The sequence below is a fragment of the Larus michahellis genome, chromosome 2, assembly GCF_964199755.1.
Source record: "Larus michahellis chromosome 2, bLarMic1.1, whole genome shotgun sequence".
In the NCBI taxonomy this organism is placed as follows: domain Eukaryota; kingdom Metazoa; phylum Chordata; class Aves; order Charadriiformes; family Laridae; genus Larus; species Larus michahellis.
Genome location: NC_133897.1, coordinates 75,877,515 through 75,943,942, shown reverse-complemented (window position 1 = coordinate 75,943,942; position 66,428 = coordinate 75,877,515). Strand labels below are relative to the sequence as shown.

Sequence of the window (66,428 nt, the reverse complement as noted above, 5' to 3'; positions counted from 1 at the left end):
TACTGGGCAGGAGGCAGCGAGGGTACAGTATTAGCAGCACCTGGCGCCTTTGTAGCATGGACATGGACTGATACTTTCAAGAGAGGTTTCATCGTCGGCCTTCTCAGCAGGGAGGTGAGACAGGAGTGACAGGGAGACATGGCTTGCAGAAGTCAAACAGAAGATCGGGACCCAAGCCCAGTTCTCCTGCACCTCGACCCTCTGCTCTGCCCAGGGGGCCGTACTGGCTGGACCCAACTCAGAGCAGCTGGGAAGAAACGACTCCGTGACTCTCTGGGCCAGGACACCAGGCAAACTCCTTTTGTATCACATCACGACCATCAGGGACCCAGGGTATGGTTCCACATGTCCCCTGAAGAGGCGTCTTCCAGATGCCCAGAGCTCTGGACAGTGCACGGTTGCCAAGTGTGACTTATTCAACCGAAAAGCATTGTTGTGTTCCCTCCTTTAGGACCCCCACCACCACCCATCATAGACAGGCTCTGCTGATGTCTTACTCCAGAACTGCACTCTTTCAGGTCTCGCTTTTGCCCAAGCACTCCCAACATTGTTGCGTGGCCAGTGCGTTGGAGGCATTTACATGTGGTGGTGCTGGCCAGCAATTCGACAGGGCTCCTGCATGGTATCAGGACCTCAAGCAAAGGCAGCATTTCCATGGCACACCCAGCGTGCTTCTGCCTGACCCTGCCTGCTTCAGGGATCACCAATTCACTGCAATGGCTGATCTCCTGTATTTATGTACAGGCACTCACAATCTCTGCCATCGCCGTGACCACAGGCCAGAGGCAGTGGCAGGGAGGTGGTGCTCTTCTGCAGGCTGCGGAGCTGAACACCCTGCCTTGATTGACCAAGAAGACAAGGAACGACCTCAGACATGCGACCCAGCTCTACTGTGTGACCGGCACAGCCACGATGGTCTATTTTATAACTATAAAACAAAAAAGACTTAAAATCCCTAATCATTTCTTTTAGAACCATTTGAGTGTGTCAGGATATTTTCAATATACTTCCCCTCTTATAAACTACAGTATATTAACTTTCTTCCAGGATCTGTTTTTCTTTCCATGCAATATATACTCAAGAACTTTTAGAACAGCTTGATCCTTATTTAGGTAATTGCATCTATAGTTTGTTTTTTTACACATCCTTTTTACTTGCAGTACATACCATGCTGCTCTGTGTCTTTGTATGGGAAATGAAGGAAGAACTGAACCACAAATTCAGCTAAAGCTGCAGCAACCTACAGTGTCCTGACCTGGAATACCTGGAAGGAGGCAGTTTAGCTGGAGCAATTACTATTTTATGAGTAGAAAACAGGAGAAGTAGTAGTATTTCTTTTGTTAGAAATTAGTTCTGCCCATGTTCTATTCTGCATAGCTTTTGTAAGGAGTAATTGCCTGACTGAGAAAAAAAAAAAACTTTTTTATTGTATAAAGCTATTACAACAGACACAAAAAATGATCCTATTATTAAATTGTGTCCCACCAGCAAAGCTCAGAAACTGCTCACTGAAATCACTATAATATTTTTTGACAATACATATAATCTTGTAAACTCAGCTTTGAAAATGAGTGAACTGGTTTTGTTGAAACATTCTCCCCCCAAATCAGTCAAAATATGGTTAATATCTAAATTAATAAGAAATGATTCCTACATTGGAAAGTGTGGAATACTTCAACAAACGTTATTAAATTCAGCATAAACATAATCTAGAATAGTTTTTCACTCCTTCACTGTTACATAGTCTGCAAATAGTGTGTTAAATAGGCAATAATTAGCAGAGAAAAAAATAGTTCCCTTTCACGTATCTTTTTTTCCCCCCAAGTAACCATCTCTTGCAATCTATAGATTAGCATTTATAGTTTTCCATTTGGATCTAAAGCACATAAGCACTTGACAATAAATGACATCAGTGCTCATATATTAATAATATCTGGAGGATATTCCAGCTGGCTTGATGATCACTAATAATTAGGGGTAGAATTTTCAAATGTTAATTTTATCCCCTTCCAGCCTAGCCATCTTTTCCTAGTCTCTCTCTCAGATTTCCCCCTCTAAGCCCTATGCTCCAGCTATCTTTTTATTTGCTAAGGAGGAAATCCTGTAGTGAAGGGGGTTTATAACTACCGCATTTCTAAGAAAGATTTTTTACATCATGAGTAATGTCAGGTTCAGAATTACGGGACTGCAACAAGGGCGAATCCTGTGACAGATAAGTGCATCGGTTTCTACGACTTCTGTCCTGAAACCATTTCTACTCTTTGTTTGAATACTGTTGTTTTGGTTTTTTTAAAAAGAATATGCTTTATTTGCTGCATTTATGTCTGGTCTTTGTTTGTTTGGCGTTTTTTTTTGCCCTGCTTACTCTCACTGCCTTGTCAAGCTTATTCTCAAAAGATATTTAAAGAAATTAAGGAGGACTTAAAGAGGCGATGGCTATAAAAAGACAATACTTGTGGAGCCCCTAACCTGTCAGTTTGTAGGAAGTAGTCATCAAGTCACAAAAATATGGAAATAGTGATGGCTCGGAGCATGAAAATCAACATATGTAGTCATCATGTATTTTTTGGGGAGATAGGCTAAACAACCTCTGTCACTTTTGCCGTGCAATGGAACCCGCTTTCTCTTTGAGGGATCACCCTGCCACTTCCCATTAGTGCTAGCAGCACTCCGAATTGCAAAATCTCCAGATGAGCGTGCCGAGTCCTGTCATTTCCCCCACAGGCTGTCTGGCGACGATAATCCACTAGAGGATTGTTTCATCCAAGTGGCGGTGTCCGAGTCAAATGCCGGCAACAGGCAGGGAAACCCAAACCTGTTGAGGCAGACGTCTGCCGAGACGGTGGGAATCGGAGCGACGGCCCTTAAGAGGGCGAGGCGGGGGACATACTTTGCGCCAGCAGAGTAAGTCCATGGGCTGCACCCGTGACAGGAGACCGCGACCGCCATCGTGATGGGTGGAAGTTTGCGGGCCGCGATGCCGATGCCGGCCAAAGCGGGCCTGGGGCTGCGCTCTTTGGAGGACTGCCTTGTCAGATTAGCCGTGCGGCTACTGTATTTGATGCTCAACCTGGACGGACAGGCCTGCCAGGCAGAAACTGCTCAGGCAGATGATGCTAGGGAGGACAAAAATTATCCACCGCAAGACTAAGAAGACAGATGACACCCAGCAGGAACAGCAAGCCAAATCTGCAGAATCCACAATGCAGCTGGCTAGCCCCAGGCTACCTGCCTCTTTGAAGTGGAATAGACATCACCGACGAGCTGTCAAATTAAATCACCAGCCTGGAAACGCTGAAAGAGATTTAGTTCTTCCAACGGAGAAGGGAAAGCTTAATAGATGAAAATCTTCCTAAAGGGGCCAAGGTAAGGTGGGAGGGGAAGGGGGAATCCTTCAGATGCAGCAACAATGAAAAAATTACTCACCTCCCGCTTGCACGCAGAGTGAGCGATGGGATGTGCAGCGTTCGGCAGCAGCCACGGTGGCTGTAGTCACCACCAGCACGGAAAACAAGGCCACGCCTGCAGGAACGTGCACAGAGCAGCAACAAGTAACCCTTGCTATAAAATCAATTTCCACACCGCCCCCCCCGCCGCCCAAAGCTGTGATATCTGTGTATGTTACCCTGGAGTTGGGCTCTGAAGTACTTACTACAAATCTAATATTCGAGATGTGCAGCGGTGGGATACAAAGACCCAGACTGAATCCGAAAGCTTGGTGCAGCAGAGGCGCATGATGGCATCTCCCCTCACATGTCTTTTACAGTAAAATTCAAGCAAAAAAAAAATGTACAAAATACATTTCAGTTTCAATAAATCCAGAACAAAAATTACAATTACCAAGTGAGCAAGCATGTGCTCAGGTGTATGGTGAATATGAAACCTGGCGTTTCCGTGAGAGACAGTAGCAGCACGATCCAATTATAGATGCAAAGAAGAAATACTGCTCTTAGGGGGAAAATATTAAATGTATTAATCCATTAAGCAGCTGCATCATTGCAATTACACTTTGAAGTTAAAGACCGTGAAACACACCAAAGATTAAAAGAAGTGATAAAATTGAGAACCAAAAGAAAAGAAAATCAAATAGGTCTACAGATCCCTCCTCCCAGCAAAAAATAAAGATATAAAAAAATTACATACGAGGCTCTGGATGCACATACAATTATAAAATCAATTTACAGTCATACCAAGGCAAATTTACTTGGAGAAAAATCATGATAATATCTCTATTCCCAACTTCATCACTCATGTAGCAGACAAACCATTAACTCACCTGCAGAGATGCAAACAGAAGACACTAGCAGGTCAGAAAGAATATGAACCAGACCTCTGAATACAAGAGATTACACTGAATTTCTTGATAATGATTTTACAGGTGTATCTATTCCTTTATTTTCATCTCTCTCAGCTAATCTCTTTTTAAGTATTTTGTCCTCATCTCTTCCATATCCACTGCACCGAGGAGCAGAGTTTTGGTCATGTATTCCTTTTTAACCAAGAGAATAAAGATGCCCAAGTTCTACAGCTCTCTTCATCTGTAATGTTACTCGGGTTTATTTTATTTCATGGACAAAACCGTGTTATCACTTCTAAGTCACATTTTCATATAAAATAGTTCATATAAATGAGTGTCTTATTCGAATTACAAAGTACTCATGTCCATCTTAAACCTTAGTTAAGAGTCCCTGCTAATAACCCAGGATCCACACCCATGCTGAAGAGTCTAGATCACTCTTCTATCAGCTGTAATAATAACAGAAATAAATGTGGGTATGTGTGTGAGACAGAAAGAGAAGTTGAAGAATTGTTTTGTCCTGATACTTCAATGAGCTATAACAGCTACTGGGAATTTTAAGCTGTACCTTACAAAAAATAACTTCCCCATTTCTAGGCCTATGTTCTTCTAAAAATTCAGATGGTAGTAAGAAATTCCTGGAAGAAGGGCTACTTCAGTTTAAAAATATTTTGAAGAGGGTGGGGTAGGCTCTAGAGAAGGATTACAAGATTAAAAAAAAAAGATTAAAAGGATGTGAAAGGCATACAGCTAGAGATGCCAGCTAGGAGACTTCACTGTCCCATTGTTAGGCATTCTACCCAAAGAATTTCTGGCAATTCAATAGGTGCAAACCTCTTGAAAGCAAGTGCTTACTGTGGGTGGGCAGTGAAGAACAAAACTTGCTTGACTGGACTGTTTCAATTGTTAACCAGAATTGGCATCTCCTAACTTGGTTTCTGTGTGGAAAACTGGGATGCCAGCCTGGTAGGTAAATCACTGACACAAAAGGAACTTGACAAAAAGCATGTTATACATTTAAATTATCATCAAAAAATTCTTTGCAGTTTTGCTGATGAAAAGCTTACACTTCAGTTCCATGTGAATGGTCAGATTTTCTTCGTGCCTAGGTCTAAACTGGAACTAGGTTTTTTTGTTTGGTGTAACACAGGTCTCAAATTTTTCATTCCTACTCACTCTTCTCTAATCCCATATTAAACCTGGATTTTGATATAAATCACTGTTGCCCAGTTATAAGCCTCAGTGCAAGAACTGCCCCTAGAGACTTCTGAAGTCAAACCAAACTCTCCCTTGAAAATGAAGTTACGCATACAAAGACGGGTAAAAACCATCGTCACATTTCTAACATCTCCGATGCAATACTTGAACATCTGTTTCAACCCGGCTTGTCTGCAAGCAGTGGTCATCTTGGCATCACAGGGAAAAAGACAAGTCAAAGTGTCAGATTTCACCAAACACTTACAATTATCATATTTATTTCACTGTTGAATTCTTCAGTTGCTGAAAGGTTGTCATGCAGCACTATCTCACCATATGGCAACAACCTCAAGTCCTAGAGGCGCATACTTAAAAGACCATAACATGTCAGGCCCCCTGAATAAATTAGATAGAACAATTATGCAAAATAATAATAATGCAATGATGAGATAAGTTAACAAATGAGTGTTGCTGTTCATGAAACGTTGTGAAAATAAATTCCACACATCACTGTGGTCATCATCATCATCAAACTGCGAAGCAACAAAAGTAAAATATCACAGGATTTACTATGCCCTTCAGCAACTGAAATTTTAAGAAAGGAGAAGGGGGTTGCAAGGGAGGAAAGTCACTTTTACTAATGTTCAGTGAAAGTATAATAAAATATTACAGAAAGAGAAAGACAAGCGGTAGTAGCTTTAAAACAGCAGAACATTTACCCATGCACTCTTTACGCAGACCGTCAATGTTAATTTGAGAGCTCAGGCACATTACACCTCATCTGTAAACATGAAGCATCATCTTAAAAAATGTAGCTCGTTGAATCTTAGATAGGCCAAGCTACGTTTCTGTGATTTTTCGGAAGTTTTTTTACAGATTTGGTTGCCCTTGATGATCAAAAGGCATTAGACAGAAAAGGGGAGAGGGGAGGAAATCAATACCATCTGGTTTCCCCAGTCGTCTCTCTAAAGGCAAAGTCTCAATTCATCCTTTGCTTTTAACCCTCTATTTTCTTAACTTTCTTGAAATGCTCAAGTGAGCATATGACAATGACCAAAGGCCTTTTAGACAGGGTAGAGTTAAATTTTAATAATCTGCTTCTAAACATTTCATCTTTCCGTTAGCTGAACGTTTTTTCTTTCCTTTTTAACATTTCATCAGCAAGTAACACTTCTGCTCTACACTAGAGAAAATAAAACTGGCACAAGAGGCTAGGGGATACTGCAGGAGTAGCATGTAGCCACCTTGAGAAATCTCGACACTTGGAAACAGCGGCTGTTTGGGATTAAAAAAAATAAAAAAACTGCTTCGTAGTATCATCCCTACAAAACTTGTTTGAAGAGATGACAGTATTATTTTCAGAAATATTCTTAGCTCTGGTTCCATTTCAGTGTTCTTAGCTGTAACGCAAGCTGCTGTTTCCATGGATGAAGGCTTGCACGCACACTGTACTAATCTTAAATCACTCTCATTTGCGATAGCACATATAAAAACAAACAATTTGCAAGATGAACGTGGAACTTCACCATCCCCTGACCAAATGCACTGATGATTCCCACTCACGCTTCCCTTCTGGAACAGAAAATGGTTCATTACAGTAGAATTTAGTAGAAACGTAGGTGTTTTTCTAAGTCTCATCATCGCTTGCTCCCAGCCGTTAAGCAGGGGAAAAAAAGCAATCTCTCTTACAGACATGCTACTAGGCAACAAATGTTTGTATATATTGGGAATTAAGAGTGCAAATACTGACAGTAAGAACTCCCTTCTGTAGTCAAATATGAAAAGTTTGGAGTACGAAGTTTCTAATGCACATTTGCACTAAAGCCCACTCCACAATTCTTGAACTGATCTCAAGATTTCAGTGAGATCTTCATAATTAAGTACACAAGGGCTGCTTCTAAATAGCAGGGAACAAGAGTAACTAACAGCAGAAATGGTAGAAGCTCAGAATTAAGGCCCCTAGAAAACGATGAAAAATTTTCAAATGAAGCAAAAATATTTTTTTCATTTACAACAGTAAGACATTCCTATAAGTAACATTATAGGCCTATAAACCTTATAAAGAAATGACGTATATACAGAAAACACCTATTATAAAGCCTGGAAGTGTCCAAGTTAAGCTTACTCATGCCATTTTCTTCTGTCCTTCTATGTGTCAGGATATATTTTAATTACCTCATCTCTTATCTACGTTTTTCTTAATGCATTGTAACATTCAAAATGCTCAAACAGCTATCCAAGATTATCTTTGTATCTACGTTATTGGGTTGGAGGCTCCTAAAGTAGCACACGAGGTAAGACAATACTGAGAAGTTGTTTGCTGAACACTGTTGTAGAAACCAACATCAAACTTTATCAATTAAAATATCAAAATATTTTTGATAGCACTTTTAAATTTGTTAAAAATAAAAATGGAGGGAGCACATTCTACAGTGAAATGACTGATTCGATATATCAATTAAAACAAACTTTAAAACATTGAGAGTGAACTTGACAAAGCAGCTCATTATTATATTTTGTTTGTTTTTTTTTTTTTTTTTAAGAATCTTGAAATTCACATTTGCACTTGTGTGGAAACACCATATGAAGTGAGACATATGCGAAATCTTGAAAAATGCTAGCTTTGTTACCCAGTTTGAAAGAAAATGCTTCTAGAATCAAAATAAAAGTCCATATACTACCAAATGAAGTATCAAGTGAGCTGACCTTTTAAAAGCTTAATTTTCTTTACTGAAGAAAACCCAGAAAGTTTCACAGCCAAATTAAGACTACAGTTTTAAAATAATTTATTCAGTCACATAAATACTTTGTAACATTTGCATGTTCCCTTTTTCACATCCTTGGCACACAATATAGCTCTTAACTTTTACAAAACTAGTGTAAACATCCATGGAAAATAAAATGAAAGGAAAGCGGGACATATGTAAAAATTCAATAAATAGCAAGAGGAGTGAATAATTGAAGGAAAATAAGTAATTCTTTCCTACAAAGACCATGTAATTACACTTGAATGTTTAATTGAAAGAACTTTTCATTTTTTAAAAAATAGTGAATTGAAACTCATTTTCCATCTTTCTACTATTGTTGCATTTAATCAGATACATGATACAATTCTTTAACTAGTTCAAATTCTTGAACAAACAATAGCAATTCAATGCAACTGTATTATTTGAGGCATCAACAGTTTTGGTTCACATACAGAAGGTTAGAAACCAGTATTTGCAGGGTAGTGGTTTTGGACATCACAATTTCTAAACTCCAAAACACCCTTCTAACATGACACAGATTTTCCTTAATGAGCATTAGTGTATAATCTGTTCTTCATAAAGATGACTTTAGACAGATGTTGTCGGACACCTGGATAATGCTGAATGTGGCTGAACCAACGAGACACATTAAGGTATTTCTCCTTTTCTTGCACTGTGAGGTCCACCTGCATAGCGAAGAAATACAAGGCACTGCAATCACTAGTATCATAACATGTGGTAAGGTAAAATAAAAGTAGGTAGTTTTACAGCTAATTTCAACTCCCATAAGAAGTTGTTACAGTCCAGCAGTATTCTATCTTAATTTCACATATGAAAACTCATAGCCCAAAATACATGTTTACTTTAATTTACTCAGATGAAAAGTCCTGAAGGGTATGATATAGAGGTGGAGAAAGGGTGTTTTCATGGGGTTAGCATGCAGTATTGGGGGGGGGCAGGGAAGAAGGAGTTCTACAACATACACAAGCCTTTGACATTAATCCAGCAGGTGGTCTTGCTCCCCAGGCAAAGTGACTACTTTGTATTTCAAAGTCTATTATAAGTACAGAAATAAGGTTTTTTTTCCAGGCAATTTCAGACTGGATAGAAAAATTGAAAGTTCTTTTACATTTTGAGCAATAGTCATACAATAGTTACTAAGAAACAACATAGCTTAACTGTTCAGATGTGCTAGCTCACACTATTAACATAGCAATGGCATGATTTACCTGCTCTAGGTGACCCTAGAGCAGGGGGGCTGGACTAGATGATCTCCAGAGGTCCCTTCCAACCCCCATCATTCTGTGATGATTCAAATTACTACAGTAAGACAAACTGAAAACCTGTCCATACTTCATAGACATATTTAAAATACTATCACTGCTACAGTTTGAGGTCCTGTTGTTCACTAGAGTTCTCAAGTCAATGGCACAGTCACTTGCTTAGTTTAACCCAGACCAAAACAGCTGCACAATCAGTCAGGAAGAAGCCTCCAACTATCATAGAGCTATCGCAACAGCTCCTTGCCACAGGAATCGTGGCCAAGATTAATGACAAGCTTCAAGCCTACGTTTACTTTTATCAGAGGACTGGGTCAGATAAAGTAATCCAGCACTACAGATCCTAACTATACCTTTCCAAGTCTTCTAAGTTCAAGTCAGCAACATCCTCAAAGCTTCATTACAAAGTCTTTTATTACTACAGAGTCTTTCAATCCAGCTGTAGAAGAACTATTCCCATCCTTATCACCTGTATTACTGTTCCTTGATTAGCAATTCTAGGTCTCCTCATTCCCCTAGAGTGAAATTAGTTTAACAGCTTAGACAATAATCTGTTTCTTCACATTAACCTACCACAACTGAATTACAAACAGGGTAGTCCTCAAAACAGACTACAAAAACTGTATCAGGAACAAAACGTGATCTTCACATCAACTACCCTAAGTATCTCACCAATACTTAAACCAATCAGTGCAGGATTCACCTCGCTTCATTTTCAGTTAGCTAAGTTAGCCATCAAGCTTAACTTTGTCATCTTGACAACACCTGCAGTCAATGAAAAAGGGCACACCTGTAGAGGATAGTTTCAACAGACAAATCACTAGCTGGACATGCCTACTATTTTTCATGTTTGGACTTCCAAAGCTACTCAAGGTTAATCCCCTCCTCAAAAGCTGAACAGATGGCATATTCCTTATGCCTTGTTCTACAAACACCAGACTTCATGGATAATGCAGGTTTATTGCAAATTTGATCTTGGGCATAGGAACAGTTGGAAACAAGTGTGTTCCAACAAACTTTTAAGTCACAGGCTATACATACACAGGCTATACATAGCTATACATACTCATTTACTCAGTTGTACAAGTGAAAAGCTGGTGTTCAAAACTAAGTCTCATGTTGAAATTTCACCTCACAACACACCAGTCCTCTCGATTTCAAGAGTTGCCTGTAACATTTGCTGCTTCTCCTTGCTGTCCCCTCACACAGCCCAGCACTTGGCTTCGAACTGTAAAGCTTTAAACATGCAGAGGTAAAAACAAAATAAGGATTTATACTAGAAGATGAACCACTGGAAAAATACCGAGGAAGAAAAATTTCAAGGAGTTGCAGGAAGGAATTGTAAACCAAGGCCACATAGCATTAAAGCTCTATTAACAGTAAGTTAAGAGCACAGTAACTGCGGCAACAACCAAAAAGCAGGGATCTTGCAGCTGCTCCTAAACCCAAGTAGCTCTTCTTCCAGTTCAGGCTGTATGAGAAAATCAGCTTCCCTTGCTGCTGGCATGGAAATGTAAACACTATCCCTACAGCTGTACAGAAGGGCACAGACAAATTAATTAAAACACAACCACATACTATTTTTGCTGAGCCAGAAACATGAGTTAATCGGCATTAGCCAAGTGGAAAACAGTAACACTGTTAAGGGGAAAAACTCCAGAATTTTTAAAAGCATAACAAACAAAAAGTGGAAGCTATTAAAATGTAACAATGAGTGTTTCATAAATTGCCCACGCTTCTAACGGTACAGTATATTCAGGACAACAAAGCCTATGCAGTACCATTTAGGGGAAGATGCTTTTTATGACCTGCAGTTTGTCATAATTAGCAGTAGTTGGAAGCTGGTACACAGTATGAAGCCGCAGAACCATTTACAAAGCAACACAGTGCATGAGAAGAGCAACATGTATACTTTAAGGCCATCTAAAATTACTGAAAAGCAAAGGAAAGTATTCAAGTAAGAGCAGATACTAAAAGTACTGGAAGTTCCATGAGTGTCGTATACTTAAACTTACAATACCCTTTTTCAAAGTCTTTAATGGGTAAGCACTTGGTTATGAAAATGCTGAAGTAACCTTCAGATATTGCACCATATACAGTATTTCCTCCTCATAATTTTATGCTGGTAATTCTCAATCTTCACATTTCTCTGATGTAAATCAGAAATAGAAGTCTGGAAAACTATTTCCTCCTCCATTCTGTTAGTGTAGTGAAAAAAAACATCTGAAGGGCAAAACAGACAGCTACTCTAATAACAAAACCTCTTTTTGTACTCCAGGCACAACAAGCAAGATATTTTTACTTATTTACATAATGTACTCTATCAGTGAAATATATTAAAAAGCACTTTGTGGCATGCTCTACTTTTTACTCTGAACATAACTCTTAGGTTAATTGTTTAGAGATCACTTCCATGGCATTTTTTACAACATTTTGTTAGATGGGTATTTTCTGTTCTTCCTCATTAAATTAGATAATTCCCCCAAGTTAAGAAAGGCTGCTGTTCTGCTGTTAAAATAATTATTTGCTATTAAAGCAATTATTTTAATAGCAAAGAAGCAGACACTCAATTTGACAGGCTTTTTTTTTTTATGTCATGAAAAAAAAAAGAGTCATATTCTTCCACCACAAAGCTCACAAGGGGTAACCAAGGTGGTCATCATACAATACAACTAGAAGAGTTTCTAGAAGGACTATAAATACACAAGCTTTAATTATATTTTCTTCCAGTAGCTTTGGGGATGCAGGCATAAATTCCTATTCCCACACCCTGTATGTGCATGGAAAGTCTAAAACCACCTGCCTACATCTGAAGTTCCTCAGCATCAAGAAAAGGATAAGATACTCACTTTTTAAATTTAGCCTTCAGATAAGAGGGAAAGAAAAACAAAACCCACCTGAATGGTGTATTTCATGAAACACATGTACTTTCATATATTTTTGACTAATTTTATGGTGTTAAAGGAACATGCTTAAAATGAAACCTTTTCTTTAAAGTAAAACTGTTTTCTGTATTTCAGTAACTAAGTACCATTTTTAGCCTAATTTTTTTTTTTTTTTTAGAAGGAAAGCCTGTTATCCCAGTGCTAAGATAAGCAGTATCAGTGAATATTAACAAGCATTCTTGGCAATCTGTTTATTACAGGAAGTGTTCATTATGGAAAAAATTAACTGGAAAATAAACTACTATTGCAGTTCAGTATTAGTAGTACACAGTATAGTTCAGTATTAGGAATTCTGACCCAAGGAGAAAGCTTAGTTTGTTTTGTACTGGATTTGACCCCGCAATTTTGACTGATATAAATTTCACCCATAAGTTATTTTCTAGACCTTATTAAAGAAATTTTCAACTCAGACATATGGATTTGACACTACTTCTTGTGTTCAAACAAGATTTTTGAAGTATAAAAACAGATCAACTTTTGTATTGATTATTTCTCTTAAATTGAACAAGACTTGTACTGTTTGAAAATACTTCAGAATAAAAACATAAGGAAACTTTTTTATTGTTTTAAACAAAAAAAATTATATGAAAACAATTTCATTACCACGGGCAGAATTTAATGCTTACTGATTGCCTGAGCTATCCTCAAGCAATGCTTCCAAATTCATGTTTTCTCTGCAATCTATGCTTTAACCTAGAACTTCACTGTTCATCATATTTACCCACATATATATATTTAAGCAATCAAACTGTCGAAAGACAGCAATATTTATATTAGATACATGAAATTACATATGACAATGTAAATCACGTTGATTGAAAAAGCTCATATAGACAGTTAGCATCAAGCATTACACTTTTGGGGTGTTTGTGACCTATATTATGATGCAGAACAACAATGCATACAATTTAGTTCCTGCCTTATAATAAGTGTATATTTCTAATTAATAAACTCAAAATAGACTCAGTCCGAAAGATGCCGGAAACACTACCTGTTAATCTGACTCTCACTCATTAAAATACTAATGCCTTTCCCACATAGTATTATTGTGCTTATTAATAACTAGAAGTAATAGGAACAACAAAAGAAAGGCATACAACTGCAAAATTAATAGTTGCTGCTCTTCAGCAGACAAACTGATTAGTAAGTTCAAATGGATGAGCCTGGACAGTAAAGAATCAGGTTCCAGAGCCTGCCTGGGAAAATGGGAAGGGCAAAATGAAGGTCAGAGGAGAGGAGAAATATGAAGATGTATGATATATATGCAAAAACACTAAGAAAGGAAGATGAAACCACAGGTGAAGAAGTGAGCAATAGGCCTGGGTGGTCTTTCCAATAAAGTGTGCATCAGAAGGTTTTTAAAATTTTAATAATACTTGGCTCATTCAGGACGATCATGGTATGTCACTAATATTTACAGTATTCTGTTACTAACATCTGCATTAGCACGTAGTTGGTAGTCTATCAAAAGCAGACATTAATCCTAAAAGTCATTATCAGTAACATTTTCAGATCAATTTTCTGGACAGCTTGATGGACAGCAAGAACTGTGGGTATTCCCCCCTCCCCCCCTGCCGTGCCTCCCATTTCTACCGCCTCTCCTGAAGGATTATAGGAATCATCCATTGGCATTTTGCACAAAGCTCAGCTGAAATACTGGTGGGTATGACAAACTGCTTCCCTGGACCACATCACATTAAGAGATACAGCAGCTTTCCCTGCTCCCCCTTAAAGCTTAAGAGTAGAGATGCAGCTCTGGACATACTCTCTTCTCATTACAAGAAAAACAATTAAAAAAAAAAATCACAGGATTCTAGTTCAAGATCTTACCTCTAAAGTTAAGTACCAATACGAATCAATTCTGAAACCTTCAAAATCATGTAATTTCTAGGTAGTAGCTTCTAGATTTTCCTCTTTATTTAGGATAGCCACCCCATTATGTGTCCTTTATACCTTTCCGATTCAGAAAATTATCTTCTATGAAATCAAACATTTCAGAAACAGATGCTGTACTATAAACTTGTCCCAAGTAGTGTCTGGATGGTTGCAGGCACCCAGGAGCACCAAGTCATTTGTTTTTACCATCTGTTCCTATTTCCCAAAGCAATAACTTGTATCTATTCTTCTTGATTAGGTGGTCTACTCTAGAGCAAACTCTAAATTTAAAATACGCTTGATTTTCCCCTGCCTAAGTTGAAAAAAAAAAAAAGAATACCGTCATATTTTTAGGAAGTACTTAAACATTTTTTCTATGTCTACATATCATATGTGAAAAGTAACCTATTCTGACACTCTAGCCAACACATCTATCCTACTACTTAAAATTAATTCTGTTAAATCATATTTGCCTTGTAAAATATCTTAAGTGACTTACTCTAACATGTTTTCATAAGCCTTCTGAAATGAAGCTTCCCTTCCCTCTCCTCTGCTTGACACTCATTAGAACTTTGACTCCTGGATAGTCAAGATACTGAAGTTTCTTCTCATTTTTGGTAGTATTTCATTACTTGATCTTTCCTCCCCTCACCTCAGCCTCCCTTTTGAAGCATAGCGTTCTTCCACTTCTCTTCCAGAGCCCTGTTTTTAACTGTATAAAGTACCCATTCACTCAGTTGACTAGATTCACCAATTCTCAGACACACGTGCATTTGTCGGAAGCATCTTTTTCTGATTACACCCCCCCCCATTTTCTAATGTAAAACTGATTGATTTTATCTTCTCCCAAGAATTTTGCAGGCCTTTTTGTATAAGTACTGTGGTTTGTTTAGTAGTACCCACTCCAGAGAAGGACGGTTCATTTATAATCATATTACAGCCACCAAATTACAAATAATTTCAACTGCTTCATCTTTAGATTACCACTGGGGGTTCAGAACTGAGGCGCAATGATTTATAAACACTTCATAGTAAACCCTGAGCTGACTACAAAGAACGTCAACACTTTCTCCACTCAGTACATACTTTTATTTTCGGGTTAGAGTTTGGGGTTTTTTTGTGCTTTTTTTTTCCTCCTAAGCACCAGCTCCCCACGTTATTTTCATATTCTGTATGTTATCAAGTCTTATCATTAAGTCTTGAAACACAAATGACATTTTGTTATGGCTGACACTTCTGTGTGCATTCATCCTTCAGGAACTTAATTTAGGTGTATCTTTCATAGCACCAGTAACATTTCTCCAATACTAACACGGTCAGTACTTTCAGTTCTGGTATGTCCTTTCAGTGTCATTTCCCTCTTTCCCCGTGTAGTTCTGTAAGCAGTCACGTCTCAGATTTGACTAGGTAAGAGTCCTCGTACCCAGTAACACAGGGACAGGTATCATCCTTGTTACATTACATGGAGGAAATGAAAGCATTCTGGACACTACAGATAATACACTTCTTTTGACAGACCCATAGCTAAATATTAAAAAGTAAAAAATGAAGAACTTATAAACAAGTTTTATTTGAAGTTCTTATAACAAATCTCTCCATTTTTGTTCCGCAATTGTCACTCATCAATTCAGTAGGTCAACTTCTACAATAATAAACTGCTCTTTAGAAAAAGAACAATTATGACAGTTGTACATATAAAAATAATGCAAGTAACACTTACCATGATGTGATGCAATCCATAGTACATCAAAACATCTGCTAAGGTAAAAATGTTTCCTGCAAGGTAGACTTTATCTTCAAGGTGTATGTTAAGATCCTAAAAAGGAAAAAGTCATTATACTGCTGTAGTATTGACTTTGTAAGACAAACAATTAAGGCAATTGTTAAAAATAATAGAAAACTTCCTCTGGAGACAATGCATATAAAATAAAAGCGAGTTTCAATTTATCCCAACTCAGCAAAGGGGAAAAACATCAAAAGAAGAAAAAAGTCTAAAGAATGTAAAGATAATAAACTAAAATACCATCATTCTTTGACAGAGATGATTCAATAAAATGTAAATGTTGGTCTCTAAATAAAGTACTAGCCAGCTTGCTGATGGCACATAGTTTTTCATAATTCTCCCACTTACATCCACTCTAATTTTTGTAAATACAAGTGTGATTTATTTTACATATCAAGCTGACTGCACAGAAATTCTTTCAAATCTGTCTTTCTTGGCTTCAAATTACTGGAATTCAAAAATGCAGAGTTGTGTATTTTTTTTATTAGCACACATGACTTAGAAGCACCGCTGTTACACATTTTACATTTGATAAGTGGAAAATGCAGTCCTATGACCAAAGGAGAGCACACTGCTCTTCCAGCAGCAGCTTCTCCTGTCCTCCAGGACTCACTCAATGCAGCTGGTCAGCAAGGGTCTGGAACTGCAAACATGTAAGAACCCGGGAATCACAAACAGATAGTGGGGTAGGAGACAAATAACAATTCTGGAAACTTAATACCCACCAGCTGGTATCATTTGACACCTGCTTTTATTAACATTGAAATCACTGCTAACAATTCTTAATGACTGATACTGTCAATTCAGTTGCTGTCTAGGCCCATATGAAGAGAGCACTGCTTCAGCATTTTAGGATCATCTCTCTCTCAACAATTCCGCATCAGAGGCTATAAGGGTAGGTAGCAGAAGGCCTCCACTTAGGTTCAGTGAATAAACATTTCAAATCTGCATTACTGACTCTTTTTCATGGCTTTTTGTATGCAGTCATTCCCTGCCAGAAAACAGGAGGCTGACAGACTCATCATTACTCAGGTGTATTGCTCCTGAGAACACAGGCATCACACCTCAACTCTGCCTCATTACCTGTCCTTCCTTTTCTCCACATCTTACCTACTTCTCCTCCAACATATGCACCTTTCTGCCCCCTACTTCCCTTTAAAGAAGTAAATGTAACAGCAAGCAAAGTCATCTACTTTAACCCTGATCCCAGCATAAGCAAGCTTTAATTTTATAATATTCTTTTCAGAAATGTAGGAAAAGAGGCTCCCATCTTTTCCTTTGATTTGGAAACTCTCCCTATTAGTTCTCCTCTGCTGGCTGAAAAAAACTTGTAGTAAATGCACTCCTTTTTCCTCAGAGATCTCCTTGACAGTTTTCTTAAGCCACCTCCTCCCCACATCTGGAAACAGAGGTAAGCAGCTTAAACAACTAGCATTTTTCAAAACATCCCTAAAATAATTTTTCAGTCTCAATTACAACATGTTCCATGTTAAGGAAACCTTTTATTTTAAAAAAGTCTGGAGCAAGGAAAAAGTGTTAATCATTAGTGAACAATTTAAAAATTTTGTTTAGCTTTAAGCATACTGCAGTTTTTTGTGGTTCCATAATTACTGATATTGAGATATCCCGCAGGGCAGACAAAATCCCCACCCCTAAACACTAAGCTAAAACGCTGAGACTTTAAGACATCTGACTTTGCATTTGAATTTGACAAGTTTGACTCCATTATGACACCTTACTGTTTCTTTGAAAACCTCTTCATGACAGGACTCCTGTACTTCCATAGTATTTAAACATCCTTATGTCTGCTTTGATTTCTTTTATTGGAACAAATCAGGGAAAAATATTAACCTCTGCATAGTTAAAATTCTGTAAGGTCATCTGCCTCTGGCTATATAGCTTCTTTTCTTTAGACTGGTTTGCTGCTTTGTTCATGCTAGTTAGCTCTCAAATTACTTTAAGCATGTAACTACAGTTCTGTGGAATTTCATACACACAACACAAAGGCAAAAGCAATGTTACGAAGAAAAAGCTTGCAGGAATCAAGAAAAAATCTAGAGATCTGTTTACTAGAAAAAAATAATCATAAACTCGTCTATTCTGACACAGATTCTCTGACCAGCATTTTTCATTTTGATTAACCAGAAATTCAACGTGCATTATAATGAGTAGTAATGCCACGGAAATTATAACACACCCCCCCCACACACACCCACCCACCCTTTCTTCTTAGGCTAGGCTGTGGAATCAGGATTTTGTAAATTAAAAAGTTCGTTATCTATGAAGGTACAACCAACACAGTTATTCCCCTGGTCAAAATTTTTGATTTCTGTATCAAAGAAGTTATGGCATGCTAATTCTTAGTTTTATACACCTTCAAGAGGTAGGCTAGTTTCTACGCAGAAATATTGTTTGCCCAGTTGTTCAGGATGGGTTAATATCATACACACATGGGTTAATATACTGCGCACGTATACTCAAAATATTCATCTATATAAAAAAATAATCTTAAAACTTTAAAGGCAAGGTAAGCCAATACAGAGTGAACCAATTATTTATTCTGGTTCATCAGATTTTATGTAGTCAGTTAACTGAGCAAATGGAATTTGACAAAAATGGTTTAGTCTTGGATAAATTTGCATTAATTTACCATTCTGGTTTTGAACGTGTACTTTCCTCCCATAAAACAGAGACAGATATTCCAATTTCATTCTGTAAATCAAGCTAATTCAGAAACACCACAGTACAATTTTATTTTTTTTTCCATGTGCAGTAGGCACATTTAGTTAATCTTGCCTCATGGGTTATGCTTCCCATAGATGATTATATTATTGGCTAATAGCCAACTGTGTTAGAATTCCTGAAAGTTGAGGTTTCTTAAGTGACCATGGCAATAAACTGAAAAAGCGTTCCTGTCCTGGAGAGATTAATGAAAAGATGAATACAAGATTGTATTTGAATTTCTATTACATCCAGGAAATTCAGGTCTGTTAGCTGTCATTTGTATCATTGTCTTTCATGTACTGAACATCACTGCTTAAATTGATTATGTATATACAATCCCAGTATCAAATGACTGAAATAGTCTTGGGCGTTGCTTATAATTATATGAACTTATTGTTGCAATCCCTCAGGAAACCCTTTCTCAAGCTTCAGACAGGTATTTAAGGCACTAATATGCGTTGAACAACTGTGGCAATTCAAATGCCATTTTTGGGTTAGAGGGTGGGAAAAGCAATGGAAAGAAGAGATGTTGCATTATTTATGGACTAACCGATGGATTTCCATTTGCTTGTTCTATGGAAAAAAATCTAATTAACAGCCCATATCTAGAGTCACAGCTCAACACATCCCATCCATGGCACACTTCTGGCTATTCCACAGCATCGCTTACTATCTTTTAAGTATACCATCTAATCGCCTGTAATCCGATTCATCCATTAAGGCGATTGAATACCTTCCAGTCACCACAAGCTGAGACAGCAGCTTGGATAAGTAACATTTACTTATTACAACTCAGTAGCTTACAATGGATCTAATCATACCCTGATTTTGGTTTGGTTATTTTGTCCACAGCAACACACTGCTGGAGTATGCGCTTCCCTTGCACATAGAAGCACATCCTTTCTGTCAGCAACATTCTCAAGGTCATTTATGCCCTAAATGCCTTTATATTGCACCTCGCAAAGACAAAGAGCTGAGCACTCTCAAATGCCCAGACAAGCCTCTGACAATGCAGAACCCAAGAAAAGGATTCTGTAGCCATATCCAAGAAAAGCAGAATGTCACTGTTGGGGCATAGCCATCTTTTTAATTCTAATGCAAGACTTTTCTCTGTAACTGGCAAACTACGAGCTAAATCTAGTCTGGATGACTATTATATTCAACATACTGAGATTCCTGTAAAAGACAGAAGAAAAATAATCAACAAATGTCACTCAAATAATCAAAATTCAATCCTTTACACCTGTAAGTGCACAAAAATATCCTGGTGCTAACAGAAAAGGGAGGGAAGTCAAGACGGAAAGCTGAAGGTTAAGAAATGCTTGCTGGACAAGCTTGTCAAAGTTGGTAGGCACCCCACTTAGAAGTCTGTCAAAGAACAGTGTACAAGAACTGTGGATTAACGGCATGGACAGAGCATGGATTAACCTGCTTACGTATTTGCGGAAACAGTAATTTTTCAAACAAGCACATTAAATAAGAACTGAAGCTCTCTTATTTGCATTTTTAATTGGATTCAATGATTACAGCCAGACAACACACGAAATTAGGACAAAAGTAGCTGAAATCATGGAGTATTTTTGGTATGAGACACTGAAGGTAGTACACAAAAATTCTTGGTTATAACTGTCTTTCAGAGACTACAGATTTCTATGTTTCTGTGGAAGGTTTTCTGTAGATTCAAGTACAAGCTCCTACTTACAATATACCTCTGAAGATGGGGGGAAGAACCCTCAAATCTTAGATCTCTAAAATTGACAAAGCAGAGACATTCAAGTCTCCTGAATGGAATTTATTAACATCTAAGTACACATTTGGTGGCATAAAAGTTTCACAAAGGTTCTCAATTCCTTCCCAGACGACTAGAAAAACTACTAATTATCAAGCACAACAACTCAGTAATTTCCAAATTTTTTTTACTGTGCAGCTCCATTTACCACTAACCAAACATCAAAGAAGCAAAGGAAAATACTCTCTCATCCTGTGGAAAAGAAAGTTAACATAATGCATGGGATATTATGTTATCACTGTTACTGACAATCATCATTCTTACATATCTGCTGAAGAACAGTCCAGGGGTATTGCTCCCATTTATTTTATCCAGTACAGGAGTGCAAATAAGAGTTAGACAAAATTCCAAGAGCACTTTCATTGGCTGGTTCTGAACAGTATGGCATTTTCTCTGAATGAATATAAAAAACCTAGTTGAGATGGTGTGACTACTTCATGATTGTTTTCATGCCAAGTAACAGCTTTAGTCAACATGTCAGTAAGAGCAATTTAACAATCTATTTTCTTAAGGCCAACAGAAAACCCTTCCTGTTCAAATTAACAAACATTACACCAGTTATTTACTGACATTTTTCAGAACCACATCACCTCAATTAAGGGTTAAACAGAGGCAGCCTAAAGTTTACAGCAGAAGTGACTGAACTGTTTTTGGTGCAGCTTATTATAAATTGTCGCTCTAGGCTGCAACTGTCCCAAGACTGCCATTGTGTATTCCAGACACGTTGTAAAACTACAACCTCAGACTTGCCTCCCTATTTTAGTTTTTATTTTTTTTCAGCTGTACTCCCTTTTGGCATAGTATACTTTAATCATAGGCTGCCTCTTTTTCTGATTAATCATGGTGGCGAGAGAACAAATTAAAAAAATTCTTAATTGCTATACTGTGAAATTACTAGTGCTGGAACAATTCCACAGCAGCCCCGTGTCAGAATAAATTCTGTCTATTCAACATCTGCTAAGAAAAAAAACACATAGGAAAATTTTAAAGGGGTAATAACTATTAGAATATACTTAAAGGTAGATTCTCCCTCAAGTGACACTGACTGTTTCTCAGTAAGGAAATTTTGCTTTGTTTCGAAACACTTGTTTTATTTACATACTTGTATTTCAGTAAATTGTCTTTTCTACGCTGCCAGCATTGCTTAGGCTAAAACTGAAAAGAGATGCCAGCTTTGTCATGAAAGCGTCGTATCTCTGTGTCTGGTTTTAATGCTCAAATGCAGTTCTGCAAATACTGACATGTGTGTGCTGACAAATCAGGTATCATCACTTAAGCCATCCAGAGCAGATGTATTTTGTTTTAAAAAGACAAAAAACTTGCTTTTGGTTTTTATACAATAGAAGGGCAAGAAAGGCAAAGAAAAGTTAGTTATTCATTTTCATACAGTCTTCTCACAGTTTGGGAGAGAAAAAAAGCCATCACAAGGTTGTTTGAAAAATGACTGAAATGATTTAATATTTGTCATAAAGGTTTTTTCAAAAATTAATTAGACAACAGGGACCTCTGAGGGCCACCTAGTCATACCACCTGTTCAAAGTACAGCTAAACCTGAAGTTAAACCCTGATTAGTCAATGCCTCCTTCAATCAAGCTCTGAAAATCCCAAAAGGTTGACAGTTTTCATGCAGTATCTGTGGAGTAAGCATGACTGTAAAGGTTCTAATAGTATTTGCACACAGAAAATAAGAATAGAGATGTTACAAAAACAGAAGCAATATACATAAACTCATGCTTAACCAATGGAAGATATTCCATAGATACAAGATCAAGATAATTCAGATTATCTGGGGTGTGAGAGAAATGGTTCTTTAGGGCTTTCAACAAGTTGATCCTTGTTAAGCAGGCATGATATTCCAAGTGCTCAAGATCAAGGAGGCTGTCAGTTTGAGAAGGACAACAGACTACTAACAAGGTTTTGCTTTGCACCTTTTTAAGATACAAGACTTCCCTTGATTTTAAGTAACACAATCTGTTAACTTTTGAACACTGCTTCAGTTTATCTTTGGTTTCTGCAATAGTTCTAGTTGACTCAGACTCGCCTCACATAAAAGTCAAAAGTATTAATTAAGACTCTGCTAGCCTCAAGTAAAGTCAGCCTTCCTAATACCTTGCAGCTCACAAAGCTATTCTAAATCCAGACGCACTAGTAGCACTGAGCATTGAGTACTTTCCATCTAAAACATACTTTTAAAACTAGAAAAAATAAACACTTTAAAAATTGATTGAATTTCACTGGTGTTTCATGCACACTTAGTAAATAGAGCCCCTAGCACTTAACAGTGTAAAGCAAATTTTCTCTTCAAGCTTCTGTTCCCACGAGACTGCAAAAATACTAATTACCAGGAACAAGGAGTAAGAAGGAAAATAAGACTAAGTTTTGCTATCTACTCCCTGCCATATGGCTGCTCAAATAACAGGGTGACCCTTGAGATTCTCTTTTCTGCTTCCACCTGTTTAAGAGGAAGTAAGCTTCAGACTACACAAAAAGTTTAATACAGTAGACCAAAGCCTCCATACAAAGTAGCTCACTGTGAAGGGCAGTTTTGCAGAGGTTCCTTTATGATTTCACTTTTCAAACGCAATTCAGTCCAGTAACTCCTTTTGGTGTCAATACCGATTACCACATCATCAAGTATGGCCTGTATCCATAATTACCAAATCAATAAGAATAGCTCTTAAAACAATCAGAGCAGTGTTATCTTGAAATACAACGCAACTTGTTTATAGCTGAGGTTTTATGAAGACAGTAAGAAACTGGCATCTTACATGGCTAATAAGAGACTAGACAACGGAACAATCTCTATCTGGAACACTCTAGGTAGTTCACAGCATTATAGCCATAAAACACTGTAAGAGCTCCGATTCATATATTTTATAGTTTAAGCTGTTTTCCCCTGTTTCAGATTGTTGGGATATTTTTGTCAATAAAAAATTAAAAGCAGCAAGCAGAATAAACGCCAGTACTTAAAAATACTGTCAAGTCTTCAGTGTTTTCTCAGTTTTATTAATTGGTTGCTCATACACACATTAGCACCGTAATCTTCTGCAAGGTCTAGTCACTGAAAAATTTGGTGGCAGAGTAATTAAATACTCCTTACCTTCAGAATTATTCTAGTATCTTCTTTACTAGAGCCTCCATCTACTCGAGTCACTCTATATTCCAACCACTGCTGAACGACAGCTTTCTCTTCTGCAGTACTTCCAAGCAGTTGGTCTTTCTTAGCCTGTTTAACTAGGTGGGCAGCTATGGTCATTAATCCTGTCAGACCAGGTCCATTGTTTGTTTGAAGAACAGGAATCTAAAGAGGAAACCAAAGTAATACTAAACAACTAATTCAAAAAGTAGTTGCTATAAGAATAGCTATTGTTTTTTCTAGCCCCTCAAAAGGATCTTTAAAGCAATACATCAGAATTTAGAAGTATTCATACTAAAGGTAGTAACATTAAAGAAAATATGTATGTTCTCTTTTTAGTTTTTGGGATGGTCTATTTTCAGTTTTTACAGAAGAAATGTATTTAACACATGCACACCTTTAGCTCCAATTAATCGAATTCTGCCAATGTCATAATGAAATAGTATTGCTCATTCTAACACTGGTAGAAATCTTACTAACTAACTTTTGACTCGTTTTCCAATTCAGGACTCTTGACTTACAATGGTGACGTCATCAGCATCCAGTTTCTCTCTGAGTAGACGGCAGTAGCCAGATTTACTGAAATGCTTATTCATGCTTACTGTTCTATTGACAAATCCTGTGACAGAAATCAGCAGTTCACTGGTATCAGGGGAGGACAACACAACACACCTCTAGATTTAACCATGTCTTTGTTAGCAACATTATCACATGCTAAACTGTGCGAAAGGAAACTGAACCTCTAAGAGCCAGAAACAAAATGAATGAATTGAAACTCACTGCAACAGACTAAATCCCATTCAATCATTTATGATATCAAATGACTGAAGAGAAACTGATTAAGATGCAATACAACTGCACTAGCACCATAAAAACGCAGAAAGAAGAACATTTTAAGCTGACATCCCTCCAACGACCCACGATGGCCCTCCCACAGGCCGAAGGAAGAGGCTCCCAGAACCCGCGAGTCGGTAGCGAGGCCCTACAGCCAGAACCGAAGGGGGGCTGCGAAGGAGGGGGCTGAGGCAGAGAAGGCGAAACCCCGCTGAAGGGGAAGAGGCGGCCGTGCGGGGATCCGCAGCCGAGGCCGACGCAGGGCCGGCCCACCCGGGAGAGAAGGAGTGGAGGGTCCATTGCCACCGTCGCACCGGCGTTCACCGCGGGGGGCAACGGCCGCACGGGGCCGGGGCGGCGGGAGGGGAAGCGGCGAGGTAAGAGGCCGTCGGGGAAGGAGGCCAGCAGACACCCACCCGCCCGCCCCTGCCCGCTCCCGACCCCTCCTCGCTCCCTTCACCTTCCGCTCCCCCTGGACGCCGTACTTGTTCCCTTTCGGCAGGCCCAGTAGCTGCTCCAGCAACGCCAGCTCCTCCGGCCCCGGCCGCGCGGCGGCTGCCATCTTTGGCAGAGGACCACCTGGGAAAGGAAAGGCAGCCGCAGCCGCCACCTGACAACAACCACCAACCCCATTGGACGAAGAGACTACCCCACGGCCACAGGAACCGTCGCTGTTATTGGCTCGGCGGGGCAGGCCAGCCAATCAGACGCTGAGCGGGGACGACGCATGCGCTGAGCATGACTTGGCCTCACAACCCCTCGGGGGCAGGGGGGGAAGAATGGCGGATCACTAAGGGCGCATGCGCAGCTGCGAGCACCACCCACCCCCCCCCTTCCCCGCCCACCCGGTGATGTGCGCAGGTGCGCGCCGGGGCGGAGCACAAGGTGTTAAGCCACGCCCCCCGGGGTGTGGCCTCGGCCGGGGGGCGGGGCGAGCTCTGAGGGGCAGCCGGCGCGGGGGCAGTGGGCGCGGGGGTCGTGAGGGAGAGGGATGGCCGGTCCCGGCCCGACAGGCGAGGGAAGCGGGGGAACATCGACCCGGCGGGCTCCTCGCCGCTCCACGGCCCGACCCGAGCAGCCCCGCCGCCTCCCGGCGCAAGGCGCTTCCCGGCCTGCCTTGGCAGAGTCGGTTCGTTACCCCTTCCCCACGGAAATAACAGCTGCTTTCTTCCCGGAAAGGGGCGAGAGCTGCTGAGGGGTTCGTCGCCTAATAATAGGAGGAGGAATTAAGGGAGGAAAGCCAGTGGCTTCTCCTGATGCCGGTGCCAGGTCCGCGCACCCCCCGGTTCACAACGCCCGGCCCTGGGGTTGCCCGGTTGGCGGCGGCGCGCAGGGGCGGCGCGGCAGCCGGGCCGGGTTCCCCCGCTCCCGGGCGTCCCGGCCTGCCCGGCCCCTCGCTGCCGCTTCTGAGGCAGGTGGATGGCTTCATGCAACTGCCTTCCTCCGTCCCGTAAATTTTGAATTTGCTGTCCAAGCGTAGACAAATTTAGCAGAGAAGCTGAAGTTCCAGAGAGAGTTACGTTAACCAGAGATTTTGTGAAATGAAGGAAGGACGATCATGCAGAACCAAGCCATTATAGGCACAGACCAAGGGTATCAAAGGAAGAGGAGGGATGGAAGTAGGGTTAAGAAAAACATATTAATGAGCCATGGTTAATGATAGCAGTGAAGTTAAGAGATTAAAAACCCACAAAATGTGAGCTGGCCGTGAAATAGTGTGATTTAACTGCACATTAGTGTTTGAGATTTGTTAAAGACATGATTTAATCCCCTCTCTGAAGACACTCTGCTGCAGATGTTGTACCTCTACGTCTGATTGTAAATGTTAGAAATTAAAACAATTTTAGATTGGCGGGTCTGTTTGTGCAAAATGTCAAAGTGTGGTTCTTGATAGAAGACTGTTAAATACTAAACTAGCATTTTTACTAAAACCAATGAGCTAGTCTTGTCCTACTACTGACAATTTCAAAATACAGACTCAGGGCTATCACTGCATTAGTCATCTTAAATAAGATGATCCTGTTGAAGGTCCTGGTTCTTCAATGAAACGTTTTGTCTTGATACAAGGTGACATTCAGATTTGTACTTTCTGTTGCAGAAAAAGTCTGAAAGTGGCCACAGAGCCTTCATCTGAGTGGGGACCAATTCTGAAATTGTGAGCAGATTTTTAAGCTTTTGCAGGAATTTGACCAATCTTTTATATTAACATCTGCAAAGCACTTCATTAAAAACAAAAAATTGCTCTCCCTTGAAACTGGCATTGCTCTTTGCAAAGTTTATTTTTTTAATTCTTCACCTCCTTTCCTACAACAATATTTTGAAATGTTAGTGTTCCAGCTGTGCTCCAGTGTGACATCAATGAATGATTTAAGACTGTAAATTCATAGAAATATTTTGCCAATTTTTTAAAAAGCTAATTGATTGTTTGAACCATGTATCAGTAAATATATACTTACATTTACAGGTTATTTATATATTTATAATTATTAAATGATTTGGAAAGCAGAAGATGAGACATATCAGTGTGAAATATTAGTGCAGATGGATTGAAGAATCTATCAGTAACAATAAAAAGAAGTTTACCATTTCAGTCAGATGAAAAGATAAAGCTTTTTTTTTTTTTTTTTGGCTCTCCTCCGACTTCAGAATGTTAAAGTTCTTGGAAGGGGAGACTTTATAAAATTAGGTGGAGAAGATTAACTGCTTACAGTTGTGTAGCAGTTTTCCCTTGATAACAGTTCTTAACCGTGTCTCTCTGCCTTTCTTTCTCTGTGCACAGTTCTCCCCTCATTCCATTAGGTGGAGCTTTGTGATTAAGACTGCAGAAAAAACTTGCTTCAAAGTGCAAAACAATTCACCGCGGAATGGCTGGGGGAGGAGGCGAGCGAAGCCTACTTTGCTTAGAGGTATCAGTGTCCTGTACGCAAGCTTGATACACAAAAATATGAATCAAGACCCTCACACACAAGGAAAATAACTTGAAAAATCGATTCTGTCAAACAGAGAGCTGCTCTAATCTGCTGTTATCATAGTCAAGTTCCAAACCTAAAATACCTTAGGTTATAAATTAAATGTCAAATATAATTAATTTGGCACTTGAAACATGACGTGGATGACTGTCCTTTAGAGAAAGCCTGACAGCTTTATGTATGTCACATTGGTATCTGTTAAAACGAGCTTTACATGCCAGACGATCCTTGTGTGAATCATATTGCTGTTAGCTGTACCAGAATTTTGTCAATGTAATAAGTCTCAGAACAGTTTTCTCCTTAATTGTCTGAAGCTTTTGCAAGACAATATAAATCAAGTGTCATCTGCCTCATCTGGGCAAAATAATGGTTTTATCATACATCAAATACGCAATTTATTTCTTATTCATTACTAGAGAAGTTATTGTTGAATATTTACATACAAATCTATATTTTATACAAATGGAGAATGTTTTCTGCCCTGTGCCTTGGACCCACTGAATTTACAATTTGAATCCGATTTTCCTTCCACCTTCTTAAATTCAGCAGCAGCGGCTGTAGTCCTGCTGTACCCTGCCACAGGGAGGTCCTGTACCACTCCTTCCCCAGCCCACTGCCCTGACACCTGGAGACCCCCTCTTGCATGTCCTCCTTCCCCTGCCCCAAACTAGAAGCAAAGAGGTCTTTCTTCACTTTTTGCATTTTGCGTCCCTGCTTTGCACAATGAACCACACTAGCTTTAACGCATATTTATTCATAGGTACCCCGTGGGAAGTGGAGAAGGCAGGTTTGCCCAATGGACACTTTCACAGAGTTGTTGAAATAAAAATACCAATAAACCACATTATTTCCCACTAATAGGACCAGTAGGACCTTCCTAATCCAAACTTCCTAAAAATTCCCCAAGCAGAGATTTAATAGCAGAGTGCTGCAGCAAGGTTTCATTGCTGTAGCTTCACTATTAATTTTTAAATGCATGTAACAAACTTGCTAAATGTTTGTGACTGATGCCCTTTATACTGCCTGATCTACAGTCTGTGTGAGCGGAGCTATTCCTTTAGCTTAAGAGAAAAAAAAAAGAGATTGAGACCTTACTGCTGGTACTGCATTCGTTGAAATGAGGGGCATGTGGGCAGTCAAACTAAAAGATCCAGACTTGTTCCCGGTCCATGAGGTGTCTGAATGAAGCAAAGATTAAATTGACTTTTTTTTTTTTCCAAGTTCTCTTGGCAAATTGAACACACAAAAAGAATGATTCTTGTAACAGCCATCTCTCCTCTGCTTCAGCTTCCCTGTTCTTCTGCTCAACCCCGTGCTGTACAACAGAAACACGAGCCCCAGGTCCATGTTAAAATTTAGCTATTCTTGTACGTGTCAGGCAGAAAACAACTTAACTCAAAAGCAATATTTTAAACTTAAGAGGCACGTTAATTTTATCTTTTTGTCTTATTCCCACAAGGTTACACCGACAAAAGGACTTCTAGTTAGAAGCCTTTCTGCAGGCAATGACTCTGAGATGTTACTGTCCCAGCAGCCAGCAGCTGATTTTAGCCTAAGTGCGTATTGAAGGAAACAGGGAAGGGAAAGTTGCCGTGACATTACTGCTGTGATAGTGCAGCACCAGAAGAGGGGATGGGAGACTTACCATATTGCTGAGAAGACTGGTCTCACGCACATGTATGTCTTAATTTAGCAAAATATGCATATGTTTGTATTCATTGAAGTCGGAGTGACAACAGGATTCATCATGGACCATTACAAAATTGACTTAATTCTTTTTGTCTTCTGTTCCGTGGAAGATGACTGCAAGTCACGGCGCTGCCCAGGCATTACAGCGATTCAAGGTCATCATCTTAGTTGCAAGACAGCGCCAGATCCACAAGCAGGGTGGCTGCACTACTGCACTGCTGCATAAAAGCTAATTAGCCCAGGTAGGCAGCAATTAGCTCCACACTGCTGTGCCTGTTTTTAATGCATTCCCAGAGATGACTCGCTTGTTCATAGCGCAGAGTTCCCTGAACTTCGTCTGTTATAGCTGTCTGCGTTTGGATCTCAACAGCATTGTAACTTTGTTTTTAGGTTAAATAACTGTTGAACATGGGTGTACGTTTGGGTTTGATAATTCCAAAATAATTGTGACTATTTTCCATGGATTTGGAGACCAATCAACAAAGAATGTGTATGTGTTCATATATATATATATATATGTGTGTCTATAAAAAATGTCTCGTTGTTCCTTCACAAATTTGATTTCCCTGAGAAAACACAGATCCGCATGGAAAAGTTACTGAGATCTGTAGAAACATAATCTTCTCTCAGCTCCATCCTTGTTTCTTAAGTCAAATTGACTATCCTGTATTACTTACTCACCTTCCAAATGAGAAGCTTTCATTAAAGAAAAACAATCGAAATTGGTGGGTGTACGGCAATGATGAATTATGGAAAATGGCTGATTGTTTGGCACAGAGGGGAACAAAATGATGTCTGATATACTAATCTGAATGCTTGGGTTCGGTGTGGCAGAGGAACCACTGGTTTGTTCAGTGTTTATGCATACCTAGCACAAGCAGTTCTGTTCCGAAGAGGCAGCTAAATAACTAATTTTGAAAGTAGTATACCTAGAATGCTACACCTAGTTTATCATGTGTAAGTGTGGTATGTTTGGTTGTTGAAAATGTAACCTGCTGATTCTTTTATGGCTGAGTAAGTGCTGGGTTTTGTCTGCTGTGTTTTTGAGAACAAACACGAGCATTGTAATTGAATTGCTACTGGCAAGCTGTTTTTTGGGGGATATGCCCTCTTTACATAATGCAGGGTCCTGGGATGAAAAGGCTAAGCTATTTCAGCGTACTCTATCAGTAACGTGCCACGTTAGTCCAGACTAATTCTGTTCTTTGTTCTCCAGCTATTGCTGTGCTGAGCTGGAAATATGTCCTGAACATACACTAGATGGCAGACGGGTCAGGTGGCTGGAAATGAGCCTAGCCCGTTCATCGTCACACAGCCTTCTCTCCTGCCTCCGAAAGATCAATTGGTCTTCCTCAGGCCTGTATAAAAGCACATTTGGCTCACTGTACTGGATATGAGTACGCAGTCGGCAGACTAGAAGCTGATCTAGCCCTCTGCCCACAAGATGCTAGGCCATGTTGTTTCCGACAGATTTGCTTTTGCCTTTTAGCCGACAAGGAGAAGATGCCCGATCAGTAACATCTCGATCAGTAGCAGCTGTTGTTGAGAATAAGGCTTGTGTTAGAGAAGCGGATGTGTTAAAGAAGCGCTGTCAGCACCTGAGGCAGGCTTTGATGGCTTGTCTTCAACAGTAGACTCCTGTATTTGCCCTGCAGGAAATGATGGCAGCTTGTCGCAAAATTTTTGTAGCAGAACATCTTTCCAATGCTCTGTGTTTGCCCCAGGATGAAAGATGCCCTCAACGTTGCCCTTAAAGTGGAGATCTCGTTGCGATGCCAGCATGTGTGGCCTTGAACACATCAGTGCTTACTGTAGGATCTTTTGGGAGCTGTCGCGACACAAGGTCAAATTCGGCTGGTGTGGTGCTCGCTTGACCCACAGCTCTGCTGGTGTAACAGAAATGCTGTCAGCTTTCACCTCTCCTGATGTCCTTGAGGAAAGGATGGATTTGAACGGAGATGTCACATCGCTATCAGATTATGCTAATGTCATAGGTGAGTCTCACAGGGCTCTAGGAGTAAACCACAACTTAAAAATAGTCTTTCCAATAGTGGTTTTATTTTTTTTTTTCCCCATTAGTGATATTCCTAGGAATATCATCAGTGGTCATTGATTGCTTTTTTTTTTCTCAAACAAAAAAGTTCCCTCAGTGTTGAGTTGCAATCAGATGCATTTAGGATTCCTGCTGTGGTATGTAAATTCCTGAACTGGTGTACCTCTTCTGATTTTAATTATCAATTAATCTCCAGATTTTAAGGACATAACTACTCTACAGTCAGACTCATGCTAATGTAGTTATTAGCAAAAATAACACAACTCTATAATGAGGATTTTAGGGAGTTTGCTTTGCCTGTCACAGGGCAAGAGCACTTCCATAGAAGCAAGAGAGTTTTTGTTGCCAGTTCATCTAAACCTACTCAGCACCTCTCTAGGCAACAAATGGTGGAAAACCTGCTTTTTTTCTAGGCTTTTCTCTAGGGTAAACTACTACTGCTTGTGGCTCTGTGTTGGTTGAGAATTATGGAGAAGTAGATGCTCTTGTACCTTCAATTGCCTTATTCACCAAGTCAGCTAGTCAAATAGTTGGGACTCTTGAGAAGAGCAACGGCAAAATCTCAGTTTGAATAAACAGACATAATTAGAAACTAGGAAGTTTAAACTTCAGTTTGTAAGTGGTTCTAAATACAGAGGTCCTTTGGGTTCCAGACAGATTCATACTAAGTTGGGTTAAAACCACACCTGGATGCTGTGATATTGCACCGTGCACTAATTGCCAGTGCCAGGAGCTTCTCTGCTCCCCCGTTTATTCCATCCGTCTGCACTGACTACACGGTTATGCGAAGCTGTTCAGAGAAACACCTTGTTTTGGAGGCACGTCTTATGAAATAGCAACCCCGGTGGCTCTCCAGGGTGGGTATTACCTGTATTGCTGTGTATCTGATGCATTGTGGTGATTAATTGTTGTGAGAGGATTCTGCCTCTCCCTTTATGCTTCATCTCAGATGAAAAGCCTTTATGGCCTTCACTAGTGCATCTTGTAGCATTTAGGGAACACGCTAGTTAAATCAGTAACAAAAAAAGAGGAATCAGGCTTCGGTTGTCGCTAATCTAACCATCTGACACTTCCTAGAGTATCTGTGCGTTTTCTCTAATAGGACAGGAATGATCAAATACTTCACACAAGCACATTTTTCTTTTGATCTTTTTGAGTCAATGAGGAACCATTCAATAAAACTAAGAAATGTTGCAGAACAGAAAAATGAGAAAAAAAGTAATGCAGACTTGACACAGTGCATAGGCAGGTGTATCTATACAGACATGAACAGCGAGAGGGTCCTTTACTGAGCGGCAGCCAGCCTCCAAGGAAAGCTTACAAAGCCTTTCTCCTGCAAACGTGGTTTGAGACAAGTTGTGTGACAACAATGGGAGCAAGCAGTAGGATACAACCAGACAAATGAAAATATGGAGCAAGCGACTCACCATGGTTTGAGTTCTCTTCCGTATACCTGCAATCAGAAGGTTTATCTGCAGCGAAGCGCCTTGAAGCTGGTACTGCTAGTGAAAATGAAAATGTTATTTCCTTCATTTGTTCGTTGCTTTTCTTTACTCTGTTTCTTTCAACTTTTAATTGCTGGACACACAAATCTACACAGTAAGCAAACATATTCAAAATATAAAATTGTAACTACAGTGGTACATTGTATAAATTTTTAAATTTTTTTTTTCCCATTAAAGCAACTTTCTTAAAACTAAAATATGTTTGGCATATATGTTATAGATGCAGGCCAACACAAACTCCATCTGTGAGAGGCTGCCTTTGTAGGAAGAAATTTACATTTAGCTTTTGGCAAGTGTGTTTTTTTGACATTAGCGCATACATCACCCAAAGGAAAATCTATATTAGTGTGGAGATGTCACCTGATGCTCTGCTACTGAGACACATGATGCTTCACCCAGGGCTGCAGGAAGAATTACACAGCAAGCTCATGAGTTTAAGAACTTCAGGTTATGTTGCACCATAACCCATGACTTTGATAATGGATCTACCAGAAGAAGAGAGTGTTGCAAATAGAAGATTATCTTGTCCTCCAGCACTTCCACAAAATCACACAGTTCCTCCTTTTCCTAGGTGTTTTTTTAATTCAGGTTTTTGTAATGAACTCTTCTTTTCTGCTTTTCCCTGTTGCTCCCTACAGTGATCTTCAGTCTTGCTTCCTGTCTCCATCCAAAACTTGTCAAAACCGTACTCGGCGATGCAGCCCTTTTTTTAAACCAAAAGGGGCTGTGTTTTGGAAAGCATTTTGTGGAGGTGAGGAGTGAGGCTTATGTGGTGATGAGTATTTGAACTGATTACAGCAAGGAAGCATAACGCAAAAGAAGAAGGTTATGATTCTAAGCTGCTGGGTGGTGTTCAACACATCAGTGACATTGTGAAAAATCTGGTTTAGAATTATTTGAGCCCACAGTCTGGGGGACTGTAATTGGGTTTTACTCCACAGGAGCTCACAGAGGTTCAGACAATAGTTTATAAAATATACCCGGAGATCAAAGTGGTTTGAAATTCAGACTGATTTTCTATCTTTTTTTTTTTGGTGTGGGAAAAATGAATAAACCCTGAAAACACTTTCATTTAAGGCCAGTTCCTGCCAGCAAGGGAAATTTAATCCACTCAAGCCACCAAATCATTGAGTACATTTATTCATTAAAGTAATCAATCAGTGGAAATAGGTTTTTCTTTTTATATATTAAATGGCAAAAATGATGAGTTCATAAAAATGTCAAGAAATTTTCATCTCTGCTATCTCTTCTCTTAGGTCAGCTGTCTTCAAATGTATTATCCCATTTGTGGGAATCTTACTTATTCTGTCTTTCTTGTAGAAAGCTGAGTATTAGGTATTACACAGAGATTAAAATTGAGTAGAAACTATAGAAAATGTCAAACATAGCAGAAATCATGACACTTGCTCTTTTGACTAGTCACAAAAACATCAACAGTTGTTAATTTTTGAAGCTAGTACTCTGGCAGTGTTACATTAACACATCAGTCACAGCAACTTTTTGTTTACATTTTTGCTAGCATCTACAAGTTTGTCAAGATCTATCGTCCCTTTCCGCTATGCAGTTGACTTCTTTTATTTTGACAAATGGATCCTTGCCAAGAAGTTATGTATGTGCCTTGCACATCATCGTTTGGAAGCAAGAGACAACATTGTGATTATCATTTTTCTCTACTATTTATAATGCAGGCTGCTGCTTTGAGATCTTTTAGTGGAAAAGACTTGGTGAAGAAAAACATCAACTATCCATTTGCCACAGTAAATAAAATTACATGCATTGTTTTGTCTGACGTACTCTAAACCTAGGACTTAAGCTCCTTCTAGCTTGGGAAAGATGAAGCGCCTCCTAGGTCCTTCTTGGAGCTCATATTCATTTAGGAAAGTAGGAATGTAAAGGGACCAACCGCGTGACATGAAATTCAGTGTCTTACAACTGCAGGCAGTCCTGTAGTACAGACTAACCAAAATTTGTAAAAGACCCCCTAAGACCTTTGATTGAAAGACCTTACAATTGTTATAAAGATTCTAAAACTCAAAAAAGGTGTCACAGGTAAGGAAGAGATTAGATAAAGGGCATTGCCAAGATTTCGGATGAAGCAGGAATTTCTTAGGTGATGTTTCCAGACCTTCCCAGGAAGTCGTGGGACCATGGGCCATGCCCCAAGCTTCAGAGGAGGAAGGATATTCCCAGCTAATTTCCTGAAGTAAAATTCTGTCCTGAAACGTGTTGTTATGAGACCATCAGTTTGTTACTATTGAGTCTGACGACAGGTTTATCCCTGAGAGTGTGAAAAAGGCACGCTGAAGAAATAGCTGGTCTTCCTCAATAGTGCCAGCAACATCCAGTACCTCCCCTAGCACTGCAGCTCCGTCTGTGGCCAATCTTCAGAGGAAATTGATTGACAGCAGCCCTGAAGTATGGACTAATTAAATATATCATAAGTAGGTTGCAGTGAACACAAATCAGCTTGACCCAAAAAATTTTGGTTCCCAGATGTCAGCAAGATTTTCTGTTTAGCTTTTTAATATGGTGAGGGTCCAGAAGCGGTGTCTGTAAATAACAGAGGCATCTTTGATGCAAATTCTTACTCCTCACAGTTTTAAAGTTTACTAACAAATATCTTCGGAGCAAGCAGACTCTAAAGGGCAGCCAAAGGCCTGTTTATATGGGGAAATCAGCATGTGGTAAGGTAAGATGAGAACTGATGGTACAGTAGCTGTCTGCACTCATTCTTCATGGGGAGAGTGGCGAGCCCTCGGGGCGCTCTCAGATGGCCTCTGCCTGCGCTCACCAAGGTAGTTTAAGGGGTCGCTGTCCCTGGATGTCTGCCTTGTCCTTTTGCTGGAGATTATGGCCCCTATTCCAGCGCTATTCCACACGGGTAATCATGGCAGAGTAGTTAGTGACTTGCGCTTTTGCAACGTACATAGCTGTGTACCTACGGTCTTGTGCTAACTTCTTGGGCACATCAGCCCGATCGGAGAAAAGACTCTGCAAATTTCAGCTATTCAAAAACACAGTAAAGCTGTTCCTTTTTGGACAGAGCAACACCATATTGTTTAATTGTTTCATTAGAACTCAGCGACCCTCGTATTCTTGATGAGATTAAACAGAGCAGAACTTTGCCTGAATAAGGGTGCGCTGCTACAATGCAGCTATCATTGACTTATCTCCCTAAACAGGATAACGAAACCCTTTTAGATCCTACTGAGCATTTCCTTACATGCCTACTGCATGCGATCCAAACCCCTTTTTTCTTGAGATTTTGTTGTGGATCTCAGAGTTTTAATGCATATCCTTTTGAGGCCTTGGGATTGTGCTGCATTGTCTTTCCACGAAGATGCAGTGTTTGGGTAAAGAGAGCAAAGAGGCAGATAAATCTCAAAAACTGTTTGTGCAACTTGGAGATCACGTCGCCAGTATGTAATAATTTGTTGAACACTCCACAGAGAGCTAACAGAGTATCTTTAATTGCTTTGCATTTTTGAAGGAATGCAGGTATCTTAAAAGTATCCAGAAAACACAGTTAAGTTTCAAGCTACTGTAGGTTGGGCTCACAGCCTTAGCATCTTAGCTCACAGGTTCAAAATGACTAGCCTTTACTACACATCAGGAATCTCTATAGATGAATGATAATTAACAATATCGTGAATACCACTTCATACTTCCAGAACTGGCAAAACCAATTTTGGAATAAATGGGGTATACACAGAAAAGACTTCTATATATCTGGCTGTTATAAGTTCACCACTCTCCTCTGTATCCAAATATTCGACTACGTGTAAATGAATATACCCGCCAGCAGGAACAATTCATGAGGCTGAATCCAATAACACACCATGCAATGAATACTAAGGTTGCTCGCTGTACCAGCCTCACCAGTGTTGAAACTTTCTTGACAAAGGTTCATCTGCACTTGGCTGGGTCTAGTCAAGGTGGAAGAGTTCAGGAACTCTAGGCAGATCTTTTGCAACCAGTTTCCTTGTGTCAAAAAAATACCTTGCCCTAATACAAATTGTTTTATGGACACCACGAATTCCTACTTTGAAAGACAGCTAGGTCAATATTAGTAACAAAGAGGAGAAACCTAGACATCTGCAGCTTCCTTTGGGTTCTTTCATGCACCATTGCTGATACTGAAGAGCAGCTGTTTGCCATTTAGCACATACAACAACTTTGCTGTAAAGGAGGCACCCAGCTCTGCTGGCCTCCGCTGATATTGATGCCAAAAGCTCGGTTCCAACACATCAGGTTGGTGTTTGTTTAATGTGCAAAACCACTAAAAAGTCCTTGGGGAAGAAAGTAACTCTGAATTTTCAGAATGTTTTGTCTATTTCTGTTCCACAGCTTGTCTTGCTTCTGCTGCACTTTGTAACATCTGGACTCTGTAGGGGCAACGGAGCGCGTGTTGGTTCTGTCCTGTGCTCTCCGCCCTGGAGCAACAAGTGCTGCTGGTCAAAAGACTCTTATTTTGTAGCTCTACCAAAGAGGGAATGTAACTGGAAAACAGGTGGGAAAAATCATCAGTGCTACTCAAAAACGTTCCTTTCATATCCAATACTTGGACTCAGGTTTTCTTCTTAAAATTACCATATCCACTGGAAATGCTTAGTGATTCACACAGAATCCCATTTAACAGGAAATCCTGTGAAAACACACCATTCCAGGCCCAGACCTACTTCCACTCTTGACAAGGAGAGTTTTGCCACCAGTTCAAATGAGAGCTCTTGGAGTATGATCTATGGAGCCTTCTGCAACCACAGATTTTTGTTCTCTTCTAGTGTTTATTCATATGATAACAATCCCACAATAAAACAGAAGAGAAGCACGTAGAGCTGTTTGAAGAAACACAGGGCAGGTCCTCGGGTAGTTAAATTAGCACAGTTCCACCGTAGGCAATGACATATACTGTATTCACTGAAGTTATGCCAATTTTTCCTAGCCAAGGCTCAGGCTGACAGTGTTTGGACACATCACTGTTCCATAGACTATCTGTACGTCTGGGTGGGACAGAAATCAGGGGCCAAATGCAGTCCTTACATAACACTTCAGAAATGTTACAGAAAACTGCGTATAAAAAAAAAAAATATATTTTCAGAGTGAATTTAGTTAATTTTTCATCGCTTTGTTTTACAGAGCTGCATAACTGCAGTTGGGGACCTCTCATACTAGCTAAGCTGTACAGCCACGGTGAGGGGCCAGTCACTCGGAGGGCTTGCAAGTTCAGCTGAGCGGTCCCCACAGCCAGACCTGAGACACGCTGGCTTTCATCCACCTACTTAACCTCACAGACGAAAAGCAGAAACTTTGCATCCGGTCTGATATCTTAGATATGTACGAATATGCACACGCATTGATAGGCTGCAAATCATTTACATAGTTAACACCAAACCGAATGAAAGCAAACACAAAATACAGACGTATGATGTGAAGCATATAAGTATGCTGGAGATAAAGCCTGGTTTCCAAAGGCTTCTGAGAATCGTCTCATGCCATAGGGAGAGGCGCTACTTTCCGCGATGCGTGGAGCCAATTATACCAGTGCCTTGACAGAGTGGAGGGGGGAGAAACCTTTCTGCTGACCCTGAAAGACAACAAACTTGCACCCTGAGGCCTGATATCTGATTAGTTTTTCAGTTTTTTTACATCGCATGGCTGTTAAGTAATAAAATAGTTTCTTCCCAAAACAATAACATTTCATTTACCAATATACTATTTGGAGCATTCCTCTTAGTTTGTTTCCGACATCAACTTAAAGACCTGCACCTCCCCTCCTGAAGATGTGGAATTGCAAACTGACAAGCCCAGTTAGTAATACCTCCAGGGATTAAGGGGACAGAATATTTATAGGCAATCTAATGTTTTAGAGTACTTTTCATTAAAAAAAAAAAATCCAGCAATTAGGTACTAATATAAAAAGCACTAAATTTTAAATTACTAAAAGGTTATGTTTACATGATATGTTTTGCCCACTAGCCACGCAGAGGAAAAAAGTTAAGCATTTGGTTTCACTCTGAACTTTATGCCTTTGATAAATTTAAGATTACTGTTGCATTAAAGCCATTGTATGTCCTCAGTGGCAGTTAAGGCCTTCAGCACTTGCAGGATTGAGTCTGGAGTAAGGACGGGAGCAGTAATGTGATCACTCCTGAATTGTACTGCCTAACATCTAAGAAGGATCAGGAAGACAATCCTTAGCCCTGAGCATTATATACAAATGAAATAGGGGTTATCTGGGGGCAGCATAATTCATTAAATGTTCCCTCTAAATGTAAAACACCAAATTCCCTCGACACAGTCAGCCTTTCGATCTGCAGTCTAGTTGTGACATAAAAAACGGTATTACAGTAAGAGTAAACTTAAATTCAGAAAAGCTCAGAAGTTCAGTTAAAGCTCATTCTATTTTCTCGTTACATCTCATAACAAACAGCCAGGAAAAACATTATAGATGCCATAGTCTTTTGAAAAAGTATCTGATTTTAGAAGACGGGACTAGCTTGTCAGCTGGTGTCAATCAGGAGATTTACATTAACTGTAATCCAATTACCCTGTAGCTCTATCAGCTGAGAAACTGATCCAGGAGCTGTAACAGTCAGTTAGAAACGCATCCCTGTATAGCTTCATCTTCCCCTTGTACATCTTTCTCTTTTGCTTCAGACCAGCGCTGGGAAAAATTTCAAACAAATATTGTGATCAGATTTTTAGGGAGACTGGATAAAATTACGTTATGACTAAAAACCAGTTTATTTCAACGGAGGGCATAAGGTGATCAGACCATGCAAAGTTCAAAAAACCCCCACAACTGTAATTGTACTGTAAGACATGTACATCACCTCTGTTACACAGACAGAAGACGCTCTTCTCATCTTTGATATATTTATCCTTACATCAAACCCTCCCATGAAACAAGGAAGGATGGTTTGTCCAGTTTGGTCAAACAGGACACAACAGGGTAAGTGTTTTGCTTAAGGCTATGCGGGAAACGTATATCAGAAGAGTGTGAGTCTTTCTCATGCTGGAACGCCCTAATCCCTGGACCACTTCTGCCTACTTAGTTCACCTTCTGTTATTTAATTAATACAGGCTCTATCGATAATCTTTGGAAAGTCAGTTATTTACCCTCCACCTTAACCAACAGAGAAAAGTTGAAACGTCTGCCTTGGGAGCTGACAAATGGAGGGTGCGATATAAAGGCAAACGGTTACTGATTTTAAATATACTGTCTGTTACTGTGCCACTAACAAGAGACCAGTCCAAGGACTGGGATGATTTGAAGACGCTCCCCTGGGCTCCACCAGCAACTGCCCAACACCCTGCTGGTGCCAGGCAGGGGCTGTCGAGTAGCAAGACCGCTCCCCCTCCGTCACACAGCCCCATCTGGCCTCCCAAAGCTGGGACCAAGTCTCAGGGTCTGAACAAAGGCTAATGCTGACCCTAGTGGACGTTCAGCTGTGCCAAACGACCCTTGATTTCATTATAAATCTCCAACAAAACGTGAAGGAAAATTAAAGAATTTAATGCCAAGGTCTCAGATAAAGCCTTTGTAGGAATCATCCCAAATGAGAGTATAAAAATATTGGTGGAGAAAAGGGAAAGGAAAATCCCTAGTTAGAGAGAAGCATTTATGTTTCCATTTTTTTTCATAATTGTGTTTTAAAAATTCCTCATGGAAACGCTGCCGATCCATGTATTTGAAAAATACAATCTCTGCCTGTTCAGTCTCTCCCAGAGCGGGTCAGTCCTGATTCACCGTCCAGTGAAGCAGACAGTTGTACTTCCTTGTGTTTGTGTTAAGTTTAGCCTAGAGATGTTGAAACTATAACGGAAATACACATCTAGGGTCCCTCCAAAACTCAAGATTGCATTTTAACTACAGATATTGTTTAAGTCCTTTAAGATGTAGCGTATACTAACAATGATGTTACAAGTGGTTAATAGAAAAGGGGCCAGTGGAAGAAGTCAGTGAGTCTGACCACATACTGGCTTTTTATTACCTTAATATAGTGAGACAAAGAACAGAAAAAGTATGCCTTTTTCTGAGCGATTCCTTTTTTTATTCAAAATCTATGAGGGCTTATCTTAAAAATATATGATGCTATCAAGTTCAGCAAGCTGCATGATTTATTAAACCAGGGTCACCATTTCTTCCTGTCAGTTATATGTGATCAGTTATTATACATGCCTATCACTTGTTATATATTTATTTGTTGGAGATTAGAGACCGTTTTTTAAAAGACTTTCACATGCAGGTATCAGCGCACAATACCCAAGAATTAACTTTCAGCTGGCCAGTGAAGTAAATGTTTTGGGCCACGTTATCAGTTGATAGAAATCCCTGTAGCCACGTGCTTCCAATTTAGCTCAGCTCTGAGAAACTGGCCTATTATCAGTGACCTTGTACCTGACCATTTTTGGCACAATTTTGCTCTGGCATGGTGTAGCGATGCTGAGACATTTTCCCAGAAAAATACAAAATGTTATACACCATCTCGTGTCAGGTATTCTGTACCTCAAATTGGTGGAACAAAGCATGTTATTTCCACTTAGTGGGAAGAAACCAACATTGTTATTTCTACTGCTCTGGTGTCAGGGCTTTTTATTTCCACTGCAATGATTGTACAGGCTCTCATAACCAATAAGCCAACATCCACCCTGCTGAAAAAAAAAAAACAAACCAAAAAAAACAACCTTGGCTGATCTGAAGCACATTAGAGAACACAAAAGAAAACTGACTCCAGGCTGCAGCTAGAATGGAAATGTCTATTTTCGCGATAGCAGTGGTGCAGTTTGACTAAAAAAATGTCAATTTTCTGACACATCAGCAACCTTGGGATTGTTTCTGGTTCTCCAGATGATGCAAGCAGGAAAAGCAAAACAGCAAGCCAAGGGTGTACATATAGATTCCGTGCCAACTTCAAGGAAGGCAAGGAAATGTACTACTTGCTTATAGTTGTGTAAAATAAATGCAGCTCAGATTTAAAGTTTCTGGACACAAGTGGTCAGATATAAAGGACCCAGATACGCCATATGAGACAAAAAGCCTCTCATATCTCTCTACAGCAGTGTAAGTTTTAAGAGAATTTCCTCCGGATAAGGGACACAGCATCACTTCTTCTCAAAATTTCCTGCAATGAGAAGCAGCTGGAGGCTGAAGTTGGGGCTCCCTGGAAACGACTCCGTCATGGAGCCGATGTGAACCAGTGCAGTGTGAACGCTGGCTGTGCCCCCCCCCCCATTCCCAGCCTGCTCTTTCCACTTGTTAACCCAAACTGCCCTCAGTCCCCGGCCCTCCGAGGAACCTTCTCTTCCAGCACAGCCTGATGCTGTGACCTCCAGCTCCCAACAACAGGCTTTCTGTTTCACGGCACGTGAACTTGGGCCAGGAGAAGACGGGTTAGATTTTATGAGGACTGCAAACTATGGAGTCATTGCCCCTGAGCACACAGAAAGTTGGGCTTTGGGCTTGGTGCAAATCTCCATGACTTCATGGATGCAAATGGAACAAAACAAATTTGTTTTAGCTGAACGTACAATCTGTAGCTTTTGAGGTTACGCAGGATTTATTTGCTGTAGTGAGAAACAAAAGGTCTTGGTTTTATTGCTTATCAGTGGGAAAAAAAAATAGGTCTCTGTTATCCATGAAACTAAGGCTCACTCACTCATGTTTTTATGGCTTTATTAACACCTGCTATATTTTAAAATGAGGGAAACTTCAAGAAGGAAAATAAAAGGTGCTGTTTGCTGGTGAAAATGACAATCCCGTTATTTGGAAAGGCAATGGTCTTCTCAGCTTGATAAATTAGCACAAAATGTGTGCAGAGATATGAAAATGAGCTCTTTAACAGAGATTATCACCTTTCACCTTGGAACATGTATGTAAATGCTCTTTACGGCATTGTTTTTTCAGGAGGCTGTACTTTGGACCCCGACTTGAGAATTCACAATGTAAGAATATGATTCAGAAAATTTTGTATAGCATGGCGATTTTTATAAAATTAATTTACCTCATAGAGGATTTTACTGAGAATTGTTTATTTCAAGTCACCACAGCCCTTAAATTTCAGGCTGACGCCAGCATAAATTGTATGCTGCTTATACTACTAGAAGTTGGGGACACGGTCGCAAAACATCTCCTACAAGTGCCTGCAAAAAAAAAAATCTAAAATTATTTTTAACCCACGATAAACCCTTCTCACCACTTCCAGCTAACGTCCGTCTAGTTGCTGTCATACATCCTTACCCCGTGGCAACGGAGACCTGGCCATCCTGAACCCCATTTCTCAGAGGGGACGAGAATGGGGAGAAGGAGAAGATCTCAGCCCAGTTATGAGCTACAGCACCTGGATTTGCAACAGAAGCGGTACCACAGGGCAGGAACACGCTCGGCACCCTCAAGGTGGAAACACGGCGAGGCCGAGCTGTGGACACGGTCCCCGCCGAGGCGCTGGCGCCGCATGGTCTCTCCAGCGCCGGCTGAGGTCACTGTGGCTCCGCGCCTCCTGCTGCTTTTGGAGCAGCTTTTTTGCTGCTGGAAGAAAGGAAACGGCAACAGATTATTTTTTTTTTTTCCCTTTATTTTTTTTTCTCAGCACATATAGTTTATAAAAATGGGGACTAACTGATGGTTGTAATTTTGATAGAGATTTACCTGTAGGCAAGATGGCAATCAAACCCACACTATTAACAGAAGGCTGATTGAGTTAATGAATATAATTGTCAACTCTACAAACTGATTCAGTCTGTCTAACAATCTATCAGTTTGTCTTTCCTCTTGCAGTTTGTCCCCATTCGTATCTTGCTGTATGGTGACTGTAGGTGAATACCTAAAATGCCTACAAATATAAAATTGTTTGAGGGAGGACTGATGGATGCTTGGGAAAGAAGAGGGGATCTGCTATACAGGGTAACTGAATTTATCACTGTTCAATTGAACACAGTAAATTTGGGCTAGACAGCTGAACTAGTAGGTAACATTACCCTTTGTCTTTTTTGTATCACTGGTCTGGACCAAATTCAGATCTTTTACTTGTTGGACTAAGTCTGCAAATGACACATCCTTAACTTAAACGACTTACACTCTGGTGGATGAGATAGCGTGCAGGAAGCTTTGCGTATAGATACTGGAGACGGGTGCTCCAAAGTAACAATAGCATCTTCTGGGGAGCAGGGAAGAGAGAAGGAGATGGGAGAAAACATCAAAAATGCTTTCTGTGGGTCAGAACTTCAGGCTTGGTAAGTCTGCAGCTCACCAGCCTAAACTGAGACTGCAAAGCCCACCACTTGATCTGCAGGAGGTTTCCTTCCCTACAGGGAACTCCAAGGGCCTGCAAGGAAAGAATTCCCATCCTCCCCATCGCTCAGGCTCAAAGTTCAGAGGGAAGGGAGCGAGGTCTTAGGCGAGAACTAGGCTACTGAATAGTCAGAAAAGCACAATTTGCAGCTCATGCCAGGATGAAATCCAATTCAGAAGAGCCCTGTCCACCTCAGACAGCCCTTCTAGGAGCTGTTACTATAAATGACCTTTCCAGATGTATCAGGAAAAGTTCACATTCAATTTTTGGAAGAGGCATGCATATTCTGCCTTCCTGGTAGAGGTTGACACCAGTGCTCAGAGCTGCCACCACTGAAGCGGTGAGGGACAGCACACAGCAAGAGAGGTACCCGCCTTTCCCCTGGGGTCACACACAAGCCAGAAATCAGAAATTAGAGCACAGTGCGTCACTGTAAATAACATTGTCAAGAATTGTGACAGTGAAATAATAATACATAACTTCTAGGGTGGAAAGAAACCCTGTGTTTGCTGGGAAGTCACTTGTGACTACTACAGGAGGAGGGAAGGAGGGAGCAAAAACTCATGGAGAGAGGTCAGAATTACAGTCCCCAGGGCAGGTGCTGCTCTTCTTGAAGCCAAGTAACAGATCTCCCTCACCTGCTCCAAGAGAAAGACCAGGTGGAATGAGATTTGCCACAGCTGTATTTGTCTGTTTGCAAGTGAGGCTTTTACACCACTAAACGGCAAGGACACAGGCAAGGTGTCCGTAGCTGTGTTTTAATAGCGGGCACTAGGCTCCGGCAGGGGCCTCCTCTAGCTGACCTGATAGAACACAAATATAGTTGCAATACGATTAGCCTACGGATGCAGTGTGCGTGATGTATTGCCTCACTGGGGGCGGAGGTGCCCATACTTGTATAATTAAAAAAAAGAGTTGTAAGCGAGGAGACTTATGCAAAGTCTCCTAGTAAAGAGGTGACAAGCTCTTCTGAAATCCAATCTCCTATAGCCGTATGTAGGTAATGCTATGTTTTGCCATCTTCCCTTCTTCTCCAAGTCTTTTTCAACACGTGCATGATAATACAATATCTATCTGTGTTCTGACATGACTCTGCATTCTTAAAGCCTTGCATACAGCAGATGGAGAAAGATTTATAACCCATTTGCTCATATTTCTGCTCTCCCTTAACTAGCTCTTGCATATAATTCATTTTTTTTAATAGAAGAGTATTTTACATGTCCCATCATGCAACATTGCAAGCCTCTTTCCAGCATAAAGAATCCTCCCCCTCCCAAATTTTCTTATGCTGCATCACCGTGTATGTGTCACGGCTAACAGCTGATTAATACGCCTTGTCTGTACGACTGCGAGTTTATCCTCAAGTTAGTTGGGTTGGACAGGGGGTTCAGAGACTACACTGCCATTGAATACACTTACTTCAAATTTAACGTGAAGTTTAATCAATAAAAATAACAGCAATAGGTTTGTCTCATTCTGCTTTTTTTATGCTGTAGAAATGCCTGAGTATAAACCGCTTTCGGCTGTTCCTCAAGAGATACCTTTGTCATTTATTGAGCACTTTGTGCTTCACAAGAATTCCTATTACAATGTCACAACTTCAATTTGCCTTGCCCCGATGCTCTTGAAATGCCTAGCCATCTGATGGAAAAGGAAGTATCATTTGGTGCCTTCATGTAGATATTATCTAAATCAACAGTGGCTATAACATATTTGCACATGCAAACATTAAAAACCACTGAAAACAGAAAAAAATACGATTAATAAAAAGTGAAGAACCCCACTCCAAAGAATAGAGTGGAACTGATTGTTAGGAACTTCAGTGAACGAGTCAATATCTCCTGCTCAAAAATGAAACGTTAGCTAAAAGTTGAATTAACTGAGTAAGCCAACTAATTGAAGCCTTAATCATGACCCATAAAAATAATAGGATTGTTTGCTTTTTTATTTTTGTGCATATAAAAACTGTCTGATAGGCATTTTTAAAGGAGGTGAGAGGAAAGCAGGGATTTTATGTTCACTGTTCAAGTCCTGTCTTGCTTGCCTGCCTGTGAGAACTAAAAAACTATTTAAATTATAAGATTGGAAGAGTCAAGAGCAAAAATGTCAAGTGTTTAGGAAAGAAAAGGTTTTTAGCCTTGACTGTTTTGATTTTTTCAGTTTGTTTAATTTTAGTGACTAAAAAGCATTTGGAAAGAGGATGTTTTTATTTAAAATTCAACATCCATAATACTTACATTATGGTGTGAAAGCTGTACTAGATGAGTGATACCTTGGCAGATCTCCCAGGGGCTTAAGTGGTGCAGGATTTTACCCATTATTTTTAAAGCAAACAAGTATAGGGGAAAAAAACAAACAGAAGAAAAAAATTCACATTTTTCATTGTAATAAAGAAATAAATAGAGCACCAGCTTAACTTGAAAAAAAAAATATCTTTGCCAGACCAGCCTTTCACAGAAGGGATTTTGACGGACTACTGGGTCAGGTTTGTTGTCTGAAAATATCTGCCCTAAATATAATTTAGAAACAAAAGGGGTTTTGGGGTGGTCATGGCAATTGGTTTTTTGACTCAGTAATTTGGCAGAGACTCAGCCTTTCATCTTACCTGAAGGATTTACTAAAATTCACTATCCGAAATAGTAGCTCAAATTCAGACACATATATAGTACCATGGCAGACTGTTTCTCATTGGAAACGGCAAGAACCTTTCCTTTTACTTTTAATACTTATTTAGTGATTTTTATGCAACACCAGTAACACCATTATCTCAGCATTGACAGAATGAATATAAACTGTAAATTCTGTTCTTTGAGTTATTTAAACCTTTGCTGGATAAAGTACTAGCAAATGTGATACTAATTAAGAAATAATCCTGCACAATAGCAAAAGACGTTAGATCTTTATGAGTAAAAGGAGTTTCTCCATTTTTAATATTTTTAAATCTGTGGTAGGCATAGGATAATGTTCTTAATTTGTTACTTTTTAGTCAAAGATCAAAGCGCATTATAAATTAACCTTGATTTGAACAATACATTTTCTTCACATTCTCTAGGCCTGGGGTTTTTTGAAATCATCAGTAACTTCTGGGGGGTGTGTGTAAAGCAATATGCGCTGCCTCTGTGGCCAAAAAGTAGCATGAGAAAATTTCTATGGTTTTTAACTTAAACGTAAACATTTTTAATCTTAAAATCTAGTATAAAGTTATTGACTTAACTTTCGAAATGGGCTTAGGTACTATGATGATGGGCAAACACGACATCCAAACTCAGGCGGTCGTGTTAGAAGATTTAGAAAGCTCAGCACAGGGGTGCCTGCTTTAATTTGTGGTTCCCCACTCTCAGCAGCTCTGGGATCAGCTTCATGCAGAAGATTTCCCCCTTCTCAACCATGCCAAGGCACCTATTCAGGGAGCTGCGTATTCACGTGCTTATTTCATGTCCCTGGAGTTGAGCTTATTGATTACTCACGTACTTAAACACATGCTTAACTTTAACAGATTTGTAAACTGGGGACTAATGCACTTACAGTCAGTCTCAGTTTTGTGCAATAGGGATATACATCTAAAAAAAAAAAAAAGAGAAAACAAAAGGAAAAGGATATATGAGCTCAAAACAGGCTTTAGACACATTTGAGGCAAAGTCCCCTATTGCATCTAGCCCGTAACATTTCTGCCCTGTTTCTTCTATGGCTTTGAGTTAAAACTGCTTTTCTTCCAAAACATGGGCAAAACCATTAATCATTAAGGGCAGTAGTAACAGTGGCAGTATATGACAGGCGTTAGTAGTGAGAGAAAAGTAGGCTGTGTAAATGCAATACTTTATTCAACATCACACACTATTTTAGCATAACTGTTGTTTTGGAAGGTTTAAAGGTGTATTTTTGGAACAGCTAGTAAGTAGGGTATAGGATGACTTCTGATCTGTATTACGCCATTTTCCCTCGGTTGTGGTTTGGTTTTTTTTAAATAATTTGGCTGAACAAACATAAATTTCATCGTGCTATTCCCACACATCTGTATTTTAACTGTGTGATGTTTCACAGATTGCCACCATGTGAAATCACCTAAAACTGTTCACAGAAGTATTTCAGTACAGTAATAAAGAGGAGAAAAGCACCCATTAGTAAACAGAAAAATGAGCATATGGACAAAACTGTAAATATTCAGTTTCATCTAATTAATTACAGAAGCAGAAAGATTCTCTCAGTACCAGCATTGGCAAATATTGATCTGTGTGCCCCAGAGTACAGTCCTCAGAAAGGTCTCCTTTGGACTAATTGCATCTGTAAGGTGGACAGAGAACCCATTTATTTCTCTAAAACTGGTTTTCTGAATAAAAATAAAGCTTATTTTCGGAGACAGTTAGCCTCCAACCAACCTTTGAAACACAGCTGTTTTCTGTTCTCACATCTCTCATCTATTATTATTATTATTATTATTATTATTATTATTATTATTATTATTATTATTATTATTTCTTTTTGTTTGCAAACACTCATTCTATCCTAGCAGGATTTACTTATATCCTGCAGTGGGACACTAAGCCCCCAAGAGGTACGAGTTTACAGGAACCTGTTATGTCCCATTTTCCAGCTGTGGGAAAGTGATTCTCAGGGAAGGGAAAATGACTTGTCTAAAATCACACAGTGAGATTAATGACAGAGCCAAGCATCGAACATTTAGGCTGTGGTCAGATGATCACTAAGATTGGATTTATGCATTACTGGATCACCTGGCAATACAAATTTGGTGCAGACAGGCATGCATTCCTGCTGAATTATTCACACCACATCAGATAGTGCTTATGTCAGCTGGTGCCATGAGATAGCCCAGAGTACAATGAATCCCAAATGCCATTCATTCTCATCTCTCAAGTGTAGTTTGGGATGATGGCCTGTTGCACTAAGGTAGGGAAGTTAGCTCCTGCTTATGAGGCTGTTATTACCATGGGGACAACACTAGAAAACCACCATGTCACAACTAAGGTGCTGTTTGCATACCATCACATGCCAGGGCATCACAGTTTCCAGGATGCAGTAGGTCGCAACACGGATCTGTTGCTGGCTGTGCCCCTGAAAGTGGCCTTTTCCTACTAGAGGCCAGTGAGAGACGTGCAGACGTGGTGCCTGGAGAACGGTGTTCAATGCTGGGCTGCACAAGCAGGGAAGGAGGAACAGGGGACAGAACCGTCTGTTTTGCCAAACCTTTTGTCCTTGCTGATAAAAGTGAGTACAGTTTTATCCTAAGGCCAAGGAATTGCAGGTTCCTGTTCCCTGAAGCATCTGGGTCTGTGAGAAGAGCTATGACTACCAGCAGAAGGTTATACTTCAAATACAGGGAGATCAGCAATATGGGGAGAACTTGTGAAAGGAGATGTTCCCAAATATCTGCTTGCAGCTGTTTCTCAGGAAGGTGTCCACCCAACCAGTAATGCTTACTGAACACTGAAGAGAAAGGGACTTTAGCTCTCTTCAAGGTTGTTGACTCTTAACATTCAGATCCCAATCAATTTGGGGATCAAAAGTCAAAAAGACAGTGCTGAAATTCAGAATGCTCTTCGGAAGGGCCCCAGCTCATGATGTGTGTGACGTGCAGGAATTTGTAGCAAGCGTTGCTCAACTGAGTATGTATCCTCTCCCTCTGTCCTGTGACCTGTCCTGATTGTTTATCAGCATGTTGGGTCACTGCAACACTGTGCTGGGGTCATCTTCAGCTAGTCTCAGAGACCTCATGAAGCTTGTGCTCTGTTCTCCTCAACTGATGCCCTGGAGACAGGACAGTCTGCAGTCATGGTCAACCACTCATGTAATTTGGTGCTTCCAAAAATATCCCAAGTCACGCTTAATTCTCCTGAGAATCCTAGGGCACAGTGCTTGCATCTTGTTGGGGTTGTCTTTCCAGGGTCTGTCCACTGCAATCGTTAAACATGCAAAGTCTTACTGATCTGCTGGGCCAGGCCCTGGCTTGGAGTCACTTCAGGTGAGAGGCAACAAGCTACAGCTGTCGGCATTGGTGTGTCCAACTGCTCGACCTTGAGACAAAAGCAAGGTGACGGGGCTCAATGAAAATAAGGTCCTCATCCGTGGAATGCCCTAGCAGATGTGAGGTCATAGGTTGGGGAGTGAGGTCATGGCGATGACTGGTGTAATGGTGGAAAAAATGGCATTGGTAAGGAAAGTATCGAGCATCAGTAGACTTCCAAAGAGGTGGGACAAGGTATGGGTTCAGTCTGCTTATCACACCAAGAGACCATCACTTCGAAGTGCAGGCAACAGGATGTGAGCAAAAAGGGACTGATGAATGCTCTAGAGGCTAAAGAGGGATCTGCTAATGAAGTAAGGTTGTCAGTTAATACTCAGCTAAATCACATATCCTGATAAGTTAAAGCTCCACTTTTTTTTTTTTTTTTTTTTTTAAGAATAAATGCCAGTGGTTTACACTGTTGGTCATCTTGTTTCTGATTTGGGCTTAGGTGCTCTGAAACCGAAATAATTATAGCATCTAAAAATCTCCTTGGCTTCTCTCCATAGCTAGGTCATACGTACTCTCCCAAGTTCAGCCAAACTGAGATCGTGCAACATGTTCAAAGATGGCATGATGCAATTGTACCATATATCATTCCTCATGATATCCTGAGTGGTTGAGTAGACAGGCAAAGCTTGTTACCTATCTTGATCTATAAAAACATTCTTTACTTAGCAAAGCATTAGTCAGATAACATTTCTGTGTACCCATGTTTACCAGTGTATACATATAGTTCCTTTCTAGGATGAAACATTAGACTAGATTGCAGCCAGAGACGTAGAAGAGTATAGCCTCCAAGAAACAGGAATTCATCACACAGGATGCACTGTTGGTCAGGAAAAAGGGTGTAGTCAGATTTACTACTGCAAATGAACCTAGAGAAGTTGAAGAAGTTACCTCTTCTAGCTCTTTGTGACCACTTCTTAGTTTTATGACAGAGCTGCCAGCATGATCCTGTTTCAATTCATCCAGCTCAGCTTAAACCAGAGATGAAGGTAACTTGAGAAGACCTGGCTGATTAGGCATTGAATCTATTAGGATTTACATAATCTGTTCTGGTGGCTCAACTATGGGTTGGTAACCACCAGCTGAAAGATGGCAACTGACAACTGGGGACAGTAATGAATAGTTAGAGGTTGTAATATCTTGAAGGCTCCAATTACTGCCATTGCGACTCTGTGACTATGCCCCAAGATAGGAGTGTGGGAGTGACTCGACTCTGCCAGTGACTAAGCAATTAGCCCCAAAGGCGACATGGCACATTTCTCTGGGCCTCCATTTCCCATCTGCAGAAGGAGAACAGTGCTGCACATTCAGTTTTGCTTAGCACATTCTGCTTTGACACTGAGTGTGAGGATTCAACATTAAACAGGAATTTCTCAAATGCATCATGAGGAAACTAGGCATCTACTGAAATACAACTAAAACGGTACTTAGAAATGACTGGAGATGCACCCACGTCCTTGCAGTAACAAGGGTTACACTTCATCTCCTTCATATTCTCTTTTTCATATAGAGAGATCAGAAAGACCTTATTTGCCCGTATTAAGATCACATGGCGAGCCTTTTCTTGGAGCAAAATGCCTGCTAAAACATTTTGGTTTATGTAAAGGCACAAAGTGGTATTACCTATGGGGCTTCGGGCTGCAGGGGCCTCCAGGCAAAATGCTCTGCATGCTGAAGAGGAAATGCAGTTACTGAAGTCAAGTTTATGTTTTTTAACCTATTTTTCTTGAGATAACTTTGTCAGATTGTCAAACAAACTCTCCAAAGGGATTTGAGTCACAACCACATTAAACTGGAATCCAATCTTGTTATGCTGGCCTCAGCGAGTGGATATTCCCTCTGAGCAAGCCTGCACTGTATTAAGCTGCCTTCTGTTTCTTCAACCTAAGCTGTGAATGTATAATCATATTTCCTTTTGAAAATGACTTGTTTTTCTTCATTACAGAAACAGGATTGATTTTCCTACAGAGTGTTACACTTGTCGAAGCAGCTATAATCAAATTTCAGTGTAATGTCCCTACACAAGTGATTCCCACAATTAAAACCGTAACCGTTCTGGATACCTGTTGGGTTGGAGTCTAATCTTCATATGTATCTGGAATAGGTCCACTGAGAACACGGGCCAAATCCACAGCTTGTGCAAATCAGTCACTGGAGCCCCATCTGTGGGTACCAACTGTGGATATAACTGCCTACTTTCAGTGAAATAAACAGAGTCACTCATTAATACTGGTATGACAAAAGGAAAAAATTGGACTGATAAATCAAAATAAATTCTCTTTCACATCAGTGAATGACAGAAGCTACAGAATTTTTAAAATTTTGCAGTAGTCCCTGATCTAACCTTAAATAACATTAAGTGGGTACAAGGATAGCAATGTTTCAGTAGTTAGCTCAGGAGAGGCTTTAGTGGCCCAAGAACTCCCATGCCAAGCCACGGTAAGAGTGCGCTTCCTCAACAGGCTCTATTTTGGGTGAACAGCCTTGCATCGTAATGAAGACATTTAGGTCAGTCTTGAAGAAAGCAGGGGCTAACGCTGTGTCCCTTTACATGTGTGACTCTTGAGCACTGCCTTTGCTGCCTCCTTAGCAAGTCCATGATTTTTTTCTGAAAACCTGTGATTAAGCTGCCATGTCTGCTTATATGGGACATGGAGTGCAAGATCTAGGCAAAGTTAATTTTGGAAAAAAAAACCCACAAACAACACACCAAAACCGAACAACGAAACTCAAATAATTTAAAAATACATTTTCTAGGGCTTTACTTTTCCCCAAGTTTCCCCCCTTCCATTGTGATTTGTACTGTTGGAGGCTTTTCTTCTTCCTTTGTCTTCCTCCATCAGAAAAGTCCCAGCTGAATGGACTTTAGTTTAAAGAGGTATTTTCAGGATTGCTGAAGAAGTCCCCTTTAACTGACCTGTCCTTGAATATCTGCAAAGTGTAAATTAAAATCAAACCCAGCAAAGAGGTGAAAACCATTCTGTGATATTACTAAAATGATCCTGCAGTTCATTCCCCAGACTCCCATCATTTGTAGCCCTAGTAAGGGTGTGCCGATTTGCTCAAATGGACCTCTCCTGAGTAAAACTTCTGAGAGAGGGCAAATACAGCTGCCTTCCCAAACACATCCTGCCTTTTCTGTGCACCGGTCACCAACGAGGAAGCCACAACCCTCCTTCAATTGACTGATGATCATTCACGTGCTCTGAGTCTCCCTCTTTTCTCCTGTACTGTGCTGGTTTTGGCTGGGATAGAGTTCATTGTCTTCGTAGTAGCTAGTATGGGTCTGTGTTTTGGATTTAAGCTGGAAACAGTGTCGATAATACAGAGATGTTTTAGTCACAGAGTCGAGGCCTTTTCTGCATCTCACACCACCCCGCCAGCGAGTGGGCTTGGGGTGCACAAGAAGTTGGGGGGGGACGCAGCCAGGACGGTTGACCCCAACTGACCAAAGAGATATTCCATGCCATATGATGTCATATAAAACTGGAGGAAGAAGAAGGAAGGGGGCAACATTTGGAGCGATGGCATTTTGTCGTACCAAGTTATGGAGCCCTGCTTTCCTGGAGATGGCTGAACGCCTGCCTGCCGATGAGAAGTGGTGAATAAATTCCTTGGTTTGCTTTGCTTGTGTGCACGGCTTTTACTTTACTTATTAAACTGTCCTTATCTTAATCCAGGAGTTTTCTCACTTTTACTCTTCTGATTCTCTCCCCCATCCCACCAGGCGAAGCTGAGCGAGCGGCTGTGTGGTGCTTAGTTGCTGGCTGGGGTTAAACCACAACAGTAATTTTTGGAGATAAAGACAGTTTAATAGAACAGTAATGGAAGAGAAAAATCCAATCAAATCAGTTATTATCTCGAACCCTTTGAGCCCCACGTTGGGCACAAAAAAGGACTGTCACGATACAAAGACAACTATAAACTTGCCCTAAAGGGCAGCTCTGGATTTCTTCCATTACAGGGGGATGAATGTTTAAAGCGGTGCTAACGACAGCGCTGCTGAATTTGCAGCTCCACCTATTTTCTGAAGGTCAAGCAGCCTGACCTCCTTACAGACCCTGTGCAAGAGCACACACACACACACACACACACAGAGAAGTAAGTAAAAATAAACGAAGTATTTGCCAGCATGCCTTTCGCTTACATCCACTTAGTATTATCTATTGTAGTCATTGCATTGGAGAACATCATGTTATTAAGGGAGGCCAGCTCTGCCAAGTGTTAGTCCCCCAGAGGGGACTCACCCATGTGTTAAACATTTTAGCGCTCATAATAGAAGGCTATGCTCTATATTTCAATGACAATTCACTTAGTGTTTACAGATGAGATACTTGGAAGTGCATCCCAGCAGGCAGTGTTTGCTTTCGATACCGAGAGAGTGGGCAATAAAATCATGTAGTGCATACTGTTTGTGAGACGGATGTGTCTTGTGGCAGCCAGCAAACCAGATACTCCAGTTCCTCTCAGGCACTTAATGTGTGCATCGGCCTTGCCCAGTTATGGAGAGCCCTGAACACACTTGACTTCCAGAGGCAGCAAGTAGGCTGCTAAGAGCCTAAACAAGAGGCTGAGTGGCTGGAGAGCTTCAGAAGCGTAGTGTCGCTTCGCCATTAGGCAAACAAACTGCTCCTTTCTCCACAACAGTCATTCTGAAGGCATCCTGTAACAGAAAAGATGGAAGTATTTCAGGCTGCTTCATCCACTTTAAAAGAGAGAGCAGACTTCACACAACCTTGTTGCTATAATCAGAGAGTATATAAACGTGAAGGAGGAAAAGACCAGGGAATTACAGATTTCTCATGGAGTCTTTCACCCAATACTCTTCTAAAACAATCTGGTGTCCTGAAGCAGCATGCGCTTTGGAAGACTGTTCCAGTTTCTGTTTCCTTTAAGTAGATTTGACTTTGTCTCATTTAAAGCGAATGTGTTGCTTTGTTGACATGAAAGTTTTGATGACACACCACCCTAATTGTTCGTTGCTCTAGAGAAGCACAAACCTGCAGCCGATGCTCTATGACATGTTTTTGCGCTTCTCGTTGTTATAGTTTTCCACCAACTGATCATCACAGCAAGTCAACCTGCAAATAAGTCCTCCTGAGCACTTTAATGAGGCCCTTATCTCTGGCCAACTTAGGAATACTCACTGGGCTCTCCCCTGTTGAACAGCAGCAACTCCAAATAACCCTCCCATTAAAACGAACGCGCTGCTGTCAGAGATGTCAGGTTGAAGGGGCGGCAGGCTTCTGAAGCCACTGTTGCATCATTCTTTTGCTGGGCCAAGGTACAATGCCTACCGGAGTGATTAGAGCAATTACTCAGCACTGTTTGTCACAGTCAATCAGATCTGACCAGCATGAATGCAGCCGAGACCTAGACCTGCCTCTCTAGCAAAGCATTATTATTGGTTGTCATCTTCGTCTTCAGTAGCTCTATGCATGTGCCTAAGTTGGAAACACACTAAGAAAACTTCCTAGCAATTATTTCTCTTTCGCTTCTCTCCTTGATGGGCCTCTCCAATCATCTGGTGCATGCTTTCTTCCCCTCTTGTCTTTCTGCCTGTGTTCCTGCTGATATGTACTGTGACTTTCTGCCAACGAGTTAAGTAGCAAAAGCCACTTGGGAGTCTCTAACATCACCCCTTCTCTGTTGTTAGTTTAGCACGAACCAGAGAAGGCTGCTCATTGGGAGCTAACAGAAGACATGAGAGAAACCCCAGTCTTTGTAAGTCCAGATCTCTGTACATCTCCTTTACAGCATTTTCTATGGCAAATGCAACCTAGTATGAATATTTCATAGTAGACTGCTTATTAAGATTAAAAAAATGCAGATAAAAATGTGTTGCTCGAATTCATGTAAAGAAAGTTCCATGACAGGTTTTTGTATGGCTGGAATTAGGACATCTGAGAAGAACTACACTTGAACCCGCTAACTCAAGTTGCCTGGCCCCTATATATGGCTACTCATTCTCACTCTTGCTCTTAAGGTTTGCTTGAGATCCACAGGAAAGCAAGGACAAGCACATCTCTGCTGTCTACTCTTCTGCTTTCCCTGCACAAACAAAAGTATCCAGCCGTGCTGCACCTCTGAAATGCCACATCTTCTCCTCTTTTTTTCTTTTTCTCCTATGCGCACAGAAGAGAGATACTTCATCAGTATTATCAAAGAAAGAGCCAAACGGCATAGAGACATAAGTTTTAGGAGGCTGAGATGCCACAGTGATGTAACTGCAGACAGATGAATGGGTGAGGAAACTTAAGGCACACCCATACAAATATCCTGCGTGCGGATGTGTGAGGGAGAGTACAGGACATAATTTCTTGCAGGTCATATCAGCAGAGGTTCTTACACTGATTCTATCAGCTATTAGTTAAGAAAAGAAAAAAGCTTGTGACAAGAATGTGTGTGGGAACAACAAGACTTCAAATATCAGTACGGGTGAGATCTTAAACGTGTATTATTGTGATTATTGTTACTAAGAAAAATGCCTGTGTTGTTAGTTGCAGCTATTACTAGTAATGAAGGAATAAAGGGGCCTCTGATCACAAACAATCCCACCAGCACCTTTGTCGCATTAGTACAGTAATTTCAGTATTGCTTTTAAAGCAGTTGTTCGAAGCAATCAGTTAGAAGTATAGTATTAAACACAAAATGTTTTGTAATTATTTTTCCGGGAAGCAGCTACGTACTGCAGAGTTTATAATATACACTGTGCTCAATAATGGTCTAAGGACCCAGAATTTTAGACAGTTTCCCGAATACTTTGCTAGAATCAGGAAACATATCTACCTTACACCGGCCACTGGAGGTGATTCTTTCACAGGCCCCTTAAACTATCTTTTCTCAGCTTGGCTGAATCAGAAGTTCAGCACTCTGATACTTTTTGGATACCATGGATAAAGATATTGGGATGTGGGGCACAACAAAGAGTATTTCAGCTCTCTGACTTCAGGGATAAAAAACGGGGATGCTTTGTAGTTTGTCAGATCCTTAAATCCTTTGAAAAGGTTTAAGGATAAAAATCTACAGTAAGCTTGAAAATAATACATGTTGGCAATAATAGTATAAAATTACAAATAGATGAAGTAAGAAAATGCATTACTAAGATTATACTTAATAAGTATCCTTCTTAGCTGATTTATCATCCCAGCTGCCTATCAGACTGGCTGATTAGCCTTTATGACGTACCCAAGGGCTGGTATACCCTGGCAAAATCTTAAAGGTATATCTTTTTTCTCACTACTGAAAGTGGTTTCCAGAGCCATCCAGTGCAACTTCTCTGCACAATCTGTTTCTTCTATAGCTCAGAAAAGAGTAATTGTCTCTTCCTCTTCACTCTCCTTTATTGACAGTAAGGAGGTAATGCAGGGGATCAATACTTTTACCTTTTCTTTAAGGTTACCAATTGCTTATCTTAATTGGCAAATTCCTGGCTTCAGCTTTAATCTGTCTATTCTTGCAATCTAGGACACAATAGCAAAGCTTTATAAATCTTACAGCAACTGTCAGTAGATGCATCTTATGAAATGTAAGTGTAATCAGCCTTTTAGCACCAACCTACGGGTTCTAATTAAAAATGAAGGATGAAACCCTGGTTTGGATTGTTTTGGTTTGGTAACGTCCACATACTGGCTATTAGTTAAGGCTTAGAAAGCAAAAGTTAAGGCTTAGAAGGCAAAACTGGATATTCTGGGGGAAACCAAGAGCACTCCAAAACTCTGTCGTCTGACTCAGTCTCATGCTGACCATTTGCACCAACTGTTGTGAATTTTTTTATTCTGAGGCAGGAAAAAAGAGACTGCTATAGGGGCATTGCCACTTCTGCTGCAACTTTTCCCTGTTTAAGTAGTGGTTTGACAGCATGTGCTGATATCCTTAGAGAACCCACTGAATCTGGTGGTTCTCCATGTGGGTGAACGCACTGCAGGACCAGAGCCTTAAAGGAGCTTAAGAAGCTGGCAAATGCTCTTTCTCACTGCTTGACTACCCTCAAGTTTGGATTTTGTACAGGTGGACATGCTTCTGTTGTAGGTGAAAGGTTTCACCTACAACAGAAGTAGGTTTCAGTCTACTTGTGAAACTCAAGGAAACCCTAGAGACCGGTGAAATCAGTGGAAGTATTAAGTATACATGGAAGGCACAGCCAGGCCATCAACTTGGTAGATTTTTCAAAATCTTGAACTCCACAAGATTAACTTATCCATATAAAACAGTAACTAAACACTGTGGGTCCTAATATTTTCCTAAAATATTTTGGGGTCCTATGTAATTTGCCTCTCACATTGGCAGTTCTCCCACTGGGAGATGGCTATTTAGTTAAATCAAAGATGGCTTTTACAAATAAAAATTCCAAAGAAAATAAATTTAATACCTCTTGAACTAAACAATTTTCCTCGTGCAGTAAGTTCACTACTTGACTGAACTAATGATATAGTGCTGCTCTCAAATTAATTGTTAGTAAAGCTATGACTGATTGAAACTTTGCCAGCATTGGTCTAGGGGAAAAATGGCAGATCTTAGTGATTCTGAAAAGTTTTGCAAATGCTGAGGAGAAGGCATAGAAAAAGAAAAGTCAGGTTGTTGGTTCTGATTCCACTGCAGCTGATTGCATCTGGCAGTCCGTCTCCATCTGAGTTGGTAGCTGTCTGAGTACAGTACAAGGCTGCATCTTTTTGCATCCATTAGATCTGAATAGATTTGATAAATTCAAATATCAGCTTTCTTTTCCCTTCTTTCCTGACTTTTCTCTGGTAGGAACTGACTTCTCTTCAGGTAGCGGAATCATCATGGTTGTTATTACCTGCTATTTTAATTGCAGATAATATGCCTAGTGTTGTACAAGGCTAAAATAGTCTCTTTTACCAATGAATTCATCATCAAAAATATGGAAGTTCTGATTACCGCACAACCACTTTTGAGACAGTGACTGTACTTTGTCATCTGGAAGAAAGATTTACCAAAAAAGATAACTTGCAAATAACTAACTAACTTTTCCCAAGAGTTGTAGAAAGTTTACACTTTTCTAACTGTGGTTTTGGAATACCTTGAGGAACATCAGTGCTGCAGACAAGGATGGGGGCTTACGCAGGTTAGTTTCAAATGGTCTAAGGGGTTAGCTGTGGCAGCCTGGAGCCCCACCTGAGTTAGTCACTCTGCTGAGAAGCAGAAGATTAAAGCTTTTATGGGGATGGATTGCACTTGTACAAAGCAATGCTCAAGCTGATTAACAGCACAAAATCATTTTATTATTACACGTTAAACTCTTTAGACATTAGCAGGAATATCAGCAGCACTTGAGATTCAGCAAACCCCCATGATAAGCCAAAACAACTGAAAGGCTCCTCAAAAAAACCCCAACACCAAGCCCACCAAAGTCACTGGTTGCCTTAGAGTAGACATCACTTCAACCTGTGTAGATGTGCTGGCGTGGTGGTTTATTCAGATAAAATTATTATCTGAATAAATTTGTGGCCACAGTAAATCTAACAATAAGGGACTAATTCCAGATCAAAAACTTTTTGGCTATAGGATGTAAAGCGCTGAGCCAGGATAATCTCATTCCAGCAATTTAAATGTGGTAAGAGTATTTGGATGTATTAATTTCGTACCGCTGGGGTTTCTGCCAAATGACATACTGTCTGCCTGCTTCATTCAAACTTGTCCTTTAAACTAGCACCTCTCAGCCTAACAGAAGAAAATAAAGCTTGCATAAACTCTGTGTAATGTACACAGGGTAATTCAACAGACAAGCAGTCATGTATGTGTGCATACCTAGGTGGGACCTGTACCACTCTGGGCTCCAGTGGGGTGTAGGTCTGATGCGCTGAGTGCAGAACACCAGCCTTATGTTTAGCGTGGGAAGTAAATGTGAGGAAACGTTTCTCCTTAGCCTGAAACCAGCCTCATTAATTCTCACCCCAGTCTAAGCTACATATAATATTAATTACATATTAATAGTCTGTTCCCATGGTTATAGGAAGTGGGTTCCTTTGTATCTGCTGCTGCTGGGTTCTGATTCCCCGATTGATCTGCAACAACGGTAGCCAGTTCAGTTGTGTAAAGTCTGCTCCTGTTATTCCCCTCGCTGTTGCATTCAGCTTCTAAAAGCATGAGTGTATGAAGTGCAGATTTTCTGTGTAGGAAGCCTAAAACAAAACTAGGAGAATTACAAAGCTTTGGTCTGGTAGTTAAACCAATGAAATAATTTCGGTTTCTTTCGAAATAATTTTTCCTTCACTTTTTGTTGGAGGGAAAAGATTTTCCCTCTTTGCTTGATTTATGCTGTTTTGGATAGAACAAGACACAGTAAAAGAAAAGAACAACATAATCAAACACAGTATGGAACTAAACCAAAGTGAAATGCAATATACAAATTAAGATTTCTACAGCAAGCATTTACTTCTTTTTCTGTAACTTTTCTCTTTAAATGCTCTTGATTGAGGATTTATACTGTTTTCATACATGCAAAAACTGTCAAAGTTGTAGCTAGAGAAGGTAATAGTGTTGGTTTAGGCTTCATGTTTTAGGCTGTGTTATTACGTTGCAAACGTTTCCTTTTGCCTTCCCGTCATATTTCCAGCACACAGTTCTGCTATTTCTTACCACAAAAATTGAGACCTCTGCTCTGACTGCTTCGGGTCTTCCACACAGGTCCTATTTCCCCAGTAGCTTAATTGCACCCTTCCCTGGCGTGTGTACACAGCAGGCACTCTGCATTTATAATTTAACCCTTGAAAGAAATGCTATAGTAAATGACATGACACACACAGACACTTTGCATAAGATCTCCAATTGTTCCGTTCCTATACAGCATGAAGAATTCCTATCTGGATACAGCAATGAACTCTCTACACATTTCATGCCTCAATTTTCGCGTTACTTCCAAAAGATCTTTTTATTCGAGCCAGTCCTGAATCCCTTTTTCAACATAGCTTTCTGTTGGGACCATTGAGTCTCTGTCTTTATCTCTCTCTTCTAAGTAAACTTGCTCTGCACCTAGTTGCTGCCTGATTTAAAAAGTCTTTCCCTAAGACAAGGATATGTTCCTTTCATCCTCTTACTTGCCATGTGCTTCCAATCTTGCTATGTGAGTTTCAGACCCAATACTTCTGTTTCCTGCAAGCGGTTTTGTATTCTATAATTCCTCCTCTCACAGAAAACCTGGATAGGTTACTTTCCTCACTTCAACCAGTTATTGCTACACAGGATTTGCGTTTCAATAGGAGACCATTGATGTTCAAAGGGCCATATTTTGTCAAGGCTGGTCAAGATACGATACAGCACAGATAGTGTATGGCAGATCCTACTTTCTCTGATATGTTTGGTGATAGCATAGTTTCACAGTAAAATTAGAATTCACAAACTGCAGATAGACAGATTCCCCGACGTGTCACGATTTTATTTTACAGAGACTTACTTGAGAGGCGGTGCTCGTGGGTTCCAATACGTTTAACATCACCTCGGTAACGAAGCTAAACATCAGTTTGAATTAACAGTTTGAAGATGTTAGAAAGAAGGAAAAGGGCTTATGTAGGTTGCCTTAAGTCACCAAGACAGAGTGCAGAAACACTAGAGTAGAATCATCTTCTAAGCCCTATTCTTCTGTTTTAGCTACGACGGCTTATGTACCTGCTACTCCAGTCGCAGTTTAGCAAATTTAGGCCGGACTGTTGTTTCAGCAAAACATGGTTACCCGTTAGTGGAATTAACATATAGTTTCAATTCACATTTTAACAAGATTTCTGTTAGGAACATGTGTCTGGGTGGACACAGTAAAGCTACTGCAGCAGTGGATGAGACTGGGTGATTTTTTTTAACAATACTTTGCATATTGCTTTATTATTTCAAGAAAGGCACATTTAAAAAAAATGCTCAGATCTTATGTAAGAGCAGGATATATGCAGAAAGTGTTTTCTTCTATCACTGTATAAATAAAAGACTGAAAAACTCTAATGATGAGTAATGGGCTTTTCAAAAAATGACAAGGAGAAAATTGTGCCAAAGTGAATACACAAAAAAGTGCCCCTTAAAAATGACTCTGTCATTACAATTTACCTGTTGACTTGATATGCAGGACCTGAAGGGCACTTGCTACAGGAGGTTAAATAGGTTTTAAAGTATCTTCTTTGTTGTTTTACCATAGGCTGTTCACAAAAGTAAGGTGTTTGCTCAGAATTTTATTTCAGGTCCTTCTAAAATAAGGGGGAGAATGCAAGAGAGTGTTTAAATCTTTGATTATGGTTTAAAACTTTCACTTTAGCTGGTGCGTACTTGCTTTTCAGCCCAACTGTGGCAAAGTATAACAGCCATTTTTGCAGACAAAATGGATTGCTTTCTAATATATTTGTATTTATCTCTGAGGTGATCCAGCACTCCTTGCTAATGATTAACAGCTGTGCTAAGCATCAAGTATTTCTTCTCACCAATTTCTTAGTGAAATTATTGATATATTTTTTTACTGGAGTTCAAACTCTGCTTGCTTTGTGATTTTATAAGTCACATCTATAGAGTCTTTGTCATCCATGTAGGATGATAACTTGTGGCCAGGCGGGATGTCCAAGTTCTGATAGAGCCTGTCTGCTCCTGCCTGCCTGGATTCCCCAAAGCTTTGGTGTGAACTACTATGTGTGCGGTGCTGGCAGTCAGGGAACGGGGACCCTGGTGAGAAACACCGTGCCAACAACTTGGCAGCACGGTGTCTTCATAGATACTTTTGGCTTTAACTGCGTGGTAGCTTGGATGGTTGGGGACAGAGAACTCTCCAGTTCCACTTATGGCATAGTCAATTAAAATACTGGCATTTTTTTGGCTGATATTGTTGACTATGAGCAATGCACATGGATTTCTCCCGGACAAGCAAGTCCTTCCTCTTTTCACCATCTTGTTACTGTTATCAGTCTTACCATCATCATTAGGCTTCTGCTTTTGAAATGGTGCTTTGTGGATTAAGAGATCATTTATAACTAAATTATGCAAGCCGTGTCTGTGTGACAGTGCATTTTGTTACTGAAAAAGGCAATGGAGTCCAATTCTCTGAGCACGACAGTATTTTACATGTCAGCGCAGAGTAAGCTAAACTATTCCCAATATTGTTACCATGCTGTTATTGCTGGTATAACTGCAACCATTATTAAGGGCCAGTATGAAGCATAGTCATACACATGGCTTCTGAATTGAAAATCAGAACTGTCTCTAAAAAAACTTTGCTTGACATAAATTTAAATCCAATTTCCACAGGAGCTTCACCTGCACATTTTTAAGTGTCAAGAGACTTAAAAAATCTCAGTGCATGGAGCCTTACAGCATCCCAATCAGACAGATTCTCCAAGATGGGTTGCAGAAAATACCTACATCTGCAAATGGCAATATTCCTGTTTTACAGGACAAATCTGCATTCAAACAGTGACCCAGTCAAATATGGTGACAGAGGAAATATGCAGCAGAGGTACTAACAGAATGCATGTCTCCTGCATTGAGTCCTGTATTTCATCTGTCCAAAGATTTCCTCATTTCTGTACAGCCAGCATTCTGGAAATTCCTGTGATTGTTATTGCCCTGCTTTGATCACGTAAAATACCACGGCACTTGTTGGGAATAGCTCCATACAGGTTTCTTTTAGTATTTTCTGTGAAGTAGAGGAGAACAGACATCCTAGAGGAGACTATCTTTACTTTGGACAAGGAGACTGAAAATACCTGGCCTTGATGAATTTGGCATTTGCTGCTCATTTCCTAGTCCTGTTATCAGTGGGGCTTTTTGTCAATTCATCGCAAGTCTGTAGTCACATAGGAAGAACAGTGGCAGTACTGGGGCAAGGCATTAATTGTAGATGGGATATACAGTTAGTACTAGCCGCAGTAGGTCAGACAGTATGTGGTGGTAACTTATCATAGAAGGTGACTGAGCACTGGGAGTAACTTATGCACCAGTTTGATGCTGCAGTTGGTAATCAGAATATTCAGAACACACATGACGTGCTTGAAACAAGCATGTAATTAGATGACCTTTATCCCATTGATGTATGCTTGCATGACGCACATCCGTAAAACAAGTCGCAGCATTTTAGGGGACATATCCTGATGGGAAAAGCTGTAGATAGTTATTTAAAAATAAATAAATAAGGTCTCCTGCATATTAGCGTAGCTTATTTAGCTCAGCACTTCAACTGGTTGTTTGCCATGTCACGCTGATCTAGGACTGTTCTCATATCAGTTCTAAAGCTTTTGACATCCTGCATTCAAGATCACTTTGGATTAGTAGGGATTCTGGACCCTAAACTTTTGATTCTTGTGACACTTTTGTTCATTTGATCCACCAGCATGTACCAATGGATCATTTTATTTAAATTAAAAAATTCACTTCTTCTCCATCACCTTTAGATTTATTTTTCATCCCCCATCCCCATGCTAGAAATGTTCACATAAGCACACATGTAGCCAGTAGGACTTAGAGACACACATCCACAGTAACACGATTCGATATCACTAACTGTAACAGGAGCAGAACAGTAACGCTCAGGTCCCTAAGTGGATGTGGCATTGTTTAAGCCTCAGGCATACAAATTAAAGCACCTACTAGCTGCCGTAATTTGCTTGGTCAAATATCAAGACAATTCTTCCACTAGCTCCATCTTAAGAAAAAAACCCAAACTTTAAAACCAGCCTCTGCTTTCTTCTATTCCATGTATCCTGGAACTGATTCAAAGGCTGCAGAATACTTGCAGGTATTGGAAATAAACTGAAACTGGAAAATAAACGTGTAATACTAGCAGGTCGTGGAGGCCATGACAAACTTCGGGCATGAGGACTTCTCCTTCACTGCTCAGAGAAGACCATCCCTGGGGAAAAAAAGAAAAAAAACTGCCGAAGAAAATGTGGTCAAAAGTTACTGATGTAAAAGAAATGCTGTAGGCCCTTTAAAAAGCAGCTTTCTTATTGCAGTACAATTAGATAGCTAACACAGCAGTTGAAATTCAATGAGATTTGGTATTTAACTCCCTTAACTTGGGTTTTCCTCAAGCATCTGCTATTCCCACTGCCTAGGAATTACAGTCTTTCTAATCACAAACCAAATTTATCACAGCATCATTATTCAGGTTTCTCCTTATTTAGTTAATTTTTTGAACTGCAAAACATGGGCCTGTTGCTGGCCAGAATTGTCCACCAGTGTAATACAAGCATTTACTTATATTTGTTTATACATTAGCGACTTGGCTACATTGCTTATTCTCTCAGCTACACACAGAAGAGGTCACTCTGGCAAGTATCCCCTGGAAGAGGTGGATCAGTTGAAATGTGAGGATCCATTACCTCTAATCCCTGCCAGTATTATCGGTATTTGGCTTCCCAGACAAGAGCAAAGCGATCAGTTGTGCAATTGCGCTTCTCATTCCAGCTGATACGTACACTCATGTACAGTCAATGCAATCCATGGTAGGTCCCTTCAAGCACCTCTTTATAATGTTGGATAAGCCACCTGTTTTCCATTATCGGGTAAAGCTTGAGAGGACCCTCCAGCAAGACACCAGTTTTATGATTAATTGTTTCTCAGAGATTAAATGCAGTAAAATAAAGTTGAGTTGAATCCCAAATTGCTTACTAAGTTTCTCCACTGTGTTTTTCCAGTTAAAAGTTGTGACCAAACTCAATAGGAGTTTGCTTTGTAAACACCAAAGTCCAGACTTTTAAATTTATTTGAACAGCCAAAATAGAATTCACTTAGGCTACAGATGCACAGGGTATAAAATAATCTAGAAAAATTGAGGAAAGACTGCTTGAAATAACTCAGCAATTGTGCCGTTGTTGGCATTGCCTTTTTTCGTTGTTTTCTCCCCTGTGCATACTAGAGTCCTCTGTCAGCTTTGTTCTCAGACATATTTCTTCCAACGTGACCACAGCTGAGCAACTGAGATACTTGTAGTTTTATTGCAATGTTCTCTTCATCAGAAGATGAGGACACTGTTTCAAGAGGCTGTTTTATTGCATTTAAAATTTTAAAGTTTATTCTAGTCCATATGACCAACATCAGGATGATGCTAGGGCTGATATCACAGTCTGCTAAACAAAATAGGTAACTTTTATGAAAAAACCCTGTGTTGTGGCAAGGGCTGAAACTATATGTCGTCTATGATCTTCAGCTTCAGGATTGTAATTTTCCTTTACCCTCCATGGGTCACGTCAATTCAGAGCTCTCTTTTTCCGGCTTCCTCCACAACCTGCAACCTCCTTTTTCAAATCTCTCTGCCCAAAATTCCCAGTCCTGACCAACAGTAAAAATTATACATGTTG

The 66,428-nt window shown here is 40.2% G+C and overlaps 1 protein-coding gene across 1 annotated transcript; it reads right to left on the bottom strand.

The window, feature by feature from the left end:
* Positions 1-8,263: 8,263 nt before the first annotated feature.
* On the bottom strand, positions 8,264-25,230 carry EEF1E1 (eukaryotic translation elongation factor 1 epsilon 1). Its single transcript, XM_074575988.1, has 4 exons — positions 25,068-25,230; positions 23,738-23,938; positions 16,062-16,157; positions 8,264-8,927 (listed from the first exon to the last, which is right to left on the bottom strand). The coding sequence occupies exons 1-4, from the start codon at positions 25,167-25,169 to the stop codon at positions 8,787-8,789; spliced, it is 540 nt and encodes a 179-aa protein (XP_074432089.1). The 5' UTR covers positions 25,170-25,230; the 3' UTR covers positions 8,264-8,786.
* Between the last annotated feature and the right edge of the window lie 41,198 nt (positions 25,231-66,428).

Bases quoted from the DNA above. Each gene is read 5' to 3' on its own strand.
- EEF1E1 (XM_074575988.1), bottom strand. From the start codon at position 25,169: ATGGCAGCCGCCGCGCGGCCGGGGCCGGAGGAGCTGGCGTTGCTGGAG. The intron at 23,939-25,067 runs GTGAAGGGAGCG...TTTCCTCTTTAG, and splicing joins GCGTCCAGGGGGAGCGGAAG to ATTCCTGTTCTTCAAACAAA. The intron at 16,158-23,737 runs GTAAGGAGTATT...TTTCCTTTTTAG, and splicing joins ATACTAGAATAATTCTGAAG to GATCTTAACATACACCTTGA.